Raw genomic sequence first — 70,093 nt, 5'->3', positions numbered from 1 at the left:
ACTATTTTGTAGACAGATAATCAGTATCCTTAAAGCCACATGTACATGCAACCTGCAGGGGCATCCCGTTTTTAGATTGGTATTGAGCACAAGTATTCTTGGCAGACTATGTGCCAGCAACTAATGTTTTCATCTGCTTTCAGTTAAGGACTCTGGATCATTATACAAGTCCCACATGAGTGCTGGCAATTTTGATGATCAACAATGGGAGACAGTTGACTTTATCTTTAGAGGAGCTGCTTAGACACACTGAGAGAAAGCAGAAACAGCAAGAATAATTTGATCCTTGTGTATGGGTTTTGGGATCAGTCCTGGTGCAATTCTACTTATGGCACCATCACAGAGAGATTATCAATTAATAGTTTCAGTAATGCAAGAGAAACCTGAAAGCTACCTTTTCTATGTAATGGTATATATTGTTTGATTATGGCTGAACAAGTTTAACTAACTATTTGCTGATGGGCTTTCTGTGATCTGACAATGATGTCCCAATATGTAACTGAAAACAATGGTTAGCACATTTGTGCCACAGCCTCCCTTCTTGTATGCTCCAAATCCCTTCCTCACTTCTTAGTTTGGTCAAACTGTACTTTCCTGCAACATCTGAATAGTGCAAGCTATGGTTTTCATCAGCTACTGTTTGCCTGCAATCCTGAACTAGAAACCACATTGAATGGGCTCCCAATTCTGATTTGGAGGGAAATGATGGCTTGTGCTATCAAAAGAAACAAAATTAAAAACAAGGTCAAGGTCACCAAACATGTGCAGAGTTTAAACATCTCAGGCCCTTGGTTCCTCCAGAGACATTTTGGTTGCTTCAAGACTGTTCTGTGAAGTTCATCGCACATGCGTTTTCACAGCAAACTGTATATTTCATTCATTGGTTTTATGTATGATGTTCCAGAATATTTTCCACCTTTCATTTATACTTGATTTTGCCTAGAATAGTGTTTCTCATGCTTCTTGAGCTTGGCCCAATCTTTCTGAACTTCACTCTCTGGGCTCCCTGATCTAGTGCTGATGTGTGTGTTTTTTCTATAGATGGGTAGCATAGATCCTTGCACAAAGTTGTGTGGCTGCAGTTTGCTGCTGTGCACAGGTATCTGTGGGTTGGCAGGCACCCATCCAATACTGGCAGAAGAACAGAAAAGGACATTTCTGAACTTTCGTAAAACCACAGAGGAAAACGTAATTAAAACGGAGCAACAGCTCTTTCCCAAGTCAGGTGGGGATGACAGAGCAAGTGGTGAAGCACTCATCCACAGAAACCAACAAGGATTCTCAGTTAGGAGCATTTAACACCATTATGTTTTGGCAGCTAGTGGAATGAAGGCTCCGTCAGCTTCAAAATCCTTCCTTCCTTTGGAACTTTGCTCTGAGCACCTGTTTAGTTGTCCAATGGGAGCCCATTATCATATGCTTGCACTTGGCAGTTAAGGTCAATAATACCCTCCATTCTTAGGAAAGGAGGAAAATGGACAGTAGTAACCCTGAGTGGCAATTGCAGGAGTTTCTGATGCAAACACATCTTAGAAAAATAGAAACTATTACATAGCTTTAAGATGTTATGGAAGCCTAGATTTTCAAGCCCTCAAAAAGGGCCAGAAGTCTAGATGTGTTCTCATTTTAGCTACGCAAACCATCTAGAAACCCAGCACATTTCTAACAAAAAATATTCCAGCCCTTAACCAACGCTTTTACTTTTTAAGGCCCACATGGCACTCTTGCCACATGTAAGTGGGTTTGCCCTTACATGTACCACTTTCACTATTCCTCAAGTGCAACATCTTTCCTAACATGTACAGGCACATTGTTTAGCCCCTTTACCTTTGTTTTTCCTTCCACAAGCTGCAGCTTGCCCTAATTTCATCTTTATTCTTCAATCACTCACTCAACAAACCACCCAAAATTATTAATCTAGTACAGTCAGGAAAAGAATAAACAAAATCTATTAAAACCTTCTGATCCATGCCCATATAGTATTTACAAGAACATCCATCCATTTCATTCAGCTTCTAATCTCACATGCTGTACTGTTGCTTTCCCCTCACAAATTTTGTTGCTTTACCTTCCTTTATGTCTTTCTCTCTCCTGGCCTTATCACAACAGCCCTCCATCTTAAAGAAAAACCTCGCAGCTCTTCCCAAACTGAAGATCAACTTTCAGCCTCAACCCCCACTCCCCAGGAACACAGACAAGCATTTTGCTCCAGGTATTACCCACCATATGCTTTAGATCTATGATTCCAGATCCAACGTGATATATCCAATTACCTAACCTCGAGATTACTGTCTTCCTGGCACTTTTTAAGCATCCAACCCTGGGTTCATCACGTGCCATTTAGGTAGTTTTTAATTGCCGACGGTTGGGGGGGGGGGGGATGCTCTGATTCAAGTCTGTCCGGATACACCACTTTCTTAATCTAGGAAACATTCCTCTATAATATCTAGTACGTGAAGGTGGGAAGACTCTGTAATTAACTTAGTGGTGAAAGGAAGTCCCCTCTGCACGTGCTCAGGGGCGCACGTTCCAGTTCTTCCTTCATAGATTCCAAGGGATCGAGCCAAGATCTTAAAAAATATAGGCTGAGCTCTGTCTCAAGATAAGCCCTGCATTTTAGGCCTCTCTCTCTCTAGCTCCCACATCATATTTCCACTCCCCACCATGCCTTCTTCCTCTAAGGAGGCGGAATGTGTGAGACAACGGAGTAATTTCAGAATATATTTAGAGCTAAACGTTTCGGTTTCCTCCCTCATCAGCGGCCGTGATGTTAAAGGCCTACATTTATATAATCCCGGCCGCCCACACCCTTTCCATTATCCGAATCCACTCCGACTCCTCCCGGCCCAACAACACCTCAGCCCGCCCAGCCTCACTCACTCACATGGCGAACGGCGTTAGCGGCGGCGGCGGCTCCCACGCGTGCTCGCTTCTCGCTCCCTGTCTCTCCAAGGGCTCGGCCAGGAAAACGAAAGCGGGGCTGAAGGTCTCCCGGCAAGGGCGACGAAGAGTAGGAGGCGGCGTCGGCGTCAGGGACAACGGCGTCGGCGGCAGCAGCAACCCCGGCAGCAGCGGCTCCTTCTCAGGGCTCAAAGGCCTGTTACCCACAAAGCACCACGCGCGTGCGTGCGCGCGCTCTCTCTCGCTCCTTCTCCAGCAACGGCGGCTTCCAAGCCGCTGGTGACGCAGCAAAATACCCACCCCTCCCTCCTTCCACTATAGTCCTTCCAGTCAGACGCCGAAAAGGCGCATGCGCGCCACTCACCGCCAACCTTACCGCTTCGCTGTCCTCAACGGCGCGCATACCAAAGGCCACCGGATGTCTCTCTGCCGCGGACGCGCTTCTCCCCCCCTCCCACTTCCCAACGCGCCGGCGCAGTAGTGTCTTTCCCGTATGTTCTCTCTCTCCAATCTCCTACCAGCAGAGCTGCCCGCCGGCTCGACCCACATAGTGGCGCATGCGCCTTCGCGTCTTTCCCGCATGTTCTCGCTCTCTCTAGACTTTCCAACTTCCCTTGAGCGCATGCGCCGAAGGGATGTGTTTGCCCTCTTTAGTTGCCATCAGGTTTTTGGACCAGGGTTGCTTCTAGTTTAGGCCGCAGTCTAAATGCAGGGTTACCTAGGAGTAAGGCCCGTGGAGCATAATGAGGTTTCACTTCTGAGTAAACACGCCCGGGATCGGGCTGCCTATAAAACGACGCTTGCCACCGAAAGCATAAAATTAACCTGTTTGTGCAAGTTGATAAATCCAGACTAATGCCTACCTGATAAGTATGTATTAGCATGTATGCACTGATAAAACATGCTTTTTCACATTTAAAGGGGGTACAGGTGAATTGTTGGTAAAGCAGTCTTGCCAGCATAGACCCTATTCAGATGACATGCTAAGCCATGGTGGTTAACCATTTTGAGTAAAACATGGCTTAGCGTGGCGTGAGAACCATTCCTAACCATGGTGGCTACATAGCCACAGTTTACACATGCTCACTAACCATGTGCTGCAACAGGATCAGCAGCCTAACCATAGTTTAACATGGTGTCTGAACAGGGTCATAGTCTGGCTGACACAAGTGAGGCTGGCATAATCCACAAACACATGTGCCATAAACAGGAACTACATAAGTATGTTTATTTTTATTTATTAAATGAACGTCTATGCTGTCTTTCCAAGAGGTATTTCCAGGGAGGTTCACATAAAAAGGGCTCTAGAAGATAAACAATGTAAACCTAAGCATGTTTACACTAAAGTAAATCCAAGTGAATTCAATGGGATTTATTAATTTATTCGTGATATTTGTGTACCATTTAATGTTATCTCTAAGCGGCTCACATATAAATATTACAACCACATTTATTACAACCACATGTTTTTATGTTTTTTATGTTTTTAAACTTTGTATATTTGTTTTTTAATATTTACTGTTTTTAACTTTTGTAAACTGCCCAGAGAGCTTCAGCTATGGGGTGGTATATAAATGCAATAAATAAATATCAGTTCAAAGCAATATGAGGAAAAGTAAGAAAGAGCAGAACATGATTACTTACAATTTGCCTGGGTGTAGAAGTGCTTTTTCAGGAGGTGTTTGAAACATGCCACATTTTCTGCCTCCCGAACTGCATGGAGGAGGGTTTTCCTGAGAGTGGGTGCCACCAACAGAAAGCCCACAGCCGAGGTATTACTTGGCAACATTTTGTTGGTTGCAGAATGACCATCAAGGTCTCCTTTGAAGATCTTGAAGGTTGGCTGTATATATGTATGTGGGAAGGTGGTCTGCTAGATATCCTGATCCCAAGTTATGTCAGGTATAGTTCGCTTCACGTGTGAATCAGGACTGCTACTGGAACTGCCTCCAGACATCTATGCATTGGCACTGTCTGTCTCAATGAAGAAGGCTTATGGACAGGTGACTGCTCAAGCATGGTCTTCTACGCCATGAAGATCCCTTCACTCCCCGTCATGTGGAAACCTACACTGGGAGCACTTGGTCGCAAGTAGTCCTCTTCCCTGCAGTCAGTCCACACACAGGGTGCTGCTCACAGTAACCATGCTCCCTTCAAATGGTTCATGCATGAAGGGGGTTTATGCACGCATAGAGTTGGAGTGAAAAAGCAATTAGGAAAGCAGCAGGCTACTGAATTGTGTAGAAGTTACATGTATGAACTATATCACATTTATTACCACTTAGAGGACATGAATCCCATTTTACAGAGGATGGACATCAAGGCATAGCAATAAATGGTTATATCCCCAATGTGATGCCAGTGGACACTTCTCTTGGCACCTAACAGGCTCCATGCTCTGCCTGGTTTTTATTTTTATTTTACGGGGTTTTTTTTGTGGGGGGGGGGGTTTAATTAAAAACTAACTGGGAGGCTGCCCTGCTGCAAAGCGAAGTGCTGCCCTCCAATGCCATATTTATTTCCAAGAATGTCTCTGGGCCCCACACAGGCCCCAGAGATATTCTTGAAAATAGAAATGGTGGGTGGCTGCATTCCCACCCAGGAAAAAAATGAAAAGGCAAGCTGAGTGTAGCAGGGAGGAAGCATGCTGGGGGACTGGGGGTGGAGAGCAAGGGGGTGCTTTGCCTGTGCTCTCTCTCTCCCTCCGTGTGTGTGTGAAATGGGTATATGGGCAGCCAATGCAATTCTTTTAAGACCAGTGTTATATGGTCATATAGGATGTTCTGGTGAGCAAGTCTAGCTGCTGCATGTTGCACTAGCTGCAACTTCCGAGTCGTCTTCAAGGGCAGTAGAGTGCATTGCAGTAGTCTAATTGGGAAGTTACCAGTGCATGGACTACTGTGGCTATGTTATCCCTGTTTAGGAAAGGCTGTAGCTGGCAGATCAGCTGCAGCTTGCCCAAAGTACTCCAGGCCACGGAATCCACCTGGGCCTCCAGTGACAAGGATAGATCTAGGAGTACTGCCAAGTTACGCACCTGTTCCTTCAGAGGGAGTACAGCCCCATTTAGAACAGGTCGCTTACCCAATTCCCGGACTTGGGAACCACCAATCCACAGAGCTTCCATCTTATCAGGATTCAGTTCCTGTTATTACAGTCTCACCAGTTTGCCATCTGGGAAATGAGAGTTTTCTGACCAGCCATGCTCATCACTGCAGTCATTTTATGAATGGGTAAGCTCCACCTACCCACCCAGCAGCCATTTTGTGGGAACACCTGAGACAGTCTCTCAAAATTCAAAATATGCTCACCAACCCAAAATGTTGGGCTACTGCCTAGTACTGTGCAGTTCCTGAGTGTTGGGGACATGTCCCCAACTTTATTTTATATTTTATTAAATTTTTATACTTCCCAATAGCTGAGGCTCTCTGGGCAGTTTACAATTAAAACCATAACATACAACAAGTCAAAATTTAAAACATTATAAGTTAAAAATACCATGGAAAACTAAAATACGTTATATGTTTTCAGGGGCGTTTAAAGGATATTACATTTTTTGTCTCTCGAACTGCACAAGGGAAAGTTTTCAAGAGGGTGAGTGCCGCTACAGAGAAAGCCTGCCATCGAGGTTCTTCATGGTGACATTTTGTTCACTTTTTAATGATGCGCAAGACCTCTTCTGAAGATCATAAATGTCATCTGGGTGTATATAAGGGAAGGCGGTCTGTTATGTATCCTGGTCCCAAGTTGTTTGGGGCTTTATAGGACAATAACATAACCTTGTACGTTAGCTTAGTAGCTAACAGGCAGCCAGTGCAGTTCTTTTAACACAGGTTTTATATAGGCAGAGCTAGGTGTTCCAGTGAACACCCTAGCTGCTGCGTTCTGCACGAGCTGCAGCTTCTGAACCACGCACATGGGTAGTCCCATGCAGAATGCATTACCAGTGCATGAATGGCTGTGGCTAGGCTATCCCTATCCAGGAAAAGGCAAAGCTGGTGTACCAACTGAAGGTTTTTTGTTTTTTATTTATTGATTGCATTTTTATACCGCCCAATAGCCTAAATTCTCTGGGCAGCAACGGGTGCTCCAGGCCACCTGGGTCTCCAGTAATAAAGATGGATCCAGGAGCACCCCCAAATTATGGAGTGCAACCCCATCCAGAACAGGCAGAACACCCAAAACGTCCATTGTGTGGGTTGACTCCCTCCATGTCTGCATGCTATCTGAAAGAAAATCAAGTGGGCATGAAGTGCAAAAAGCGATCAGATCACATTGTGATAAATAAAGGTTGTTTAATGGACTATTTAAATTGGATGTACTGCCATTGGACTGTCCATCAGATTAAATCATAGTTAACTTTCAGGGACACAAGTCTAGGACAGCGTTCCCCATCCTTTTTGGATCAGTGGATACATTTTGAGAGAATATTATGGGTCACATCTGTGAAGGACTGGGAAAGTTATAAAATGTATTAGGTCCTAAAATATAGTTGTTCCCGAAGTAATTTGTGTTTTTTTCCCAGGTATTAACCCTTGTTTTTCTGTTAGGCAGTATACCATAGTGGTGATAGTTAGAGGAAAGATTAACTTGATATGTTTATGGGGGAAACCGGCGCCAGGACCCAGCTTTTGGTATGTGGGAAAGTGGGAGTTAAACTTGCTGAGGTCAGGCTGAGGCTTCACACCTGGAGGTTATCTCCTGCCTAGGCTAATTGGGCTTTGTGTGAGAAGAAAGAACTGACTCCCTCATTAGGAGACAAACAGATAAAAGCTGATAGGATTAAGCTGGGGGTTCGTCTTTAGCCCCGAGGCTATGGATGTCTACGGTTGCCCGGTTAGGGGACTGGGAGAGCGTTAGGAAGCCGTACTTTGGCTGTGAGCTGGTTTCTCTAAAGGCAAGTTGGTCGGTTTGACCAGGGAAAGGGAAATTTAATGGACTGACTGTCGGTTCTTGTATGAATGGATTTATGGGTGGTTTTGCCTGACTTGTATTTGTTTTATCCATTCCCTACCCCCATTCCCTCTTATGTTCTGTTCTATGTATTTGTTTATATCTGTTACTGACCAAGTGCCTATCTAATAGCTGTCTTTTTAAAAATAAACCTTTTATTTTGGTTACTTCGGGTGTTGGTGTGTTTTATTCCAAGGAAGTACTGGTTCTTTGGGTGGGAGCAAGCGGGGAAGAGACCCTGAGGAAGGACTGATTAACTCAGACTTCCATCACATGGTGGCAAGCTGTGGGATAAAAGAGCCAGTATTTTTTGGAATAAAAGTGGTGTGTGTGTGGGGGAATAGGAAATTTTGGAAAACCAGACGCAGTTAAAGTTGGTTAAAAAGCAGGCTGCCATGAGTGAGCCTGGGAATATAGGGAGGCTTGTTCCGGCTGCGAGTTTAAGCGCACCAGAAGGCTTGCTGGTGACGCTGGTGGACACGGCAGGGAGCCCGCCGTCGTCGGTGCTGCCGTCCGAGGCCGGGGAAGAGGCTGGTGCGGCGGGGCAAGGGTTGAGGCGAGCGGAGGCTGCCGATCTGAATATGGAGCAGAGCCTCTTGGACACGGATAGCGGAAGCGACCTGGAGGAGTCGCGGAGGGCCGTGGAATATCGCCGCCGGGAACGGAGGAGACAACGACGGCAGGAGGAGTTCCAGCACCAACAAATGGTGGCTATGCAGTTGCAAATGAGGGCATTGCAGCTCCAGTTGGAGGAAAGTGAGAGGAGCCGGGGTGCCGTGGCGGTTAATCGAAAGCTGTTCCCCACTTTCCAATCCGGGCAAGATATGTTTTCTTTCTTTTCCTTGTTCGAGACGGCGTGTGATGATCAGAGGGTGCCGCTGACGCAACGGATGGCGGTGTTGCGGGCCCAAGTGAGTGGGGAACTGGCGGACGTGATGGGCACCATCCCGAAGCAGGACGCTCAGGACTATGAGAAGTTTAAGGAAACTGTCCGCCAACGTTTTGCCCTCTCGGCGGAGAGCTGCCGCCAGAAATATCGAGCTATTAGATTGGAGTCGAAAGAGACTTGTGTTTCACTGGCGGATCGGATTACAAGAGCGATGGAACAATGGGCGGCGGCTGCGAAGTTTGTTCCTCTCGCTCCTATGGCGGAGGTACTGAACATGGAACAATTTTATGCCGCCCTTCCAGAAGATCTGGCTGCGCTGGTGAGTGATCATCGTCCCACTACTTTACGGGATGCTGCCCTGCTAGCGGATCAGATGGGGGTGTACCGGCGAAAGGAGGCGGGTCGAGCCAGTCTGCCCAAGCGAGGGGGAAGCGGAGCCGTGCCAGCGGCGCCAGCGGCGAGTGGAGGGAAGAGTAGAGCTGCTAATCCGGGTTGGCCGCCCCGGGGCGAGCGGCGAGAAAGGGTGGATCCCTCGCGAGCGACATCTACTCCTATCACGTCGGGGTGCTTCTACTGTAAAGAAGAAGGTCACCTGAAGAAGGACTGCCCCAAGCTAGCAGCCAGGAAGCTTAGAGAAAACCCGGCTGCGTCTAAGATGGGCAGAGTTTATGCTTCCCCAGACGAGGGAGGAAATGACGGATCCGATTGGGAAGCCGAGCAAGGGAAGGAGGCGGCTGGACCTCCCCACCCGAGGATGGGGCGACCCGGTTCAGATGCGGCGACGATGGCCTTGATCCAGCCCGGGCAAGGGAATGAAGCAGCGAGGGCTCTGGTCCAGCCCGGACAAATAGAGTGGAGTCAGTTACACTTCTGTAGGTCCATTAAAATTAATGGGACTACGCGGAGGGGTTGGCGTGATACTGGCGCATCCCTGTCTGCTATTGACCAAAAATATGTTCGACCGGATCAGATGCTCTCGGGGCAGAAGTACACCGTCATTCCCTATAGTTCCCCCCCAGTTGCTCTACCTCTAGCTAAAATTCCTGTGGAGTACGAAGGGTGGAAAGGGGAGATGACTTTTTTAGTGCACAGGAATTCCCCGTGGCCTGTTATATTAGGGAACGATTTGGTGTATTTGGCGGCTGAGGTGGGGGTAGCAACCTGGAGCCAGATGCAACCCCAGCCTTTGGAGCAGAAAGGACAGGAAACCCCTGAGGGCCCAGAGATCCAGCAGGCGCAGGAGGAGGAAGGGGCAGGATTGATTAGTGTGGTAGATATGGATATAGCTGCCTCTTTCTCCAACAAACCCGAGCCCCTCCGACAGCCAACGACAGACACGAAGTGTCAAGGGAAGGCTGGACAGAGAATGTGCCCGGCTCTTTCGTTGGAAAGAGGGCCTGGATTTGTTTTCCAGCTATTGCAAGGGACGAAGGACTTGGGCGGTGTGGAGCATGTTTTTTCTGTCCCTTACCATCACCAAACTGATGGGTCGGTGGAGAGGTTCAATCCGATTTTGGGGAAGATGGTGAGGGCGTCTACTATAGAACATCTTACGGATTGGGACCAAAGACTCCTGATGCTAATTTTTGCATATAACAATGTGATCCCGGGGAGTGTTGGGTTTGTCCCGAATGAGTTAATGTGCGGGAGGCGGGTACGGAGCCCTCTTACCCTCCTATGGGAGGAGTGGGAGGGGAAGGTGGAAGGCAGCCCTTGGTTGGTGGTGGGTTTTATGCAACCGCTTCAGAGCCTACTACAAACTATTCGGGAGGTGGCACGGAAGAACTTGGAGGGTGCCCAACAGAACCAGAAAGCGTGGTGTGATCGGGCTGCCCGAACCCGTACCTCCCAGCCCGGTGACCAGGTTTTAGTTCTCAAGCCCATGAAACCGGACCAACTGTCGGTGAAAGGGGAAGGTCCTTTAATGATCAAACCGCAGTGGGAAGATGTGAATTATTTGTTGACTTGCCCGAGAACAACTCGACAACTTCAAGAGTTTCATGTAAATATGTTAAAGTTGTATGTTGACCAACAAGATTTTGTATTTGGCTTAAAGGGGGAGGTAGAGAGACCTGGGGATTTGTTAGAAGAATATCCGAGGCTTGAAGAAGTGAAATGTGTGGTCTTATCCCCCTCTCTTTCAGCTGCACAGCAAACGGGGCTGAGGCAGGTGTTGGGGGAATCTCGGGTTCTGTTTTCAAACCGCCCAGGGCGGACTTCTTTGACCAAGCATCTGATTTATACGGGGGACCATCCCCCCATCCGGTTCCTGCCCTATCGGGCGGCAAGACCGCATGCTCTCGACCTAGAAAAGGAGCTGCAAGAGATAGACTACAGAAAGATCAATCAGCTAATGCAGTTGGATCCCTATCCCATGCCCCGAACGGATGAAGGGGCAAGGAAAAAATCGGTCGTTGTGACTCACCAGAGGTTGTTTGAATTTACAGTTTTGCCTTTTAGGGTAACGAACATCAAACCCTTAGAGGCTAAGATTCAACCGATTCAGGATTGGCCCATTCCCCGGACTAAGAAACAAGTTCAGTCCCTTTTGAGGTTTGCGGGGTACTACCGTAAGTGTGTGCCCCAGTTTAGTGCTGTAGCTACCCCTCTTACTGATTGGTGTCTGAAATGGAGACCCGTACAAGTACGGTGGACTCCTGTTTGGCAGCAGGTTTTTGATCTGTTAAAAGAGAAGCCGCTGTCTGCGCCTATTTTGCTGGCCCCTGATTTCCATCCGGTGCTAGTGTTGCAGACTGATGCATCAGACACCGGGATTGGGGCTGTGCTGCTGCAGGAGGGGTTAGATCAGCAGTTGCACCCTGTGGTGTATGTGAGAAAAGAGCTGTTACCTAAGGGAAAGAGAGTCTGGTTAAGTGAATTTCCTTGTTTTTTTTCTTTTTTTTTTTTTTGAGATAGAGATCTTGAGGGATTTACCCTCAAGTCTCATCTTTCAAAGGAGGGCGTGTGAAGGACTGGGAAAGTTATAAAATGTATTAGGTCCTAAAATATAGTTGTTCCCGAAGTAATTTGTGTTTTTTTCCCAGGTATTAACCCTTGTTTTTCTGTTAGGCAGTATACCATAGTGGTGATAGTTAGAGGAAAGATTAACTTGATATGTTTATGGGGGAAACCGGCGCCAGGACCCAGCTTTTGGTATGTGGGAAAGTGGGAGTTAAACTTGCTGAGGTCAGGCTGAGGCTTCACACCTGGAGGTTATCTCCTGCCTAGGCTAATTGGGCTTTGTGTGAGAAGAAAGAACTGACTCCCTCATTAGGAGACAAACAGATAAAAGCTGATAGGATTAAGCTGGGGGTTTGTCTTTAGCCCCGAGGCTATGGATGTCTACGGTTGCCCGGTTAGGGGACTGGGAGAGCGTTAGGAAGCCGTACTTTGGCTGTGAGCTGGTTTCTCTAAAGGCAAGTTGGTCGGTTTGACCAGGGAAAGGGAAATTTAATGGACTGACTGTCGGTTCTTGTATGAATGGATTTATGGGTGGTTTTGCCTGACTTGTATTTGTTTTATCCATTCCCTACCCCCATTCCCTCTTATGTTCTGTTCTATGTATTTGTTTATATCTGTTACTGACCAAGTGCCTATCTAATAGCTGTCTTTTTAAAAATAAACCTTTTATTTTGGTTACTTCGGGTGTTGGTGTGTTTTATTCCAAGGAAGTACTGGTTCTTTGGGTGGGAGCAAGCGGGGAAGAGACCCTGAGGAAGGACTGATTAACTCAGACTTCCATCACAACATCTACATGGTGAACGTATCTTATAACTTAGCTCAGAATCAAGGGTCTCCAACCTTATGGGGCCTGTGGGCACGTTTGAAATTTCAAGAGAGTGTTGTGGGCACTTTCACAACATGGCTGTCACAGAGTCTTTCACATTCATAAAGTGGTTGCCACGGTGGGCATGGCTGGTCACAAAACACTAGTTGCCCAGAAGGCAAACTGGTGAGGTTAAAGGAAAAGTAACTTACCCAAGAACCTTAAATATAAGGCAGAAGTAGAGTCTGAACTCCAAAACACAAAAGCACTCTTTTAAACTCAAATAAACATGACGCTGGAGGGCAGCGTTTTGCATTGGCGCATTCCAGCCTTCCAGTTTAAAAAATAAAATTAAAAATCCTATAAAATAAAATAAACATCAAGATGGGAGCCTGGAAGAGACCAAGAAAAGTGTCCATAGGCACCATGTAAGAGATCACAGATCTAGGAGATCACCAACTTGCCCTATTAATTGTTGCAATATTAACCCCCTGCAAGCTAATCAGCTACTGCATTGTTAAGCAGGGTCAACGTAGGTGGAACCAAGGCTGGAGATATACCTTGGGTCCCTGGTCAACAGTCTTTCTGGTGGACCATGCTGCAGATATGACATAAGAGACAATTCTGTCATTCATGCATGCTTTGGTCTCTCGTCTGATGCTTCCAAGCAGTTTCAAGGAGCATGAAAAGAGAGGGCTGGTAATCAGTGAGCAAGGGAGCTCACATTCTTCAGAGAGCTATATTCATCCCAGAGACCACCAGTTTCTTTTCTTTATTTATTTTATTGTTTCGCAAACATACATGACATAAAAGCATTACATATAAACATTACATTCAAAGAAAAATAAAAAATGAAAAAAGAAATACACACACAAAGGTTAAAGTGTATTTTCGGCTCTCTACATATCTCAAATGTGAATTATATTCTCTCCTTGTTTGATACACAATAATCAAATTCTTTTCTTTCTTCTAAGATAACTATATCTCATACAGTGAATCCACAAATGCATCATTTTTCTCTGTTCCTTGCAAAAATTCTATCAGAGGTTTCCATTCAGATATGAATGTGGCTGTTGATTTATCTCTCACTATCGCTGTAAGTTTTGCCATCTCTGCCAACTCCAATATCTTCAATAAGCATTCCTCCATTGTTGGCGTTGCTTCATTTTTCCACGTCTGTGCATATAATAATCTCGCTGCTGTTGTCATGTATAAAAATAAAGATCCCCCTTCTCTTTCAGTTGATTGTCCATTAGTCCTAATAGAAAGGCTTCTGGTTTCATTTGTATATCTTTACTATTTTTTTAATTAAAGAATGCATTTGCGTCCAGAAAGCCTTAACTTTTTTACAGGTCCACCAAAGATGATAAAAAGTTCCTTCTTCCTCACATTTCCAACATTTGCCCAAAGCTCCCTTATACATTTTGCCAGAGGCCACCAGTTTCCAACCATAGCCTACAGGATTAACTACTTTGCCCCTTGATAGATTTTTAATCAACAATATAATTGTGTTGTCCATTAGTTCAGAATTAATGTTACTAACTACTGCAGTAATACATCAGTGCTGCTAAAGCCTTCATAGGTACCTGGGCTGTCTGTCTTTCATATAGATTACAGTAACCTCCTTCCCATTGATCCTTCCTGACCCCTTCTCTGCATATTTCCTTTCCTTCAATTTATTCAGAACACCTCTGAAATTTAATCTTTCCAGTCGCTGTGTTCATGCCACCCAAGTAAGTTTCTTGCTCTTGTGGTTACAATTACGCTATGCTTGAAATTAGAACCAAACTAGATAAATGTCTGTATATGATTTCCACAGTGGTTGGGGGTGAGCCTAAATGTTGGTCCAGTGTCAGCACTTGGCATCCCAGGGCTCCAGTAGGGCCCACCAGCGTTGATGTGTGCCCTGAGTTAGCAAGCCACGTTAATATTTCCCAGAATGCCCTGATATGACACTACATCAGGTGCTGCTGAGCATAGTGAGAAATTAAAATACCAACTCCCAGACACCCTTGGAGCACAGCAGCTGCCACCACTGCCAGGTGTATCTTGGGGGGCATCAACATAAGAGGGGCCCATCTTATTATTATTATTATTATTTATTTATTTATTTATATAGCACCATCGATGTACATGGTGCTGCACAGACCACACAATAAATAGCAAGACCCTGCCGCATAGGCTTACAATCTAATAAAGTTGTAGTAAACAATAAGGAGGGAAAGAGAATGCAAACAGGCACAGGGAAGTGTAAACAGGCACCGGGTAGGGTGAAGCTAACAGTATAGAGTCAGAACAAACTCAAAGTTTAAAAGTTATAGGGAAAAGAAAAGTTTTTAGCTGAGTTTTAAAAGCTGTGATTGAGTTGGTAGTTCTCAAGTGTTCTGGAAGAGCGTTCCAGGCATGAGGGGCAGCAGAGGAAAAAGGACGAAGCCGAGTAAGGGAAGTGGAGGTCCTTGGGCAGGCGAGAAGCATGGCATCAGAGGAGCGAAGAGCACGAGCGGGGCGATAGTGTGAGATGAGAGAGGAGAGATAGGCAGGAGCTAGACCGTGAAAAGCTTTGAAGGTCAACAGGAGAAGTTTATATTGGATTCTGGAGTGAATTGGAAGCCATCTGAGGGCATTTGCCCATGGCTCTGTCAAATCTAGAGCTGGCCGTGCCTCAGTGCTCTGCATAGCTTTTCTGCTATGGTACCCTGGCTGTGGAATGAGCTCCCGAAAAAGGTTTGCCTGGCGCCTACATTGGGCTCTTTCCCGCGCCTGGTGAGGACCATTTTATTTTCCCAAGTATTTTAGCATTATGGTCTTTTAACTTTGCTGTTTTAAAACTGTTACTGCATTTTAAATCTCCACATTGCTGCTAGGTTTTATTATAATTGGAATTCTTTTTTACTATAGTTTTAAGCTTCTAAATTTTATACTGTTTATGCTGTACTTTGTGGTTTTGATTTTTTGTGAACCACCCAGAGAGCTTCAGCGATTGGGAGGTATAGTGGTGTAATAAATAAAGAAATAGCTCCTTATCCCTCTCCATGACTAACAAAACTAGACTGATAATGTAATCTACTTGGGAGAAAGCCCCATTGAGTGTGGAATGGGGCTTACTCTGAGGTAAACAGGTATAGGATTGGTGCCTGCGTGATGTAAAATAAGAGTAACAACTTGAAACCAGGAAGAAATTGTGTGTGTGTGTGTTTATTCCTTTCCCCTACCCCCTTCCTTTTCTTCAAAAGAAATAGGTAACTGGAGGGGGATATTGGGCTGAGATCAAGCTTCCTTTGAGCCCAGCCTCTAGTGGCAGGACTATCAGCACAATCTGGGAGAATGTTCAACATCATGAGACTAACAGAGAGATTTGACAAAGCCAGAGCAAGTTTGGAAGTACTGCAATGCAACTGTATTGGGACTGATTGCCAGAGCCTGGAGATAACGCAGGAAGAGGAAGGAGTCTGGTTTTAGTGCCCTAAAGAACATTTTGTTTTACCAAGGAGGTAGAGGGTCAAGCTAAACTGGCATACAGTTGTGAGCACTTCAGCCATAAACCTGGCCTCTGCTGGGGATCCATCCAATGTGGCCACACAGACATAGAAGCACTGTGGTGGAGAGGCTGCATGGATGGATGAAGCTGCTTCAAACAGTCAGATCACTGGTCCAGCTAAACCTACTACCCACAATCATAGGATGGGTTCGCACAATCACAGAGGGAAAATAAGCCATGGTGGGTTATTTTCCCTCCCTGCATGAGCTGGTTGCGAGGAATTTAATTAGCATAACTACCTTTGTTGGACATGGGTCCAAACTCGGTGAGTGTGGATGGCTGGGGTGGTTTACAAACTACCCTGAAAACCGTGGCTTGTTCTAGGGTTGCTGGGTAGTTTCTAAAAAATTAATATTAATATTAAAATAAATCTGCATAAATATTAAGTGTACACATATACTCCCATAAATTGCATGTATATGCTTCCTATTTATTCAGATTTAATTTTAATTAGTGTATTTTTCTAAAGAAGAAGTTATATTTAATTTCTTAAAACATTCTTTAAAAATCCAATTTTTCAATTTAAACATACAACTGAAATTTTTATCCACTCTGATTCTACAATTCCCCACTTTCCAGCACTTGTTTAGAATCCTTTGGACAGTTCTGTGTGAAATGTCTTGAGGGTTAGGAGAATTTCCCATTGTAAATACAGGCCTAATTAGACAAAGCCTGGTCTAAGTAGTTGAGAGACCCTTTTCCACCTGGTTGTGGAGCTCTGCTGTTAAGTATGGAAAGGCAAGAAATTGAGGACCAGGGATTGGGAAAGAAACCTGGGAGACTTCCCGCTCCTGGGAAGTACAGGGTGTAGAAGATGATCCATCTCTGAGTACCTTTACAAATTCAGCCTTCTCCAACTGGGTGCTGTCCTGCAGCTCCAGCCAGAAAGGCCAATACATCTGAGGGCACCCGGTCGGGGAAATCTGCTTTATGTGAAAGTTTCCAGAGGAGTCGTCACTGCATCAGGGCAACTTCAAAGTCTGAGGGCTGCCTGAGTACTCCAGATTTTTTATTATCCCAGTTAGGTGGTATTTCCTCTAATTTCCAGCTCTGTGTTGTGCATGCCCAAACATAACAAAGCTGACATAACAAATGCACAAACATAACAAAACTGTCCTTGTGCGGGGCATCCACCTTTTCCTGATTCGGTCAGAATACAAGGAGCTGCATCTATTATTTCAAAGTGAATTGTTTAGAGCCATGTTCCCCAGGTCACATTCAAGCCAACTTGAAATCAGGAGGCACTGCTCACAATAGGCACTCCAAGGTACAACTACTACTACTGCAGCCTGGCTTACAATAATTACAGGGCTTGTTCTTCATACCCAAGGGGGATTTAGGCCCAGACTTCTTAAAGAGCAGCCCAGCCCACCTATTCCTAGTTCTCTTTTGAAACTGGGAGGAGCTTCAAAAGCAGCATGTGATATAACATGGGGACGTGTCTGTGTGTGTGTGTGTGATTCAAAAGGGGGAAAGTCAAATATTCAACTAATGACACATCTACACCAAGCAGGATATAACACTATGAAAGTGTTATGAAAGTGGTATATGGTATGTGTCATGGGCCCCAACAGTTGTCAGTACACTTCAATACTGCTATAAAGCAGTAGTGTGGCTCCTAGCTTTTCTATATTGCCTTCAAAGTGGAATATCCTGCTTGGTGTAGATGAGCCCTAAGCCTGCCCAAGTGCTTGGTTGTGTTTAATTAAGCGCTTTGGATTCCAGCTGACGAATCTTACCTTCCCCTAATTCTGTGGTGGGAAACTTGGGCTACAGGCTGTAACCAATCTGCGGAGGTTTCCTCTCAAGTACTAGAAAAAGGCAGCCTTTCCCTAAGAGGGAACCCTTCTCTCAGGGCCAGGGCCAGACTATTTTGCGCCCTAGGCAAGGCGAGCTATGTGCAAACCCACCCAACCCGCTCCCCAAAATTGCCAACTTTGATTTTTAAGAACAGATGTTTTGTAGAAAAAATAAAAAGCACAAAACTTGAACTTGGTATGTTTTTTCTTAAAACAGCTCATTTGTATAAAACTGTGACCCTTAAAGGTCAATACTGCGCCCCTCTGAGGTCTGCGCCCCAGGCAGCTGCCTAGTTGGCTTAATGGTAGCACCAGCCCTGCCTTCTCTTATCTCCAACCACTGATCAGAGGTAACAGTGGGGAGGTCCTCTCCCAGCAGAAGACAGCGGTTGTCTTTCTCGACTACTGCTGAAAGGGACAGTCCTTTCTCCATGCAGGAATAGGCAGGAGCAATTGCGGGAGATGACCACTTCGTGCCTATGTAACAGAAAGGAAGGAATCTGGGTGAGGCACCAGGCCTTAGTCAAACATGGAAGCCCTTCTTTTTACAAAACTTAAGAATTTATTAGTAACAACTTAACCATTAACACACTGTGAGTCCCTGAGTTATCCCAACTCCTAAACAGATGTCCAGCTGTTCCTGCAGGGCCCTGCATGTTGCCTGGGTAAACTTCTTGATGCTGCTCCAGAAATGCTGTTCACTGTGGCAGGCTGCCCAACTCCCTGCTCCTTACAGCCATTCTGTCCAATGTCGCCTTCTCGTTCTTATCTTCCCCAATTCCCTTGAAAACCTTCCTCCTTTCCTTTTTCTTCCTCCTCTGCTCCTCTTCTAACCGCTCCCAACTGCCACCACCTTCTATTCCCCTCCTTCCATTACCATGACAACCCATGTCACACCTACCTGTCTACATAAAGAAAAGGAAGCCCCATGACATCAGGGGGGAAGGGGGAGGTACCCTCTGACATCATCCGGCCTTTGTGGGTGGGTGGGGGGCAGCCCCTGTGGGCAAAACAGTTTCCCAACCCTGGTCAAATTGGTGTCTGAGAATTCCCCTTGGTTCGTGCTGTGGACAAGATACTGTGGTGTGGTGTTTCATGTGAGCAAGCGGCCATAAGAAGAGCTTTGTCGAGATCAGCTTAGTCCCATTTTAAACAGGATTAAAACCAGAATACGCGCCATGCAAATTGTAGTTTACAGCAGACATGCATGGGGTTACCAAAGCAGGTGAAAGGTTGTAGTCAAATCATCTTGGCAGAGCACGTTGTGAACTTCTATCTGTGGGAACCCAAAGAGACCAAGAACTTATAAAAAACAACAACACCCAGTCCATGATTAAGATTCCGCCCCCTCCAGAAACAAGGCTTTGTTGGCTTGGAGGCTTTCCAGCATAGGAATCCCAACCCCTTGCATCCTTGACATTTTGTAGGGAGCAATGTTCGTTCTCATTGGGCCATTTGATTCCACCCCGCCTCCATTAACTTTTTTATTGTCCTTCTGCAAATGTTGCCATTCCACAACCATGTCGATCCTTCTCTCTTCTTTCTCAGTGGCCCCATTTTGGCTACAATCCTGTTGGTGCTCATCAGTGGAGTTCATTATAGCACAAATGATCTCCAGCATTTTTTTTTTTTTGGGGAGGGGGGTACAGAGAATGAGGTTCCATTGCACAAATCAATTCTGCTCACACAATTGTTGGATCCAATCCATTGTAAGTTCAAATGTTAAGCATAAGCTGGCTTGGGGGTCCTTACTAGGACTAAAAGGCAGTGATTAAGAGAACAGGCCTGATGATCACAGCATAACAGGCTTCTGAAAGTCCGCTACAGACTTCATAAATCTCTCGATTTCAAAGTATGTGTCTAACAGCATTTGAACTTATTTTAATAGAGATTTTGTTTCAAGTAGCCAACGGGAACACTGTTTTTGATTACCTTCCACTGCATTTAGAATCAGAGTGGGGCTAAATGATAAACTTACTAAATCCTCAAGGTTTTCCCACTTGAATAACCTCTTAACAAACATAAGCTTTTTGTAACGTCTTGTACAAGAGTCGCACAGTTCAAGTGTAGTGATGGCCACCAATTTGGATGGCTTTAAAAGGGGGTTGGATCAAATTCCTGGAGGCGAAGGGCATCAATGGCTACTAGCCCTGATGTTTGTGTGCTATCTCCAGTATTTGAGGCAGTAAGCCTGTGTGCACCAGTTGTTGGGAAACGTAGGTGGGAGGCTGCTGTTGCACCATGTCCTGCTTTGTTGGCCCCTGGCCGATGGCTGGTTGGCCACTGTGTGAACAGAGTGCTGGACTAGATGGACCCTTGGTCTGATCCAGCAGGGCTCTTATGTTCTTAAGAGTCTGTGGAACAGCACTAGCAGATTTTCCTTCTGCTCATCGTTCTGTAGATCCCGGCCAACATGAAGGGCCTTCAAGTTCCTGGAGTATTTATTTAGCAATTTTCAAATTCTTATTAGCCGTATTCTGTTAGGTAATTGGTGAGGGACCTCAGGCCTCTGGGCCAAACGTGACCCTCCTGAGGTCCCCACCCACCTTCCTCCCAACAACTGGTTATGTGGCAGTTCCCCACCTTTTGTGCAATCCCGTCCCCCTCTAAAAGATTGAAATGACTCTCCTAAGGCTTAGTTACTGGCAGTAAGAGCTTGGAGCTAAAACATGCTGGTTTTTTGGGTCTTGCCCCTTTTGCCTTTGGCCCTGCCCACCACTGGAACACCCACCCACCCCCAGAGACTGAAAGAAGTCCTGCACTCCTGTGTTAAGTGCAACTATCATGGGATAAGTTGGCCCATTGCACGACATTTTTTTCCTTGGATATAAAAAACCAAGAAAAAAAGAGCAGACAGCAGCATTCTAGCTTAAAATGTTTCCTGCTATTTCCATTTAATCATAGTTAGAATTAAACTATAATGAGAAACTAATGTGGGGCCTGGAGACCATGTGACCCAATTTTCACATTGGGCAAAACACTGGGTTCTCCCTCATATAGATGGCAATTCTCCCGTGGAAGGCTGCAAATTTAAGTAGAGGGAAGGCTGGGGATGGGGTGCTTAACTCTTTCTCCTGCAGCTATTCTTCCACTCAAAAGCACTCCTTCCTAGCTGCTTTTTTTCCCTGGGGAAATGATTTTCAGTTCTCCTAAAACTCCAGTCTCCATCAGTAAATTCTTTGCAAAAAGATGTATAAGGAAATAGCTAATGTTTACACACTGGGGAGGTATGTGCCAAACTTCTAAAAACAAACAAAAACACAAAGATGCGGTTCTTGTATATAATGGCTCTGTGTTTATGAACTTTAGATGTACATTACGAAACAGTGGCAAGCAATGGCAGGAGCCCAAATATGATGCAGCCTTAGCTAAGATCAACCAAAATGGCTGAAATAGTGGCAAAGGTTTTCCCTTGGCTCATTGAAATTGAAGGACAAACTGTTCTTTGCTCAGTGTTACTCAAAGCTCTCCAGCATGACAGCCTGCGTTAATCGAGACCATTAACAGGACATTTCTAAACTACAAACACTAGATCTATGACTGAGCGTTAACTTTTCAGAGCAAGATGAATAAGCACACACTGTGCCTATCAAGAACCATTCACACCAAGCCTGGCAATTCGAAGACTTAATTGAAACATTTCAGTAAATAGTCAAAAACAATTTCAGGTGGTCAGACCTGGGTCATCAACTGCAACTACATTTTTTTTTTTAGTTTATTGAGGAATCTAATGTGTTCCGGGAAACAACGAAAAAAATGAAAGATGCGTGAAACCTTTTAAACCACAACTTTTATTAATTGATAGAAATAGTACAAATTTTCAATTCAGCTGCTATTTACTCTCCTCTGTAACACCAAAAAGCTCCCCTTTCTGGATGGCTACATCGTCAATTCCTGGAAAGAAACAGAAAGAAGCAAGTTAGGAACTCTCTTTGTTCACTCTTAGGTGGTGGGATGAAGAAATTCACTTCACCAAAGCAAACCAGGCAAACTGTTTATCTATCCTGCAGAGCCAAGTAACCTTGGGGGCTATTGTTATGGCTGCCTGTGATTTTAGACAGAGGGGAAAAGGAACACAGAGGGTGTAATTCTAGCTATGATAAAGCAATCAGATGAGGACAGGCAAAGATACAGTGCCTGGTTCCCAAGTAGTTGCCTAGGATATAACATTGAACACTGATGCATTTATCTATCCCCCAAGGAAACACGCTGGCTGTATCTGCACTAGAAGCTTCAAGTGGTTTAACCAAGTCTCTTCTTCCTGCCCCCCCAAGAACCTTGGGAATTGTACTTCTGTGAAGAGAATGGCGGTCTCCAACAAGATACTTCTGGGCACCCTTGCAAAGCTAAATCACAGCAGTTAAACCCATTTGGAAGTGTATACATGGCCTTGAACTTTATCTTGCACTCATGGGGACAGTTAGCAAGAGTACTGGGACAAATAGAAGAGAAAACAATTCTTTCCCAATGAGTTGATTAGTCAAGCGAAATTGCCATGTAAAATGTCCATGGAGACCCCTCCCATCTATCTATATTCTAGACCAGGTCCACTGGCCCAGCCTCAAACGGTATTCAATCAGGCACTTACCATTATAGCATTTACGATATCATTACTGTTATTCTTCAGGGCACGGACGGCTTTTGCCCGGGAAACATTCGCTTGGGACATCACTAACTCGATGTCTTTTACTTCAACGCCAGTCTCGTCAACCTGGATGGGAAGAGAGTATGTCTCAGGGCATCTGTTTAGGTCTCATCCTGCCGAGCAGGAGAGGAGTGACGAGGATCCAGTGAGAACTCCTTCAATTTAAATATCCATTCAACCAAAAGTTTTACAATAGCCATAATGGTTCCCTAATATGCAGGAAATATAGTACAATAGAGCCCAAGCCCACGATTCCCCTGGGACCTTGAAAAACTCACCCATTTACTCTCAATTCTCAATATGGTAAAACAGAAATACTAGCAGCACTGCATGATCTCACTGGGGTGTTTTAAAAATACTATATAGCTAACTCAGTTTCAGCAGATCTTCCTGGGGGCAGGAGGACATGCTGAAAATGTGAGTTAGCTATAATATTCATAATAGAGGGCCAAGGACAAAATGGAGAATGGTGGTTTCACTGAAACCGAAGGACTACAAATATGAACACAGCTTCATAAAAGTAATTAACAATTTGGGTAGTCCCCACCCCAAACCCATTCAAAATGAATTTTATACTACCACATATACAGAGGCCATCGCTTGAGCAGCAGAGAAAGAAGAAATGATAACAGAGCAGGCAAGTGGATGTGCTCTCTACACATGCTCAGAGTTCAAATATCACACCCTGGCCTGGGCTCTGCTCTGTACCTGCCTTCAGTTGAGATTCTTGCTGATTTCCATTTGCTTAGCAGTAGCGGAGAAGTGGTCTGCTTGCAGTGAAGTGAGCAAAGGCAGTATACTCCCAGCAAGCCCAGAATAGTTATGAATTACTTTTAACAGTTTCCCCCCATTTGTTAGACTGCTAAGCGCATGACAGCTCATTCCACAAGGGGTGTTGTTTTCAAAGCCCCAGTACAATAATGTTGTGGCACTAACAACATAAATGCTGCTATCAAAAAAGTACCCAATGAGCCTGCGTTACTCCCCCATCTATTAATGGCTGAAACAAGAAACAACAGCTGGTTCTATTTTTTCTTTATGTGGCTCCTAGAACATTTTTTTCTAGAGAGATCCTAAGAAGGTTATTCATCCGAGAATGGATTTAGCTCCCACCTCCACCAAAATTACTGAAGCAGCAGGAAAAATAATACTTCAAGATTCAAGCATGTCACTTAGAGGCAGGCAAGGAAGAGCCACGGGACATGGCAACTCTTTCTGGCTGAACCTCAATCAGGAATGAGCTATGTGTGTACCCTGGCACATTTTGAGCTACTGTAGCTGCTCAACAGTGGAAAGAACCTGGAACAAAATATGTCTCCTGCAGGAAGTGCATCTAGAGATGCGCAGGAAGCAGTAAATTCACAACAGACCGGCGGGGGGTGGGGGGAGGAGACTGGTTTAGGCTGCCTAATAGAGATACTGAAAACAACCGAGAGCACATGAAGGATCACTGGGCTGTATCTCTCACTCTCCCCTGAAGAACAACAAGAGTGAGCCTAGTAAACTTCTTTCCTCCTTAGTCAATAGTCAGAGTCAGCCCCAGTAAGAAATCAAGGAACTCTCAGCCAGCAGAAGAGGTTTTTCCTGCTTTGCAACACGTCTCAGACACCATGGAAAAATTAGCAAGATCAACAGCTATGATTTGACTATGATTGCTAGCTGCAAGTCCAGAGCTGTGTGAAAGCTCTGGCCCACAACCTCATAGAAGTGTGTGCCATACCTCCTCCTCTTCGCTTTCCTCTTGTACAGTGGGAGTTTGTGTGTTTTCCTGAATGTTTGAAACGGCTTCTCCTTGCACTTTGAATTTCTCAGCAGCAGCCAGCTGTGCTTGCTGTGACAGATCTTCAATCTGGAAGAAATGGGTGAGAAGAGAAGAGAGGGGTCAGTGATGCTGTTATAGTTGAAGAAAATAATGATGAGCAAAGCAAACAGAACAGAGGGCTCCACAAGCATTCCTAAGACAAAAACTGCAGCTTTTACACAGCAGAAAGAACCCCTTGCCCTCAATGAACATTTAGAACCCCACCCCCAAATAAACACAGTAGCAGGGAGCTGCATAGTGCAGCTGTTCTTTTTCAAATTATTAAGCCTCAAAGATCCAGGGGAACCTCCAGCCTACAGACAAAATCCAGCCTATAAGGGGTCCCCATCTGTCCAGTTTCTCCCCTAGTTCCTCTTCTCCTGCCTGAAAATTTTGGACCTCTCTTGGAGGATCCCACCCGCTGCTGGCATGTAGCTGACGTGCTTGCCTGGAGCTAATCTGGCCCTTGGGCCGAAATGAATTCCATGCCCCTTGTCTAGTTGGCAGCAAAGCTACTGTGTTGTTGCAAAAATAGATTCTTGCTTAGCCCACCTTTGCTTCGCCAAAGACTATATAGGTATCTGATGCAGGACTTTTGTATACATCTGGCTTGGTGATGACAAACAGGATGTTTTTGGATTTCCGAATAGTAACCCTGGTTACACCTGTGACTTGACGAAGGCCAAGCTTGGACATTGCCTTAAAAACAAAAGGAGAAAGTTTGGAAGGAAAGTTAAGCCATTGAGTATCTCAGCTAATCTAGGCTACAGCAAGAACTCACCATGCATACGACCCAGGACTATAAAACTCACCTTGTAATGCAAGACAGATTTTTTTGATACCTGATCAATTCAAAAACCAAAACCACCTTCAAAATCTTTTTCTGAGAGGGAGGCAGAAGAAAGCCCAAAACTATGGAGCGAATGTTCCTAGCTGTTTCATTAATCCCATGTTACCTCTGCTTTACTTTCTTCAGTAAAATGAGGACACCCTCTCAGAAACAAATAAAGCAGACCTGGACATTTCTTCTTAGTCAGAATAAAACTTCTCCATGCAGAAATTCCCCTGATGAAGAGCCAACAAGCTCAATACACTCTGGCATGTGCTCTATATTCATACATTATTCTCTGTATCACACTATGTGGTCATTTTCTGACCAGCTGATCTTAGGAATTTACCACTTGTGACCTGCTACTTTCGTGAGGGAATGAGCAGAGTAGGGGGGGGGGGAAATCGCAGAGCAACAGGCCCATTCCTAACTATGCAACTCACTCTGGTTTACTTCTTTCTGTGAGCTGCTTCTGTAAAAATGAGGATGGTAGTTCAGAAAGAGAAAATGGGCACAAGAAATCAGATCAATCCTCTTGCAAGTTATAGTAAAATGGGCCTTGCAAGAACATCTCAATCAAAGTGTCCAAATGTTTATATATAGCAGTCTCTGGGCATAAAAGGTTTGAGTAGCTACGTTTTCTGGCTAAGGCAAGGAAAACACCAGGAACTGACCAGGTTTAGAAAACATGGCACAGCTCATTGTGGGTTATTTAACCTACAATGAACCATGGTACCCACAGGCACTAAGTTGCATATGCTACCCATGCTCAGTTTTCATCTCAAAGGAACCTGGCGAACCCTTGCATAACCCTAAAAAAACCTGTGGATTATGCTAAGATTATTTAACCCTTGTACAGCCCACATTTGCTAGGTTCGCACAACACAACAACCCTGAGTGGAAGGTTGTATGTTAAAAATGGTGGCCAGACACACCCCACAGTGGGTTAAATAACCCATGCTGGACTGTTGTGTCATCCGAACAGCCTCATTGTGTTGTTCAGCCATTTTCATCCACTTGGTCTTACCTTCCGTGCTTTCTTTTCACTCCTGCTCTGTTTTGCTTTGCTAACTGGTTCTTCATCTATTTCAGCTGCTGCTGCAAGCTGTCAGAATAAAAGACAGAAAATGGGATCAAAAGAAACCCCAGCAAAACCACCACAAAAATACAACTTATCACTGACGATTTGAGAATAAACTAACTGGCTAGTGGCCAGGGATAAGATAACCAACACTCAAAACTACAGCGGAGCAATACACTTATTAAGATTTAAAATGTCACAAAAGGGCAAGCAAGCTTTCAAGTTCTCCACGGCTTTTTCATGCTGAAAAAGCAAAAAACAAAACCAGCAAATTAAAAAGGGGGGAATAGAATAACCTGGGCATGACAGAAAATCCCAGAAGTCTCACAGCAACAGCAGTTTTGAACCTATAAAGCCAGCTTAAGTATGGAGATATCCAAGTAACTGCTTGTTGTTGTTTTTCATTTTCAAAATACAGAAATACAGCTATTGTAGTTTCTTTATCCCTTTAGCTCCTGAAATGTTGCTCCTAGCATGGAAAGTCCAATGCAGTCTATGTAACACCCTTGTCAATCTACCTCAAGACTGTTGTGAAGTGTAGACTTCAGGGCTTTTCCATCATGTTAAGTGTCATCCTACCTTTTATCATTTTGCTTAACACAGAGATTGAAGAAGCGTTTGGGAGAAAGCTGCAAAGCAGTGGTGCAGAAACTTCGCATCGTAGGCCAAATTGAGCCCTCTGAGTGGGGGTGTGGAAAGCAAATCCAGCCCTCTAGAATCCCTCAGATGGCCACGCCCTCTTCCCCATACCTATTCAATACTTTGGTGGTTTCTTGGCTTTTGTGCACTCCCTGATCCCCCACCCCACACAATTCTAAAAGGCTGAAATGCCTCTCCTAAGATTTGAGTTACTGGCACTACTTTAAGCTAAAGTATGCTGGTACTTTTTGGTATTTTGGCCCCATCCCTTTTGCCTTCAGCCCTGCCTACCCCTGGAATGCAGCCCCCGCTGAGAGCTTCTCTGAAATTGAATCCAAACCTCGGGCTGAAAGAGGTTCAACACCTCTTCTGTAAAGAATAAATTTAGAAGTTTGAAATGTTTAGCACACTTAAACCATCCTAGGACCATGATGCCAGTTACAATGGCCCTGTTTAGAAGACACCTTAAACCACGGTTTTAACCATGCTGAAGAAGGCAAAAAGCCTCATTCACCATGGTTAAAGCTGTGCTTTAAGGTGTCTTCTGGCCAGTGTGTGCAGGTGCAGAAAGCTTACCCTGTAAATGGTATGAGGGTATGGGACTTGGATACACTTGCTTCAAGATCACAGTGTTCTGTGGCCCTGCCCAGAATGCCCATTAAACTCAACACTGTGCCTTCTCACCTGTGCCTGCTGTGTCGTGGCCTGCGTGGAGTCTTGTTCTTCAAGTTCTGGCACTGATTCATCACTGTCGGATTCTGTTCCAGACCCTACAGAAAGAAACAGGCATAATTTTTTCCCCAACTTGGTGTCTTGCAGGAGTGGCAGGCAGGTCCAGGCAAAACATGAAGAGCTTTGCTGCTTGGAGGAATCTTTCACTTCTTTATTGTGCCAATGCAGATTCAAAACTCATTATCAAGCCAACAAACTTCAGTGTTATCTGACAGTGTTCATTCCCAACGAGGTAGCAAATCAACAGAAACAGACACAAAAGTAATGCAATATACAAACAACTCTGGAAAGCAGTGATCTATGTAATAGCAGGTTCAATTTGTGCAGCAACAGGCGGGAAAGACAAGGTGCTTTGGTGTTGCTCAGTCTAGGCAAAAAGACAGTCTACCACGCCCACCCCCCGCACCCCCATTTAGTCTCTTTCAGGCGGACTAAATCAAACCAATATTTCTTTGAGACTTGCTAAAATTGACAGGCACTGCCTTCAGATCACTGAACATGAGTATGTATGTATGGGAGGGGCGAGGTAAAAGAAAACAATTCCAAAGGGTTTTTAGTTGCAGCTAAAAGCTGACATTTGGAAAGATATTATGTAGGGATATTGTTGAGCTCTCAAAAGGCACAGCATGAAAGCATCCAGGGAGAGAGAGCTTCCAACTTCTTGGCAGTAGAGTCTAGCCTATGTTCTCATGGTTAAGGCATCACCTCTGCTTTGAACAGTAGTGTTGAGAAGCAGGAAAGACGATGGTTTGAAGATCAGGAATGTGTTGCAGACTTGCACGCTCCCTCCCTATCATATATGGATTTCCCCTTCCTTTTTAGTTTGTGATAATCATAGTTTACTATGCTGTCTAAACTGGGCAAACGATAGCTAGCCCTAACCAGGATTGCTTCCAAATGATGGTTTGCAAATTCGGTTTGCCAGAAGTCATGGCAAGTTTTGCTTGTCACAAACCATGGAAAGGAGAGAGCATTCATAGAAGGGGAAAACTTGAGCCCAAAGCATATTTCCAATGAAGTTTTATGATATCCGAATGGAGCCACTACGAAAGAAATTGTTGAATACTGTTAATTTCTCACCTTTTAGAAGTAACAAAAAGGCACAGATTTTGAAAGCTCAATTTCATAACAGTGAGCTGGATGTGCTTCACCTCAAGATCTTACAACAAAGTCCATCGTCACTTTGAGAAAGAGAGCGCCGCCAAACACCCCTCCCCACTGCCATTATATGGCTGCCATCTCTAGATGCAGGATACATCCCTCCATCTTTCAGCAGACTGCTGGCTCACGTGCCTATTTACTGCAGCATGTCGGTGACTTAATTCAAGTGGGAGGGAACCACCGATGCGAAAGCAGCAGAATATATCTAGGCCACCCTTTAACTGGAACAAGTGCAACTGCCTATTCCCTCTCACCTGCCAATGAACTCATGGGCTAATTCCAGCTCATGCAACTCCCCCCACTAGACTGAGGTGACTGGTTGCTAGACAGAACTGCAGACTACTTACTTCTGATCTTTGGCAGATATCTCAATTTAACACGCAATATGCATATTGTTTAATATGTACTTAACAGAAAACCTCCTGATGACATAAAACAAAATCCCTGTGTACCAAGTGCAGGTGCAAATACAGACAATGTACAATAAGAGTGGATGGGAAGACATTAGCATTAGACTGCTATTTCCCAGGATAAAACATTACATCATAACAGAGCTGGCAACACATGCTAAATCTATGAACATCTCACTCAAAGCGGCTGCAATTAGCAAGATCTATTGGATATCCAATCACAAGCAAAGTTCTAGGATTGGAGAGTGCAGGCTGAGAGAACGGCAAGTGCTACAGAAAACAAAGCTGTGATTAGAGTTTCTAGGTTAGTGCTATTCCAGAAATACCAGCCAAGGCAAGGTTGACGTCACACTCTCTATAAGACACCCACAGCATGCGAACAGACTCTCTCATTTGTGGCACATATTCTTATGCATAAATCTCGAGTCCTCAGTGCACACAAAGGAGCTTTCCATTGGCTTTGACAAGGACTGGTTCCAGTTCAGCACGGACTGACTTTGGATTAGTTAAATTCACTTCTAAATGCTATCTTTCTAGGCTAACACACAAAACAGAGAGCACGAGGGGACTCAAGGTCCCTTGCCTGTACAGACAGATTAGTATTCAGTGAGCACTCTGTGATATCCATGCACACAGCAAACGGAGGAGGCAAATACCCTTGTCATTCTTCAGGGCAGGCTGTTTGGCAGGAAGAGGAGGAAGAGGAGCAGTTGCTGGGACCTCAGCAAGAGCCACAGCGGGTTTAGGAGAGAAATCCACCAGGACTGGCTGCAGAGGTGGCTCCCCAGCAGGCACCTCTGGAGGGATCAGAGGTGGCAGCTCGTCGTCTTCAATGATAGCAGAGGCAGGGGTGGGGGGTTTGGGTGGCATTTCTGATGCTACGCCAGATGTAGATGAAACTGGCAATGGCTTAGGAGTTAGCTTTTTCACAGGGGAAGCAGGAGGTGGTGCAGGGGAAGCAGGAGGTGGTGCAGGGGAAGCAGGGAGACTGCTTGCAGCTGGGGCAGAAACAGAGCGATCAGCAGGCACAAGAGGCAAAGATGCTGTTTTCTGTGGAGGCACCACGTCCCCGGCAGAGGAGACTGAAGCAGCAGAGCCAACAGGGACAGCTGGTGATTTGGGGGCGGAGATAGGGCCAGGGGTTGCCAGAGTAAGAGGAGCAGGAGGAGATGGGGCAGCAGATGACACCGGAGAAGCTATTAGGGAAGTCATGGCCAAAGTGCCAGGAGGGATAACAGATGCTACTGGAGGAAGAGACCCAGAAACAGCAACCATAGGGGACATTGTAGAGGGTACAGGGCTAGAAGCAGGCACTGATGGGGCCCCAGGAGAAGTTATGGGGGCAGAAGTCAATGCCACAGAAACAACCCCTGCTGGGACTACAGTCGGGATTGCAGGTCCAGAAATGGGTACTAAAGGAGAAGCTACAGGACAAGAAGAAGGTCCTGCTGGGGCCACAGGGCCTGAAGCAGATGCCAAAGGAGAAGTAGATTTCACGGGTGGCACTGCAGGTGTCAGTGATTTAGGAGCCAGTCCTGCTGGGGCCATAGGAACAGGCACTGCTGAAGCTAATGGGCAGGAATCAGGAAGCACAAGACCAGAGATAGGTCCCAAAAGAGGAGCCATGGGACCAGAAGCCACAGAGCAAGAAGTGGACGTCACAGGGGGCATTGGTTTAGATGCAGCCCCTGCTGCGGTCATAGGAGGGGGTACGGGGCCAGAAGTGGGTCCTGCTGGAGCCACAGGGGCAGAAACAGGAGATGAAGGAGGAAGAGGTTTCACTGCAGGTGCCAATGGTGTAGGAGTGGACCCTACTGGAGCAGCCAAGGGGCCAGAGATAGGAGCCAAGCCAGGAGTCACAGGCTGGGAAGCAGGTACTGCTGGGGTTACAGGTGCTGAAGGAGAAGTAGATTTCACAAGTGGCACTGCAGGTAACAAAGATGCAGGAGTAGGCCCTGCTGGGATTACAGAACCAGAAGTAGATTCTGAAGGGGCAGCAGATTTCACTTGAGGCACTGCAGGCACCACAGGTTTAAATGGAGGCACTGCTGGGCCTACAGGGCCAGAAGTAGGTTTCACAGGTTGCCCTGCAGGGACCACTGGTTTAGATGCAGACTCTGCGGGGGCCACAGGACCAGGAGTGGGTTTCACAGGTGGCACTACTGGAGCCACAGGACCAGAAGCAGGCCCTGCTGGGGCCACAGGGCCAGAGGCAGGTTCTGAAGGGCCAGAAGCAGGTTTCACAGGTGGCGCTGCTGGGGCCACAGGGCCAGAAGCAGGTTTCACTGGTGGCCCTGCAGGGACCACTGGTTTAGATGCAGACTCTGCGGGGGCCACAGGACCAGGAGTGGGTTTCACAGGTGGCACTACTGGAGCCACAGGACCAGAAGCAGGCCCTGCTGGGGCCACAAGAGGGGCCACAGGGCCAGAGGCAGGTTCTGAAGGGCCAGAAGCAGGTTTCACAGGTGGTGCTGCTGGGGCCACAGGGCCAGAAGCAGGTTTCACTGGTGGCCCTGCAGGGACCACTGGTTTAGATGTTGGCACTGCTGGGGCCACAGGGCCAGAAGCAGGCCCTGCTGGGGCCACAAGAGGGACCACAGGACCAGAGGCAGGTGCTGAAGGGCCAGAAGCAGGTTTCACAGGTGGCACTGCCGGGGCCACAGGGCCAGAAGCAGGTGCTGAAGGTGAAGCAGGTTTTATAGGTGGCCCTGTAGGTGCCACTGGTTTAGATGCAGGTGCTGGTAAGGCCACAGGGCCAGAAGGAGGTTTTACAGGTGACAATGCTGGGACCATAGGAGGGGCTATAGGGTCAGAAACCTGTGCTGAAGGGGAAGCAGGTTTTATAGGTGGCCCTGTAGGTGCCACTGGTTTAGATGCAGGTGCTGGTGGGGCCACAGGAGGGACTACAGGGTTAGAAACAGGTGCTGAAGGGGAAGCCGGTTTCACAGGTGGCCCTGCAGAAGCCACCACTGGTTTGGATGCTGGCACTGCCGGGGCCATAGGGCTAGAAACAGGTTTTACAGGTGGTATTGCTGGGGCCCGAGGAGGGACTACAGGGCTAGAAGCAGGTGCTGAAGGTGAAGCAGGTTTTATAGGTGGCCCTGTAGGTGCCACTGGTTTAGTTGCAGGTGGGGCCACAGGGCTAGAAGGAGGTTTTACAGGTGGCATTGCTGGGGCCACAGGAGGAACTACAGGGTCAGAAACAGGTGCTGAAGGGGAAGCAACTTTCACAGCTGGCACTGCTATGGCCACTGGTTTCGATGCAGGCACTGCTGTGGACACAGGAGGGATGATAGGGCCAGAAACCCGAGAAGCAGGTTTCATAGGTGGTGGTACAGGTACCAATGCTATAGGAGCAGACCCTGTTGGGCACATAGAAGGAACTGCAGGCCACACTGGAGAGGCCACAGGGAAGGAAGTACCTACCATGGGGCCAGAAATAGGTCCTGAAGGAGGAGTTGTGGGATGGCAAATAAACCCCACAGGTGGCCCTGCGGGAGCCACAGCACTAACCACAGGCAATGGAGAGGACACACTTATGGGTATACTAGGAGAAGCGGGATGTATCGTAGTGCTCTGAGATTTAGTGACATGGGGGGAGGGCACAGGGGGTGAAGTAGGAGCCACTGTGCCAGGAGCAGGAGCCGCAGGAAGATCAGAAGTTGGACAAGGGCTCACAGGGCTACGAACAGAAAGTGGTGGTAATGTGGGGGGAACAACTGCAGAAGTTGGGGGAAGAGGAGATGGAGCAGAGGGTAGGGGCATGCAGGAAGAACCTGAAGCATGAGCAGTGATGGGGGCTGTGGGACTGACAGGAAAGCTGGGAGGAACTGAAGGAGCAACAGGAACAACAGGGAGAATGAAAGGGACAGGAGGACATGGTGGCATCTGAGAAATTGGGGCTGCAGAAGTTGTCGGTGCTGAGCTCATAGGGGAGGCTGGAGAAGCCAAACTAAGAGAGTCAGAGGAAATGATTTGGGCTGGGGAAGAAACTAATGCAATGCTCAAAGATGAGGGGCTAACTATCTGTGCAGAAGCAGCCAGATCTGGAGGCTTCAGGGGAGAAGGAGGTGCCTGTGCTGCTACAGCTGAAATACCAGGAGGCAAGGCAGGACCAGGAGTGACTGGCATGGGGACAGAGGGAGCAGCCACAAGGGAGAAAAGCTGCCCAGGTGAAGCAGCAAAGCCAGTAGGTGCCAGTGGAGTACTGAAAGGACAGGGTCCGGCAAGGGGAGAGTTAGTGTCATGGGATGAAGGGGAAGGGTGAGCAGCACTAGAAACAGAGGAGCCGGAAACAGCAGCTAAAGGAGAGAAAAAGTGAATCAACGATGACTAGAAAAACATTGGGGAAGAAAAAACGAGTTATCTAGAGCCTCCCACATGGAAATGCTGCTCAGTTACCTGTGGAGCAGAAATGACTGCACCTGCTGCCAGAAAAATATCAAATTATTTGTGCTCCCCCCACCCCCATGAGTCATGTCTTTGTAGCCACGGTTCTTCAGACACTGCCAATATTTCGCTAGAGGACATGTGCAGGATTAAGCCCTTTGAAAACAAGTTAATGTGCTACAGCTAAAACCAACCCCGCTGTCACCTCTCCAGTTGGATCTCTCACCACAAATCCAACCCTATTACGTACACATCTGGTTAGACAACCCTCAAACAACCCCAGCTGCTTGGGTTTGCACAACATAAGCCATGGCAAGCCAGGCACCATTAAAAAAATGGTTCCCACGGGCACCCAGCACAATGCAACAGGTAAATTAAGTCTTCTTTGCTAAAACATGATAAATAAATAAATAAATAAATAAATGGTGGGCCGTTGAGATGTACAAACTACGAACAGAACTAAGGTGCCTGGACTCCAAGGTCACTGATGTCTACCAACACCTTACTAAATGCTATGGTTAATGTAACTGCATTAACACAGCACAGCAAAATATGGTTAAGGAGACACACATTGGGATTAAGGGCATATACCTGGCGCTCGAATGGGGGGTTCAGAAAAACAGGCTGCAGGTGCTTCAGGAGCACCAGTAAAAAGGCCAGGAGCTAAACAAACAAGAGCAATAGGTTATTACAGAGCAGACCAATAATTCAAGGGCTAAAACAACCCAGAAGGTTCTATTCCCTTGGCCTGGTCAACATGACAAATTAGATCTATTGTGAGCTGCCCACCCCTGAACCTTTTATGTCAGGTTTGCCATTGTTCAAACCTAGATTGGACCAAAGTTAATACAAACTTGCATTGGGAACATGCAATTTACACCATGAATTTCTACCACTTTATCAACTAGTGTGGGGCTTGGGAAAGAGACATTGGCATGTTAGCACCAACCCAAACTGATCTTAGCAGCATCAGTCATCCACTCTAAGAAATGTCCCATTCAAGTCTTAAAGGGCAGCTTGACCAATCTTACAAACTTACACATGCAGAGGAAGAGTAAATAGTTGTTGAAAGGAGGGTCTGCAAGTCTGTTTATCAACTGACTTAATCAAAGTTAGAGGCACACTGCTCTGTGGGGTCATGCACACAAAAAATGCCCAGAAGATGACATATTGATGTTTGATTACATGGGAAAATGAGCATATCACACGCAACTCCAACAATGCAACATGAGAAACTATTCTGGGGGGGATCAAGGGTCCTTCACTGGACTGTTCATCTATAACTGAGTGACATGCTTTTGCAATAATGGGGTTGCACTCCCTCTGGAGCAGGTTCGTAGCTTGGGGGTTCTCTTAGAACTATCACTGTCATTTGAGGCTCAAGTGGCCTCGGTGGCATGGAATGCCTTCTGGTGGCCCAGCTACGCCCCTATCTGGACAAGGATAACTTAGCTTCAGTTGTCTATGCTCTGGTAACCTCCAAGTTAGATTACTGCAAAAAAAATATTGTGAACCGCCCAGAGAGCTTCGGCTATTGGGCGGTATAAAAATGTAATAAATAAATAAATAATGCGCTCTAAGTGGGGCTGCCTTTGAAGATGGTTTGGAAGCTGCAGCTTGTGCAAAATGCAGCCGCCAGATTGATAACTGGAACCAGAAGGTTCAAACATATAAGACCTACTCTGGCCCGCTTGCATTGGCTGTCTGTACATTTCTGAGCCTGATTCAAGGTGCAGGTTTTAACCTATAAAGGCTTACACAGCTTGGGACCACAATACCTGATGGAACGCCTCTTCTGACCTGTACACTATGCTCAACATCTATGGCCCTCCTCCAGGAGCCTATGCCAAAGGAATCTTGGAGGATGGCAACAAGGGAGAGGGCCTTTTCAGTTGTAGCCCCCCAATTATGGAACGATCTCCCCAATGAGGCTCGCCTGGTGCCAACATTATCTTTTCAGTGTCAGGTCAAGACTTTTCTCCCAGGCATTTAACAGCATATGCTAAGTTTTTAACTGACCCCAGAATAGTTATTTAAATAGATGTTGTCTGTTTTTATGCTTTAAAACTTTGTTAATTTGTTTTTAACGTTCACTGTTTTAATTTTTGTAAACAGCCCAAAGAGCTTCGGCTATGGGGCGGTATATAAATGTAATAAATAAAAAATAACTATCTCCAACCATGGGCTGTGTTACTTCACAGCAGGACTGGGATGACACCCAGAATTTGTCATATAAACAGAAGGGCAGTAAATGCCAGATTGAGCTACTGCTCAGACTACACTAATCCTGTCTGCTCTAAAGAAAAAGAAGGGCTGCAATCTATGCAAATCATACCTATTCCATCTAGAAATCTGTGTACCTGAAACCTTGGCCTTGGTTTCAAGTTTTCCAGCAAGAACTCTGAAAGCCTCGACACTGAGAGAATTAGTTTCAATGCTGTCATGATTGATTCTTATGAATGAGCTACCAAACAGCCCTTACTGTAGATTCTGGCTCTTTTTTCTATTAGGCAGATATAAGAGAGAAGATGAAAGAACCACCATACAAGCTCCTTTGTACTGGCCACTCAACTGCTCGTTTGCATTGGCCACTTAATGACCCATAGAAGTATTGATGCAAGTCACATGAAAAGGTCAGAGGCCTCATGTTCTCTGCTATGAACCCATTCCTGTCAGGAACTGGAAAAGTAGGTGTAAGATGGGAGAGCAGAACTGAATGCACAGTACAAAATAAAAACACCTTGAACAAGGTAGGGAAAAGGCTCAGAGTGCAATCAGGAAGTTACAAATTTCATGCTAAGACAGCAAAAATATTTCTTGAAAGTTTTAGCTGCTACCAGAGCTGGCCTAGCTAAACACTAACTGTACCATAAAAGCACAGCTGTTCAATGTAATATTTTAAACCTTTATGGCTTCTTCACCCACCCCCACCCCAATTAATCTAAAATATGAGTGACAGCATTTGTAAAATGTACTCTTACTACAAAGAGTATACTCAAAGATGTCTCAAGTAAACTCTGAAAATGCATTTTTAGGAAAGATAAAAGCAAAACACCTCAATACTCTACTGCCCCGCTGAGGGGATGCCAGTTTTTAAAATCTCTGTGCTCTTTATTCGGCAAGTAAGGAAGATTAAACCTAAGACCTCAGTTTAAACTGAGTTGGCATTTTGGGTACCTTGAGTCATTATAACGCTTTTTATTTCTATTTTTTAAAATGTAGTTATTTCAACCCCAGCTTGCTGTTTTAACATTAGACCTACCTGAAGGCTCCAGAGCATTCCCAGCCTGAGAACCCTTGACTGCCAGTTCAGGATTCTTGGTGGCAACTGGTTTGGACTCCTCAGCTGTCAGCATCACTTCCATGGGGGCCCCAGGAACTGGAGCTGGAGTTACTGCAACAGTGTCAACTGTTCAGATACTACCCAGAAAACCCAACAGTGTCTGCACATGCCAGATGTGGTGCTTAGCAATCCAAAACAGAAGTATCCAGCCATGGGGGGGGGGGAGTGGAAGTTATCCTTAGTAACCCAGACAAATGGCACTAGCAAACCCTCATGCGTGAAGCACTATAGGAACAATCTATTTTGGGGAGAAAGTTGACAAAATAAGTTGCCCTCCCTAGCAAATTAGTGTCACTGCACAAACAGATTTGAACTAGCTGAGGGCTTCCTTTAATGGTGGTTTAGACTGTGGTACCAGTGATGATGTGACCATGTGCAATGCTGCTGCCATGGGCTGAACTCATCTGACATCAGCTTTTCAATGTTAACACTGAAATGTCAAATGACAATCTGTGTCTAGCAGTCATGTATGCAACCACTGCACCATGAGATAACACAGCTGGAGTCAGTCAAGGGTAACTAAAAAAAAGCATAGCTGCCACTGGCATAGGCAGCAGCAAACAATCTTCATAATTTATCTCAGTGGTAACCAATTCCCATGAGGGCAGAAAGGAATACTCTACATATTGGATTCTGGTAAATATAAGCAAGAATGGATAGGTGCCCTGGATTTGGAAATGGCTGTACCAGTATTATTCTTTCACCTATCTTGTTTAAATACAGAATTTCTATGCCACCCCAGAACCAGTTCTTGCTTCCAGGTTCAGTGTGGGTGGCACTGACAGAGCAGGTCTGCCTTCTTAAATTAAGGAGGGTCCAGTAGCAAAGCTTGACTGAAGCGAAGCTCCAGTCACCTCCTCAGTGAACTGTCTACTCAGTCAAGTGTGGCCTCCCCCAACCTGATGCCCTCCAGATGTTTTGTACTTGGCCAATGGTTAGGGATGCTGAAAGTTGACGTGCAAAATATCTGGGGGGTGCCAGGCTTGGAAAGGCTGTTCTAGTGTATCACATACATTGCCAAGCACTACACTGGCACCTATAGCCATATCTTCTTGCAGGAGTCACGGAATAGCACTCTAGCATGAACAGTCTACCAGGACACAAGAAGAACTGAATACCCATGTGGACTTTGGTTTGATGCATATCCTCAAAACAGATGAGCAGTCATTTGCTGCTTGCTTTAGAGTATACAGTGTTCCATTCCAGAGAGCACCAATAGAATTCCCAATAGAACTCCAGTTACTTTCTGTCTCCAAGTCAAACTCATATCACCCCTTTCGACAGAAATCATTGCATTTACCAGTCATGCAGTGTACAATATCCCCATGCGTAGGTGTGTGTAGTTGAGATTCAGTCACAAAGTCATGCAGTGTTCCTAGGCTTCCAGGCAGACATGTAGCAAACAAGGAAATCTGGTTCTCTGCTAACCAGCATCCATGATACCACCTTCAAGACAGACAGCTGGAAACATAATATATGAAGTGCAGTGGGTTGAGAATTAGTAAGTCCTAGGTAGAAGGATCCGCGCTTACACGCACACACACACACTTCAAAATACAACCAGGTATTTCACCACTAGCACATTTATCAGATGTGTGTTATGGTCAAGTGCAGGATGCTTGGTAAATGCCAAACCATGTAATCATTTGGCTTGGATACCCAAGGCAATGTGCTTCTTTGCTCTGCATTTAAGTTAAGAGACATTAGGGAGTGTATTAGCAATCTCTTCACTCAAAATCTAGTTACTTTCAAAGTAATAGGCAATAAAGTTCCAGTCTTGATTAATTCCCCATATATATTTTTAACACTTTCACAGCCACACAAGAACAATCTATGCTACCTTAAACAGTCACATTCACAAGAGGAAAGATAAGAAGAGCTGCAAAGTAATTATGGATTGTTCATATGCCAACACCCCAACTCCTGGCTGTCACACAGGTTTAGGACTATGACAATGTTGGATACTTCAATTCTGATTAAATGATCTTTCACCTCCTTCCTGAAGAACTTTTACATATTTAACTGCTAGTAACAGTGGAGAATAATTGGGAAAACTATCCATGTGGAGATGCTTTGAAACAAACGAAGTTTACTCTATTATAAAAGGCTAGAAACAGATCACCCAAACCATAAAGCAAGTATCTAGCATTTGACCTGGTTAGTACTGCCAAGAGTCACACTTATCTAGAGTTTCATTTGGTAATCACACCAAGTTACCACACACACACAAATCAGAAGCTTAGTCATTAGTATTTTTTTTAGCATATCATACTCTAAAACCTCCACAATGAAGCTGGATAGCAGGGTTTATCCAGCTTGTGATTCACTTTAAGCATGCTACAGCCATATCCCAGACAGAGAACCTGCAACTCATCCAACTAAGAAGAGATCAAATTTGGTAAAGGCACAAGAGGACGATTTATTTCAAAATGTTTATCTCAACTTCTCAAAGTCAAAATAATATCTCTATAGCATTTCTTAATACTCAATGTGCTTCCCATTCATTATCTCAGCAATCCTTACAACAATCCTGTAAGGAAGATGTATATTATTCACATATTGCAGATAGAGGGCTGAAATTGAGAAAACAGTGGCCTCCCTAAGTCTACCTATTAAGCGTACAGCAGAGGCAACACTTCAATTAGCAGCCTCATGTAGTGCAATCCTATAATATCTTTGCAGGAGCAAGCCCCACTGAATTTAATGGGACTTACTCTTAGGCAAGTGTGCACAGGATTGTCACTTTAGTCTCCTCACCACTATTCTACACTTCCAGTGTGGTGTAGTGGCTAGAGTGTTGGACTAGGAGTTGGGTGATTTGGGTTCTTGTCCCCACTCGGCCATGGAAATCCACTGGGTGACTTTGGGCCAGTCACAGGCTCTCAGCCCCGCTTAACTCACAGGGTTGTTGTTGTGAGGATAAAATTGAGAGGATTATGTATGCCGCCTTGGGTTCCTTGGAGGAAAAAAGGCAGAATATAAATGCGATAACAACAACAACACCCCTTATTTGCATGATCTATTTCTCAAAATGGTTTTACATACTGAGTTAAACTGGCTGACTGGATGAGTTTCAGGATCCTTTCTAAAGGTGTATTAATCATCCAAGACACTAACCTGTCTCAGCCTGAGGCTGTGGCAACTCCTGTTCTGTCGCTGGGACAGTTTCTGTGGCTTCACCAGGCATTTCTGGGAAAAAGGGAGGAAAGTAAAATTCAGTCATTTTTTCCTAGTTATCAAGTTAATACGATTGCAGGATATCAAACAGAACTCTTGCTCCTCTCCAATCAAAATAGCAAAGCAAGCTACATTTAAACAAGCTAAATTACTTCCCTCTATAGAAGGGGTGGACAACTGCTGGCCCTCCAGATGTTTTGGCCTACAACTCTTGTCATTTCTCACCATTGGCTATGCTGGCTATGGCTGATGGAAGTTGTAGGTGAAAATATTTGGAGGGCCACTAGCTGCTCAACCCTGCCCAGAACATGAACATTGCATCTAGGTACAATTTGCTCAAAGTATCTATTGGGGGGGGGGGGGAGAGATCCTCATACATGCATTTAACTGGAAGTTAAAGTATTCAAAACCTTTTGTCTGTCCAATTATTTGTAAACTTTTAACTAATCTTCATGCCCTTGCTAAATGGATAAAAGATCATCTCCAATAAACAATCACCAGAAAGTTAAGGTCCACAAGTTGATCTGGATGCAACAAGTGCACAAACTTGCCACTGAACACCCACAACTTGCATCACTGGACAAATTTTAATTTTGGGTTTTTAAAGCTTTGATTCACAACCTCTTACCCTCACCTAACAAAGCAACATGAGCAACAAGACTAGCAGAGACATACTGAAACTTAGGTCATGTCCCACAAAGAAACAATCTGTCAAATACTATTAACCATTATAACTAAACACCCATGTTCAATATCAGTATACCTCTGAATACCAAATGATGAGGGCCCATAGAAAGTGGCTTGTAAACTTCCTAGAAATGTAACAATGGTCTAGTTAGGCCTTTGGTCTGAACCTCTTGTTCTCCTTACCACAGGTCCATCACAAGGCCCTTTCATGTACCCAAATCTATGCTACAGCGAGATCTTCCATTCACTCTCACGGGTGGATATTCCCACCACACCATCCCCTCCGCCCTCCATGACACAACCAACAAACAGCTGAACCATGGGACAAACCTCCATTCCTTTCATTCCACCAAGCTTTAAAGACGGTGTCCTGACACTCCGACACCATCACCTCCCAATATATCTTACTCTTACCCCCACTGGGACCATTTTGAGAATAGGGAGGAGCGGGGGAGAGCAAGGCCCCGATCCATCCTCTGGCAAACCCTGTTGACGTAAGTGAACACGGCCCTTTTATACCCCTCCTGCCCCACAGTTGGGTGACTAGGGGGCAAAGCTGGCCGAGGGTCCTCCGGCCGCTGATCCCTAAAGCAGAAGGGCGAAGACCAGGGGACGCAGTCAGGGAAGGGAAGGGAAGGGAAGGCGCGCACACGCCTGCCCAATTTGGGAAGAGCTGAAGAGCGGAGTTTCCCTCCCAAACGACTTTATTCCCCCCTTGCATGTGTTGGCGAACACGCTCTCTTCACGAATGCTAGGGGTCCTTCCCCTCGGGGTTCCTGACTCGGTTCTTCCTTGAACCGAAGACCCTTCCCCAATGCCCTGCACAGGCCCTACAACTCGGAGTAAGTGGCCCAAGCGGCCTGTTTGCGGAGCCGTCGCCGACTCCCAGAGCCCCGTCGCGGCGCGCCTGCCCATAGCGCGTCCCCCTGAGCAGCCCGAGCCTTCCCCAGTTTCAGCGCCGCCCGCCCGCCCAGCCAGAGCGCGCTCAGAGGCAGATGGCGGCGGATAGAAATAGACAAACTTACTGTACGAGACGATCCAGGCGCAAGATGGCGGCGAAAAGAGAGCGAAAGGTGGAGGGAGGGTGACTTCCGGTACGAGCCAGAACGGCTTCCGGGTCCCAGCGGGGCTCTTCCATGTGCTGCTGCAGCCGCTTCTCCTTCCTCGTTCTCTTCGCCCTGGACAAGGACTGAACTGCAGCTATACCACGCGAGAGCTGCTGCTTCTCTCTCCAAGGGACGGAAAAAGCACCTGCTAAGGCAGCTGCAGTAACTGGGAGGAATGAATAGATAGGGGACGGTGTAAAAGCCGGAACGGAACGGAACAGGCCGGAACAGCCCCATTATATTAAAAAACCATACCAAAAACAGTGGCATGTGTTAGCAACACTTGAGAACAATATTTTAAGACTAAAACCATACCAATATTATATCACTATTAACCCCAGAACTCCCAAAACGACGTCCGGAACAGAATGGGATGGCCGGAACGGCCACTAGGGAACGAGCGATATCAACCAAACTCACCAGGCATGCATAACTAAATGGCAGGGATGTAATAGGCCACAAAAGTTGCCCCGAAACCACGTTCAGACACCCGTTCCGGGCAAAAACGCATATTGCGCAAAATCGGCCGTAACGGCAGCTTCCCAATGAGATAAGTGAACCAAACTCACCAGATGCACATAACTAGGTGGGACAAATGCAGAAAGCTCCAAAAGTTGCCCCAAAACCACGTTCAGATACCCGTTCCGGGGAAAAACGTGTATTGCGCAAAACGGGCCGTAACAGCAGCTTCCCAATGAGGAAAGTCAACCAAACTCACCAGATGCACATGACAAGGTGGGACAAATATAGAACGCTCCAAAAGTTGCCCCGAAACCACGTTCAGATACCCATTCCGGGCAAAAACGCGTATTGTGCAAAATGGGCCGTAACGGCAGCTTCCCAATGAGATACTTGAACCAAACTCACCAGACACACATTACTAGGTGGGGCAAATATAGAAAGCTCCAAAAGTTGCCCCCAAACCACGTTCAGATACCCGTTCCGGGCAAAAACGCGTATTGCGCAAAACGGGCCGTAACGGCAGCTTCCCAATGAGGTAAGTGAACCAAACTCACCAGATGCACATGACAAGGTGGGACAAATATAGAAAGCTCCAAAAGTTGCCCCGAAACTACGTTCAGATACCCGTTCCGGGCAAAAACACGTATTGCGCAAAATGGGCCGTAACGGCAGCTTCCCAATGAGATAAGTGAACCAAACTCACCAGATGCACATGACAAGGTGGGATAAATATAGAAAGCTCCAAAAGTTGCCCCCAAACCACGTTCAGATACCCGTTCCGGGCAAAAACGCGTACTGCGCAAAACCGGCCGTAACGGCAGCTTCCCAATGATATAAGTGAACCAAACTCACCAGATGCACATGACAAGGTGGGGCAAATATAGAAAGCTCCAAAAGTTGCCCCAAAACCACGTTCAGATACCCGTTCCGGGCAAAAACGCGTATTGCGCAAAACGGGCCGTAACAGCAGCTTCCCAATGAGGAAAGTCAACCAAACTCACCGGATGCACATAACTAGGTGGGACAAATATAGAAAGCTCCAAAACTTGCCCCGAAACCACGTTCAGATACCCGTTCCGGGCAAAATAACGGCAGCTTTCCAATGAGGTAAGTCAACCAAACTCACCAGATGCGCATTACTAGGTGGGACAGATGTAAAAAGCTGCAAAAGTTGCCCCGAAACCACGTTCAGATACCCGTTCCGGGCAAAAGTCTGTATTGCCCAAAACGAGCCGTAACGGCAGCTTCCCAATGAGGTAAGTCAACCAAACTCACCAGAAGCACATTACTAGATGGGACAGATATAATAACCTCTGAAATTTCCATGAAAGTCAGGTTCTGTTACCCATTCCGGGCCATAGTTCATATTCCCAAAATTAGCTGGAAAAGAAAATTATGGGTGAGGAAAATGAGGCACTATCTATTGTCGGGAAATTGCCTCGAAAGGCAACTTCTATGTGTGTGAATGCAATCAAATAAACTACTTTCATTGTACTAACTGGAACATTTAATAAACTTTCTCAGAATCCAGAGTGAAGTTCTGCAAAGATGGTTTCCTACAGAAGCCCATAGTTGTCATGTGGTTTGGTAGTGTGCTTAAAATATCAGTCTATGATGGCATTGTTGGGGTTGGGCTGTCTCATTCCATCATGAAGCTTACAATGACCTGTGGCTATTCACATCTTTCAACCTAACTTATTCCACAGGGTTATTACAAAATTGGGAAAGGCCATTGTAGTTCACCATGCGTTTGTGGGTGGCGGGTGGGATATAAATGTTCTGTCAAAAAAGCCCAGGTCTTTTGAGGATTGCCATGGGAATACTGGAGGCTGCATTCCAGGAAGTCCAAAAACACGGCCCCCAACCCCTTCCAGGGCTGATGGAGGCCTTCCCCTTCAGCCCTTTCCCCCAAGAAATTGGGTGCCAGTCCCGGTTGCCCTGGAGATCTCTGTTTTTCCAGAGGTCTCCCGGGTTTTCCGGGTCATCTGGTCACCCTTATCACACCAGGAGACAAAGCGTTAATGCCCACATTCCACAATCTTGACAGGTACCCCTCCCCTCCCCAAACATGGAATTTATTTTTAAAAGCCAATCACACAATTTTAATTGTATGTTAGGTGTCTTGAATAGGTTAGCCCCATGTGAATAAGAGGGAGCTAGGTTGACCATTTGTTTGATTCAGTATAACCCATTGTCATTGGCTGTGATGTTCTGAAGCTTTATTAACATATATGCTTCTTTAGTCATATTCTTTATGAAAACATGAATACAAGAAAAATAACCACAAACAGTAAGAACAAAAACAATGTACATAATATCTATATACTCTCTCTCTCTCTCTCTCTGTGTGTGTGTGTAAATGTAAATGCTAACATATAGCACCTGTTAACATAAATTTTTGCCTACAGTGTAGATTATTCATTTCTCACAACACTTTGGACATTTGAATATACCACGAGAAGCTTGATTTATCTCAAGGCAAGAATGATGGTGCCAGTCCTGACATGCTCCCTCGTACAGAACCATGGTGTCCTCCTTTGGTTTCTTGCACTGATCACCCATTAAGCACAAAGACCAAGATGAAGTGTAATACTGTTGTATTGCTGAAGACAAGAACTGGATTGTAGAAAATGTTCCTTTCGGTGGTTTTCTAGAAACAGGACTATTGAATTGCTTAATTTCTCTGATTTATTTGCTTCTTTATTCTCTGCTGCTGTCTCTGCATTAAACTTGGCCGTGGAAGAAGTGATTTGTGCTTGAGAAGTTCATTTGCAATCCACTGCCGTACAGGCACCATGTCTGCTGGGAAAGGGACAGGTGAGCCACTGCATAGCACATGTGCAAAGAGACATACAAAAAGTTTGGTTGACTTACCTCATTGGGAAGCTGCCGTTACGGCCCGTTTTGCACAATACACGTTTTTGCCTGGAACGGGTATCTGAACGTAGTTTCGGGGCAACTTTTGGAGCTTTCTATATTTGTCCCACCTTGTCATGTGCATCTGGTGAGTTTGGTTCACTTATATCATTGGGAAGCTGCCATTACGGCCGGTTTTGTGCAGTACACGTTTTTGCCCGGAATGGGTATCTGAACGTGGTTTCGGGGCAACGTTTGGAGCTTTCTATATTTGTCCCATCTAGTTATGTGCATCTGGTGAGTTTGGTTTTCTTTCCTCGTTGGGAAGCTGCTGTTATGGCCCGTTTTGCACAATACGCGTTTTTGCCTGGAACGGGTGTCTGAACGTGGTTTGGTGGCAACTTTTGGAGCTTTCTATATTTATCCCACCTTGTCATGTGTATCTGGTGAGTTTGGTTCACTTACCCCATTGGGAAGCTGCCGTTACGGCCTGTTTTGCGCAATATGCGTTTTTGCCCGGAATTGGTATCTGAACGTGGTTTCGGGGCAACTTTTGGGGCTTATTGCATCCCTGCCATTTAGTTATGCATGCCTGGTGAGTTTGGTTGATATCGCTCGTTCCCTAGTGGCCGTTCCGGCCATCCCATTCTGTTCCGGACGTCGTTTTGGGAGTTCTGGGGTTAATAGTGATATAATATTGGTATGGTTTTAGTCCTAAAATATTGTTCTCAAGTGTTGCTAACACATGCCACTGTTTTTGGTATGATTTTTTAATATAATGGGGCTGTTCCGGCTTTTACACCGTCCCCTTTGTAACCCTAACGTTTCTCTAGTATCGCAGTCCGATTTGAGCAGCAGCCTATGAACCAGCCGCTACATGTTCAAAGTCTTGTATGTGATTAAAGAAGTCACTGCAAGAGACAATGGGCATTCTTGTTTCTTTGTGATACTAAGATCAGCTTCTTTACACATGATTTTTTCCAGGTAGTTTCTTCTTCTGCCTTTCTACTACATTTCATTATACAACCACTAGATTCCACTATGGTAAAGCGGAATTGCACAATTACACAAGTCTCTCATTCCAATATTTCTAAATAACACCAGGCTTTCTTGTTAGGACCCCACCCCACCCTCCTCGATAATGGTTGCAAAGCACGGGAAAGGTCCTGGAGGATGACAACAGCATCATGCAAAGGATACACAAACTAATGTAAGTGATCAATCATGGGTGCCCAATGAACTCCTCATGTAAAAACTGAAGGAACAAGAATAAATCCCCTTCTAGCCCTACCACTGACCCAAGGGCTGCTGCTCACTCATTTTTAAATCTTACATTTCAGTCACCGATGATGGCCTTCTAAAACACATCACCCTACTGAATTTGTTCTTAGAAAAGAACAGGGCATCTAAGCAGGATGACAGAGAGTTATCTGACAAGAAGTGAAAATCTTGGAGGCGTTTGGCTTTGCTGAACTCTGCCCTTAAAGCAACAGAAGGGACGTATGAGAATTTCATTTCAGTTTGCTAAACATCAGAATGTGCCCCATTCACACCCCCAAATGGGAACATGAGCACATTCTTTGGGCAAAGCTCATTCTCCCATCCCTAAGCCTGAGGTCACAAAGGAAGAAACACTGACGGATCCAAAATAAAAAAAATAAAAAAAATAGCATCTTACCACTTTTCTGAGGATAGCACAGGGCAGCATTGGGCGTAGATAGCTTTCTCCATGAACGTTTGGTGGTCGTTGCTATGATTTGACCAGCAGAATCCATGTCCAGGAAGTGGACTTAACAGTGCAGTCCTACGCCTATTCCTCCCAGGTAAGTCCTACTAGGTCTTACTCCCAGGTAAGAGCTCATAGGATTGAGATTTTAAGAACTGTTCTTCTGGCCTTAAGTCAGAAGAGCAGAGGAGCTTCTCCCACATGGTCATTTCCAACCCCGCCCCAGTAACATGAAAAAGCTTGCCTGGGAGAGACTACTAATAAAGTTCCTTCCTAGAAAAGAGGGCTGCTTTGACGGCACCACATTGACACCATGTTGCCCCTAAAGCCCGCAGTTTTCCTCCTGCAGGGTTGCGCTTGGTAATCCTCACGCCAAGGAGGGAGCACAGAGTTTCCAGTGTCCTCCTCCCCCACCCGTTTCTGGCTTGAGAACCAATCATCAGTCCAATAAAAGGGGGGCACCAGTTGAATTTGCAATTAAAAATAAATGCTAAAGAGCACACAACTCTACAAACAATATTATAATGCGTGACAAACCATAACATAGGAATGATGTAATTAAACAGAAAATAGTAAATTGAACGAGTCTACACAAAACATGCTAGACACTCAGTATGAAATGAAGACGTAAATAAAGTGCAAAAAGCAATGAGGTTTAACAGCTGGGCGACGGAGAGAACATGAGAGCGTGCATTGAACACAGGTTTTCTACAAGATAGGCAAAGTATAACATGCACCCATTTCAGTCCTGTTTTGCCATGTTTCGGCTTCTTCAGAAAAGCAAGGTAATCTGTGAAAACCAAAAAACATACATAAGACAAAGTTATTGGCAAATAGCAACAGATAAGGCTCAGAGACTTTTCTGTTAGGACTCGCTGCAATTCACAAGCAATGTGGTGGGAGTAAGGGAAAGTTGAAACACCTTAAGTAATCTTTCTGTCCCAAAATCTTATTAATTCCCCACCCCAGGAAGTTTGGCTGCAAAACAAATACAAAGTTTCAGAAACATGATAAAATTAACAGCCAAATGTTAATTAAGGAGCTCAACCCTCAATCCCAAGCAACTCTATTGAACAGATTCAATGGTGGCCAGTTCTGCAGACAGGTGTGTTAGTTTAGTTTTTATCTACCTGTATCTTAAAGGTACAGGTAACACTCTAGTCCAGACTAGAACAGAGGTAGTAACCCATCCTGCAGCTACTGAGGGAAGTAACAAACAGGAAGAGGTCACCTTCCAGGATTTCTCTAGCAAAACTCGAGTAACATGAGGTAGCCTTAACCCTGGTCTTAAACCAACACGTGTTTTGATAATGAAATAGTATGGTGTCTAAAGTTATATGGGAAGCACTGCAGAAAGTTATTTGATTTAATTCCCTCCTGCCCTCCCAAGTTAAGGGCATTTCCCCCCTTCTGCAGGGGACAAATGGTCCTGTGGAAGGGAAGGGTGTGATATTCAGCCCAGCTGAAATAAAAGCAACAGCTTCAAAGTAACTTAAGAGTTTAGGAGAACACAGAATTAAAATGGAAAATCAGCCGCAATAATTAAATTATTTTTTATGTTAAATGGGAAGGATCCCTCTTCCATATGCATGTGAAGTGGGCTGTTAAGCAAATTAAAGCAACTGTAGTTGCTGTTTCAATTCATTCCTGGGCAAATATAATGTATGCATCCCTTCATTCATTCTTTAGTTGTCGAGGTGGTTCAGAGCAATAATAATAATAATTCCTAAAAAATATAAAACCAATAGGCATAGCAAACCAAAACAAGAAAATACCAAAACCAATATACGTAATTGTTGGGAAATCACACTCTGAACCAGAGTTGAGCAGAAGTAGCAGCGGCTCTCAGTTTAGGACGCAGCAAAGACTCGATGAGGCAAAGGATTCTTTGTAAGTTAAAAGCAAACCCTTTACTGACAGTTGAAATAATTTAGTTATGGCAGCATATATACAAATACTCACAGACGATCAATACACATCAGCATACATCAAGATGGGGTAAGATGAAGAATAAGAAACATGAAAACATGCAATCACTAATTGATTAATTGATGAAAATGCTTCCATACAATAATTCAATAACTGTCCAGCTGAGACCTTGACATTTAAGGGAATTGCGCGTTCTGCTGACTCCTCATTTTCTTCAAGATCCAACACCCGTTCTTTTGATTTTTACGCAACAGTTTTTACAACACAACACTTGTACAGACGTTTACATTTCATCCTGCCTGAAACCTAGTGTTTCACAAATCTCCCTGTGTTTTGTAGCTCCTAAAGGTTTTGTGAATATGTCAGCAAAGTTTTCTTGTGACTCACAATAATACAACTTCAGAGTTCCACTACTTATGTGTTCTTTCACATTTTGGTACTTAATAGCAATGTGTTTGGATTTTGACTTGAACATGTCTGCGTTTGCCAGCGCAATACATGCCTGGGAGTCACAGAACACTGTGATTGGCGTTTCAATTTGGATTTTGAAATCCTTTATTAATTGCATTAGCCAAGTGATTTCTCCACACAACTCTGACAGTGCCCCATACTCTGCTTCGCAGGAAGATCTGGAGACAAAAGCCTGCTTTCTGGACTTCTAAGAGATTAGTCCTTTTCCCAACATTAGCACAATTCCAGACGTTGACTTCCGGTCTTCTATACAGCCTGCCCAATCCGAATCCACATAACTCAAGAGCTTTTTATCTGGCTCAGCAGATAACTTCAAACTGTAATTTAAGGTGCCTTTGAGGTACTTAACACTCTCTTGGTTGTATGCCAAGCAGGCACTGTTGGCTTGGCAATGAACCAGGGGGGGGATCCGCACGTCGCTCCCAGAGCGCTTCTATGGGACCCCAGTGCACCCCGAAAACGATAGTCTGACTTCCCTGTAAAAGAAACGAGGAAGAGCCGTCCATGCCGCCGAAGACGAGGAGGAGGAGGAGAGCTCTCCGCTGATGAGGAGAGCTCGGCAAAAGAAGGCGGGCTCTCCTCACCGAGCTTTTGCCGAGAGGAGAGCTCTTTTGCCGAGCTCTCCTCGCCGGCGGAGAGCTCTCTGCGGCGGCGGCATGGATGGCTCTTCCTCGTTTCTTTTACGGGGAAGTCAGACTATTGTTTTCGGGGTGCACTGGGGTCCCATAGAAGCGCTCTGGGAGTGACATGCGGATCCCCCCCTGCTTAAGATAGCAACCGCAGCAGACAGATCTGGCCTTGACCAGCTTACCAAATACAATAACATACCCACCACAGAGTGATACAGGCTTGGATCACTGAAACTTTCTCCTTGCAGGTTTTTCTGGATATCCAATTCCATGGGGCTTTTGACCCCTTTGCAATCCTGCATTCCAAAATCCTCTAGCAGCTTTAGAATTTTTTGCTTCTGACTGAGCAAAAAACCTCCGTCTTCTGCTAGTTTAACTTCTACTCCTAGGTAATTCTTCACTGGACCTAAGGATTTCAAATTATACCTGCTTCCAAGCTGATTTGCAACTTTCTGGACCTCTGCATCACTAGGACAAGCAATCAAAACATCATCAACAAAAACGATGAGAGCTTTATAATTCTGACCACTCCCCTTTGTGTACAGACACAGCTCCTTTCAAATCCCATCTCACTTACCAAAGTGGTGTTTTGGACAGAATTCCAACACCTGGCACTCTGTCTAAGGCCATAAATTGCTTTCTTCAGGAACCAAACTTTGTTGTCATCTGACTCAAAACCTTCAGGTTTTCTCATGTATATTTTTTCCTGAATTGGGGCGTTCAGGTATGCAGTTTGGAAATCATATTGCCTAATTTTTAACTTTTCTTTTGCTGCAATAGTTAAAAATAATCTTAAAGTTTCTGCTTTTACAGTTGAGGTATAGTCTACCTCCTTAACTTGATTAAAACCCCTTGCGACAAGTCGGGCTTTGAATTTTTCTTCCCCTGTCTCTAACTGTTTGCGCTTAAAAACCCATCGACACATTACAGACTTCTGCCCTGGAGGCAAAACTGTTTCTTGAAAAACTTCATTGTCTTTTAGGCTTTTCAACTCACTTTCCATGGCTTCTAGCCATTTCTGCCTTTCTAAAGAACCGAATCTTTGTACATCTGCATAAGAATTCGGCTCAAAGCTTATATTAAAGGCTTCAGAGGCAAACCGCTTTGGCGGGACTCCTTTATTTGCTCTCTGAGAGCGAGGGGGGGATAAATGCCGCCTCCTCTTTCTGTTCTGGCTGCGTTTCTAACTCTGATCTGGCCTCTGTTAACTCCTGTGGTGTTCAATTCAATAACTGTCCAGCTGACACCTTGACATTTGAGGGAATTGCATGTTCTGCTGACTCCTCATTTTCTTCAGGTCTCCAGGTAATTGGAAAAATAGTGGAAAAAGAAAAACCAGATCCAATCCAGGATCCAACAGTAATAATGAAACAGAATGAAGCTGAAGTCAATAAAACCTTTATATTTTTTAATGTACAATATGTTAATATTTTTTTTCATACATGCAGTACATTGTGTCATCACTTCAAAAAACAGGCTGTGCTACTGCTTGGAGTCAGGCGTGTGTCAGAGAGAGAGAGAGAGAGAGAGAGAGAGAGAGAGAGAGAGAGGCCTTTGCTAGACCTACCGTTAAATCTGCGACGGAGGAGGGGATTGACCACGATGCAACTATCGCGGGCTGTTGCGCTAGTCCAGACGTCACGCGTGACGAGCTCAAGAAGAGAGCCGTCACATCCGCCATTTTTTTGTTTTCTTAAAGGGATGATGCGCACGAACGCTCGTGCACACAGGTAATTTATTTTTAGAAATTAAATTGATTTTCCCACTCCCCCACCCTGCCCCCGATAGGCGCAGCACTCCTGGAGAGTGTTGCGCCCTGTGCGCGGCTCCCAGCCTCGCATGAGTAACCGCGTGGAGCCGGGGTCAAGCCACGGAAACGGGCCACACCTTCTGCGGTCCCGGGCTCAGCCCGGCACCGTGGAAAAAGCAGTCCCAAAGTGTAGCGCTATATCCCGAGGCCAGGCAGGGTTGATCCTTGCCGGAGCCTGAGATCCCCTGTGCATCATCTGGACACACAGGGGTGATCCCGGTTATACGCCAGGGATATAGCCTGGTCTAGCAAAGGCCTGTGGGCCCGATTTCTCCACAGTCCCAAGCTGAGCCCAGGACCGCGGAAGGTGTGGCCTGTTTCTGTGGATTGACCCCGGCCCCGCGCAGTTACTCGCAGGTAGCTGGGAGCCACACACGGGGTGCAGTGCTCCCCAGGAGTGCTGCGCCCATCGGGGGCAGGGTGGGGGGAGCAGGAAAATCAATTTAATTTTTTTAAAAAACCAATACCTGTGCGCATGAAAACAAAAAAAATGGCAGACGTGACTGCTCTCTTCTTGAGCTCACCACACGTGATGTCTGGATAGTTGCATCGTGGGCTTTCCCCTCCTCAGTTGCAGATTTAACGGTAAGTCTAGCAAAGGAGAGAGAGAGAGAGAGAGAGAGAGAGAGAGAGAGAGAGAGAGAGAGAGAGAGAGAGAGAAGCCCCAGTTGAATTGACAGCCTAAATAATTGCAGGTCATCAATCCCTCTTCAAGACTGGTGTTCTTCATTCATGTTCTTAAAGGGCCGAACTTGGAAAAGGCTTCCGTATCTTTCCTGGAGAAAGAGTTATGAAGGAAAAAGCATTAGTTCTCATGTGGGTTCAACTGCACTGGCCATTAGGGCTAGATGAGAATTTAATTGGGTCTCCATTTTACTGCAGACCTATCCAGTTGGCACACCCCTCAGACCAAAACGCATTCCAGAATGCAGTTGTAACTGGAAATCTGCACTTTCTTGGGCAGCTGGGCTAAAGTTCCATCAATTAAAAAAAATCTGTCCCCAAATTGTGCATGTTTCAAAAGGCACGTCATGTGGGCAAATACGTGCACTGTCGCTTTATCTGATGGGGAGAGCAAATGCATACATGTGCACCTTTGGATAATCCACACACAAAACAAGCCATGGATTTGTATCCTGCAGATTAGTACAGAAATGAGTCGGAATGATTTTTGGTGTGCAAATCCAAGAGCCTGTTTTGAAAAACGACTTCACAGCACTGCCCGCTTATTGTACAGTTCATATCACTCCCCAGTCCTTGGCTTCCTCTTAAGAAGCCATCACCTCTAGTTACATTTAATGGCAATTCATGGTATCCCAAACTTTAAAATATAAGGATTATCGAAATACGTTTGGTACTGTAAAAGCTGAGTCAAACAGGCAACCATCCCTTCAAATTGACACTTACTGTTGAAACAATCTTTTCAATAGACTCCACCAGTATGTTCTGGACGTTATCCTAAGTGGAATAGACAGAGAATATCTTTTAAGTCCCTCTAGTGCTATTAAGAAACTTGTCAAAATTTTGTAATGTGAAGATGTGAAAAGCTTACGGTGCAGATATGCATGACTACTCGGAAGTAAGCCTCAGGGAAGTTATTTTCACGTAAGTGTGTGCACATTTCCGAACAGGGAAAATGTACACTTATTCAAGCAAGAATGCAAATGCCCCCATACCACATTAACCATGGTGTAAAAATGTGTCCTTTTTTGAAAAATGCTCATGTTAGAGTGTGTATTTTTCAAAATGGATACACCCTTCCAAATGTGATGGCAAGCTCAAGAATGCACAAGTTTGCATTCAGGGTGCTTTCCTCACATTTTCACAGGTGAAGGAAGTTCTCATACATCCCTAGTATAGGATTTCAGCCTTAACTGGTAAAAGTGACTTTTTACTTAGAACTTCCCTAGCTAATCAAATTGTATAGTGATGTTAATCAACAATTATGTGCAAGTATGAAGAAGCCATCAGGGATCAAATACCACGAACAGGATATCCCTATGTTCCATCAATTCACAAATGAACTTCCCAGTGCCTGCACGCTTTGAAGCTCCTTCAAGTCATCCTGCTAAACAGCCCTCCAAAGGCTAGCTGGTTTGCCTGCCTGGCTATGACCACATAAACAAGCATCAGGCAGGCCGTCATAATACATGATTGGTCGTCAGGTTTGTCCTGGAAGCTCCCGATTTATGCTGGGGGTGGGTGAGCAGAACATGGATCTCCATGAAACATTGAAGTCAAAAACATCTGGAGATCTATCTTCTGGCCACCCCTGATGTACAGAGCCCCAGTTCAGTGAGTGAGGAGAGACCATAACTTCTCACACATGCTTAGTGTGCTGGCTCACAGTTCTTCCCAAATGCATTATCTTTCTGACATGATACCTGATGAGGTTCTGCTGAAAGGACCTCCTCTGAAGCGTAATTCTTCAGGACTTTCAATACGGACTCCATATGGCGAGCCGCAATAAGCCCGATGGCAGAAAGAATGCCCTAGGAAGAATCAGGGGTTATTCAGTTGATTCCTATTTCCTTGAGAGTCTGAAAATTATTTATCTGATGTATTTTCAAATTATTGTCTCCCAAAGTGGCTCACAACAATTCAAAAGAGAGACAGTTCTTGCCATTAGGTTGCAAAGTAAAGAGACAATAGAGACAAGGAGTAGAGGGAAAACATAAAGAGGAGGGAGATTTTTTTTCAAGGCCTGAACAAAGCACTGAGCTATAGCAGTGGCATTTAAATGGACATTGGGCCAAGCGGGTGTTCTCTCCCTGGGGTTCTTGCTCAAATACTATTTGGTGGCTATTTGGCCAATGGATGGGACTAGAGCATTCTCTCTGTTGATACTGTAGTTGCAGAGCTACAGGCAGTAGGAGCTGAGTGGTCTTTCTGGCAAGGAGGGAGGAGAGAATTCCCTGCAACCGCTCCTTCTCTGGCTGAAGGATGGGTCAGGTTGGTCTCCCCCTTGGCATGTTGTTATTCCTGGGAAGCAGGAGAGGCAGCCTCCCAGTGTCCCTCAGTCGCCTGGCGGATTTTGGAAGCCAGGGTGTGCTTCCTTTCTGCTCTCCAACTCCAGGGCAAGAAATACAGAATGAAAAGGGACACGGGGCTCCATTTATAGCTTCATTGTGAATGGGGGTCATAGATCCCTGTTCAATGCGCGATATCCTCGAGACATTGCACATTCATAATTTCATCGTGCATCCCACAAAGGCTGAGAAAACAGAACACTCTAGAAGCCTGTGGATCTCCCCTGCTATGCTTCCCCATATTCTAACAAGAAATTCTCTTCTCCAAAGTATGAGGGAAGTTGGTTTCCTTTCCAAGCTCTGTTCAGCCTATGATCTGCTCAGAGACATATTCCTTTGTAGCGCAGGTAGGGAAGTGCATTAAATACCCAGGTCTGATTAAGGGGCGGACTGCTAATGTGCACACATGGGGAAGCAGGAGGAGTATTTAATTGGCAGTGAAGTAAGTTCCCTCTTATCAGGTGCCTGGATGCCGAAGGGGGAGGGATCTCAAAGGATGTAAATTCCTGCTTGCTGCAAACACAGTCACAATCCGAGAGGGTCACTGTAGCAACACTTTGAGGGCCTTTTCAAATCATACCAGGATGGAAGGCAAGAAGCTAAAAGTGCAGGATGGTTTCACGTTGTAAAATATTAATACAATGCATGTATCAACGTTATGTATCAATGCATGTATCAATGTAACACTTTAATAATCATGATTATGCTAAATAGAGCTAAAAATAAATATCACGGTTCCAAGCCTGACAGCTGTATTCCTCTCACCTCCTTATCTGATGGTTTCGTCAGCAATGACTGCAGGAGGTTGTTCAGAGATTCCTCCACGAGGGCATGATCTCCTGAGGCATGGAGAATGGCCCCGTAATATTGGTACAGGAAGAGCTGCAAGAAGGAGTGGCAAAGATTGCATTTATTGGGACAGCAAATGTAGATAGACTCCATTATCTCATGATTTCATCTTGCCCTAAAGAAAGTTGGATATTACTATTATTGTACCACCATTACATCTTCATGGTAGTTTACAAAGTGCAGGTTTTGGTCAATATACAATCTTTATTTTGACATAGGGGAGATAACAGAAGGAGGGGAGGGGAGGGGAGGGGAGGGGAGGGACGGGGAGGCAGGAATGAATGAGCAAGACTTCCGTGTCATGTCAATGTCACACACTTAAACTTAGTCATAGTTTGATGTGGGAACTAAACATGCTGTATTAGCACTAGTCTGTACCCCTGTTAATTTGTGAAGAGAAAAAGACAAAAAGAGAGACACCTCCCTGCCACTCTGGACCAAACCTCATTATCAAAAAGAAAATACAGAAGCAGATACTGGCTCTGCATCTAGAAATACATCTCCAAACTGGACTATTCCACCTTGCTTTACGGTGAGCTTGGTCACCATAAACTTTAGACAGCTTCCACTGACCTTTGGCAGGGCAGAATCCCTTGAGGTCTTTCCCTCCTCCCTGAATACTTGGTGGAGGATTCCAGATAATTCCTTCTCCTGGTGGTAGTGAAGGGATCTGGCGCCAAGCTGTTGGAAAAGAAATCAAGCCTTTCACCATTCATGGATGTCTAACCCTCCCACTGTCCGAACAGGCTTGATCCAGCATTCCTTTCCATTGCGCCCTGTCATCTTCTGTTCCTCTCTTTTATTTTGGATTCCAATCTCAGGTCAAGGTGCTCTGAGGATGGCCATTGTATCCCTGACACTGAAATAGTCATTCCTGACTACCACCATGCTTAGGCTGACAGGTTCTGGCTATGCCACAGTCTACTTCACAGGTTCTAGTCAGAGTAGGCCTCCAGGAGGGCATGAGTTACACAGGGACACTTCTCTATCATCTCAGGTCTTGTTACCCAGCAAGCCTAGTTCAGAGCTCCACATTCTGATCAGCAGTCCTTGGCCATGCCATGCTGGCACAAAGGGGGGAACTCCTCAGATAACAGTGCTGTGGAGATACAGGAGTCCATCAAAGCAGAGCTGCCACTGATGAAGATGGATAGTTTTGCAAGGCAGAAGTTTCACCTGCCATGTGTTTTGCCTCATAAGACAAGCAAACATTTTATCTGCCCTGGGTGTAACATCAATATGGCTTCCCTGCCATTAATGGGCCCCATCCTGGGCATAACTTCCAGAATAATTTATTAAATCGACCATCATGTAGAGAGAACCACGAAGTTCCCAATTCTATGCTTTGTTCTCTGATGTCAACGTTAAACCCAGCCGAAAGCAACCCAGATGCAAGAGGTGGAGATCCTTCCTTACCCTCTTCAGTTTGCTCCTCCATTCCTCTGCTTTTGAGGAATCCTCCTCTAAAAGTTCTGTGGAAAAAGAAGAAGAAGAAGAAGAAGAAGAAGGAGAAGAAGAAGAAGAAGAAGAAGAAGAAATGCATTGGTTAGGAATATTGTTCTATTGGACAAGATGGCTGTGAGGTTTTCTTTCTAAATCAGACCTGGCAAATCAAATAACTAACATGCCTGACTTGTAAAATAACTAAAATGAGCTCTGCATGAAACCTCCCATTTACAATATGTCTGGGAGCTTTAACTGACCCAAAACAATGTGATAGGCTGTGAAAAAATGGGGTCCCATGTTAGTACTCGCTATACTTCAGGGTTAAACTACACGTTACATTAACTAACTAGTGTGCTGCTCCCCCCTTCTATTATTTATTTATTTCAGAGTAAACACACTCCCTGCAAACTGGATTGGAACTGCAGTGTGTGGGGAGGTTTAATTCTTCTCTCCCCAACTGGGCCCTCCGATGAAAACACCCCCCATGTGGCAGTTAGCAGCAGTAAAAAAAAAAAATCCTCCTTGACCCTCAGACAGTGAGGTTAACACAGAGCAGGCTGCTGTGGGAGATATTAATGGGCAGGCAGGTTCCTATGGGAGAAGATAGTCCTTGAAGTATCTTGGACCCAGCATGTTTAGAGCAACTGAATGGGCTTGCAAATCAAGTAGAAGCCAAAGAACATGTAAAATCAGCATTTGTATGCTCCACATGGCCAGCCCCAGTACAATCTAGCAGCTACTTTTGAACCAGCTGCTCGTTCCAAATACATTCTAAAGGCAGGCCCACATTGAGCGTATTACATCTATCTAATCTAGATACCCTTGGCAGGAATTTGCATGAATTAGCTTCTCTTTGCCAGCTTTCTGTCATTTTCTCCCACACTGATTTCATTTTATCCAACTAAGATACTTAACAATAAGAACTAGAAGCTTAGTTCCTTTTAAAAGTTGGGTCATGGAAGATCCAATTGAAGATGGCAAAGGCTTCTTCGCATTACCCACTGATTCTTCCTTCTATTTGCTCAACTTCTGCAATGCGCTCTACATGGGGCTACCTCTGTGCCTAGTCCGGAAACTTCAATTAGTCCAAAATATGGCAGCCAGGCTGGTCACTGGTACACCTAGGGGTGACCACATTACACCAGTTTTAAAATCTCTTCACTGGCTGACGATTAGTTTCCGGGCAAAGTACAAAGTGTTGGTTATTCCCTTTAAAACCCTACATGGTTTGGGTCCAGACTACCTGTGGGATCGCCTTCTCCCGTTCAATCCACCCCACACACTCAGGTCCTCTGGGAAGAATCCCCTTCAGCTAGCAAAAACTAGATTAACAACTGTTACCCAGAGGACCTTTTCTTCTGCTGCTCCCAGACTGTGGAATGGCCTGCCGGAGGAGATTCGTCAACTTGACAGTCTTTTAGAATTTAAAAAAGCAATAAAGACTGATCTATTGTGGCAGGCCTATTCAGTGAAATTTTAGAATGTTTTCAGGATGTTTTAAAGATGTTTTAATCATGTATGGTATGTTTTAATCCGTTTTAATGTGTATTTTATATCATGTTTTTATACTGTTTGTTTTATATTTTGAATTCTTTTAGTTTTGGGGAACCCCCCAGGGAGCTTCAGCTATTGGGCGGTATAAAAACGCAAATACTACTACTACTACTACTACTACTACTACTAATAGTAATAATTGCTTACCGCATCCTATTTGCCCACATATTCTGTATTCTATATTCCTTCCCAACCCATCTAGCCTTTCTTCCTCCCATAATTCCTATGGTAGAAGGGTTGTTTTATTGTGTGTGTTTTAAAAAATAAAAACATTGTGAAAGGTTTGTTTGTGTCCACTGAAGCTATAGCTAAGACGTTAGAAAACAAGCAGGATATTGCACTATGAAAGTGGTATTAGCGAGGTGATGTTTGCCCTGTCCTGGACGGGGTTGCACTCTCCCTAAAGGATCAGGTCCGTAGTTTGGGGGTGCTCTTGGATCCAGAACTGTCACAGGTGAACTCAGTGGCAAAGAGCACCTTTTATCAGCTTAGGCTGATATACCAACTACGCCCTTATCTAGACAGAGATAGCCTAGCTACAGTTATCCATTCTCTGATAACCTCTCGTTTGGATTACTGCAATGTGTTATAAGTGGGGCTGCCTTTGAAAACGGTCCGGAAGCTTCAGCTGGTACAGAACAGGGCAGTCCGTTTACTAACAGAAGCTATAGCTAAGCTGTAGCTTTTTGTACTGTATTTTGTAATTGTGCTTTTAACCTGTTGGTTGTTTTATTGTGGTTTTAATTTTTGTGAACCACCCAGAGAGCTTTGGCTATTGGGCGGTATAAAAACGTAATAAATAAATAAATAAATAACAGGGACTGGCCAGTGAGATCACATTATGCCATTCCTTTTACAACTTCATTGGTTGCCAGTCCAGGTCCGGGCCCAATTCAAAGTGCTGGTATTGACATTTAAAGCCCTAAACGGTTTGGGGGCAGGTTATTTGAAGGAACGCCTCCTCCCATATGTAGCCCGGACCTTAAGATCATCTACAGGGGCCCTTGTCCGTGAGCCCCTGCCAAAGGAAGTGAGGCAGGTGGCTACTAGGAGGAGGGCTTTCTCTGCTGTGGCACCCCAGTTGTGGAATGAGCTCCCCAGAGAGGTCCGCCTGGCGCCTTCACTGTACTCCTTTCGTCGCCAGCTGAAGACCTTTTTATTCTCTCAGTATTTTAACACTTAATTTTAACTTAAATTTAAATTTTACTGTTTTAACTCTGTATTTTAATTTTATATCAATTTTGCTGCGAGGTTTTTATGCTGGTTGTGCTTTTTATACTGTATTTTGTATTTGTGCTTTTAACCTGTTGGTTGTTTTATTATGGTTTTAATTTTTGTGAACAGCCCAGAGAGCTTTGGCTATTGGGCGGTATAAAAATGTAATAAATAAATAAATAAACACGGTATATAAAAGCCAGGAGCCACACTCCTGCTTTATAGTGGTATTGAACTGCACTGACAACTGTTGGGGCCCATTGACACAAACCACATACTGCTTTCACAGTGCTATATCCTGTTCGGTGTGGCTCCTGCCTTTTATATACCGCTTTCATACCACTTCCATAGTGCAATATCCTGCTTGGGGTAAATTAGGCCTAGGCCTCAGTGAGCTGCACACATATGAAGAGATTCACTGCTGCTGTTATGGTAATATGAAATCTGTGCTCCTGCAAACATCAAAGTGACATGGTGGGAGACCCTCTTCTACCTTTGGAGGCAAGTGTCCTGAGCACTTTCCAGGAGCTGCGATCTGATAACAGCTGGCCCTGGAAAGTCTCCAGCAGCTTGGTGAGGACTTCTGCTGGGATGTAGCTCCAGAGAGCTTCGACGATGGCTCCAGCTGCATCGTTGTACAGATTCTGAAGATCCTACAGCACAAAGAGAGATCGGCATACCCTTTTGGGAACCATCTAAGGCAGGCCTCACAACTTTGGATCTATCAAGCTAATGGAACCCCACCATCCATGTATTGTACCGCATCAGGACCTTGGCAGCCTCCCTGCTTGCAGTCCTAGGCAGGCAGCAAGTTCAGGAGATTTCTCAAGCTCATCATGGGCCACTATACAGGGCAAATGGGGTACATTAAGCTTAGTGGGTCACAAGTTGCATAGGCTTCATCTAAGGAAGAAGGGGAGGAGTTTCAGAACAGGTTAATCAAGTGGCAATGTTTGGAATAGGGCTTAAATCAAAGCAGGGCTCAATCCGGGAACCTGCATTCCAATATCAGTGGGCCTTATGAAAACAAGGGGTAGGAGGTGGGAAAGCAAGCACAGAGTGCTTTTTGGCCTGTAACTGGCGTGGCTTTTATCTCCCGCCAAGGACCCCCTCCCACAACACCTTATACACAGATCTGGGATTATGAAGAAGATTGACAAGTGAACCAGAGTAGCTGAGCCCCCACACCCATCAAATTAATGGGTGTGGGGGCTCAGCTAGTTAATGTCACAAATTAAGCAGTGTGACATTAACTCTCAATATTAACATGGACTCTGTGCGAACCTCCTTGCAAAGTTCTTTAAATTCATCCAGGGGCCACCATAGCCATATGAACATGTAGAAGCAGAACCCTGGTTTCTCTCAGTGCATGGTTCACCAAATCGTATGCATGTTCCTCCAAACAATTTGGACTGGTGAGACTGCATTTTTGGAATGAGGAGGCATGCGTTTTTCACAGAATCTCCAAACAGGCCAGACTACATATAAATGTCCAACCTTGCCATTGCGATACTCACTGTTTTCTTATCAATGTCCTCCATGGCAAGATGGAGCAGGTTCATGGCCAAATTGCCACTTATTTTGCTGGCCGACTTGATAAAAGATGGTAGAAGTTCATTGATGCGCATCCGGTGTACTGGTGCGATCTGCATAGGATTAAAAATGAGTAAGAATTCAAATGAAATAAATAATTTCTCAGTTTGCTTGTGTGTGTCCCCGTGTCTCCAAGAGAGAAAGAGGGGGAAACACCAAATCCAAGATTTCTATTTGCTAAAAAACAAAAACAAAAACCCCACAATAAGAAAGGTCTAACCATGCAATCCCATGCCCAAGTAAGCCCATCACGATCAATGCATTTTACCCCACAGTAGCCATGTTTAGGATTAGAGCCTAAGAATAAAAACAAGACATTTAAACGTTTTTTAAAACAATGGAAGTGGGTGTTAAAATAAAATAATAGTGCCCCAGCTCAATATGGCCTTAGCTAGACTTAAGATTTATCCTGGGATCGTCCCTGCCTGCTCCCCGGATCCCCTGTGTGTCATTTACATGAACAGAGATGACCCTGGGACAATCTTGGGATAAACCTTAGGTCTAGCTAAGGCCTATGTCCCCTTGAACTGAAGGGGATCATCCCAAAAATGGGTTGTATGCAAATGTAAAGTCACAAAAATGAATTTAAAACAAAGCTTCTAAAGAGCAAGTGGATTGTGCTGCCAATGTGGCTGGTAGTCTCTTCTGCCAGCGTGTAATTTGTCTTTTCTTTGTAGGCCAAAGAATCAACCAATACTTTTCTGTGAAAGGAACACTCATCCAAGGTTTACAAAAAGCAAGGAGTTGTTCAGAAACTCAGGCCACAGCTAGACCTAAGGTTTATCTTGGGATCATCCAGGGTTCGCCCCTGCCTGAGCACTGGATCCCCTGTGTGTCACCTAGATGAACAGGTTTGACCCTTGGATGATCCAGGGATAAACCTTAGGTCTAGCTATGGCCAAAGTGTTGCCCAGTATGCAAGTAGAAATACCATATTAAAAAGATTAAGAAGAGTTGTACCCCATAAAACTGCTGCAGGTAGTTGCAAGCACTCGTTAAGACCACCACAGGCTGAGTGATCCTCATGGCCCATAGGCTGAGGTTAGAATGGGCCAAGGTGTAGGTGTTACTTGACCCCAAATTCTGGAGGTGTGTAAAGCACAGCTGTGCATCTAGGAAGAAAGAGAAAACAAAAGACCTACAGCAAGTGACACTAACAGATCAGTTACAGAAAACACTTCAAGGACTTCTTGTTCAACAGGACAGCGTGTCCTTATCATGTCTCGTATGTGCACTTCTACCTCCTTTTCTAGAAGGATAAGTAACAAGTAACAAGTAACAAGTTCTTGCTTTTTTTAGATCTCTCCTACCTTAAAAAGATGCCTGTGACCCATAACTCTCATGTTTTCTACCTTCAGAACTTAATGGCTGCTATCCCCCTTTCATGGAAGGCTGCTCTTGAAGTCTGTTCCAAAGCCTCAGCTAATACCGAATGTAGTGACACAGCCAGGCCTGGCACCAATACATGTCATCTTTGGACAGATGATGGGGCATTGGGGCTCCAGCAGTGCCCACTCCTAGTCTGGGCCACCCTTCAATTTAATTTTGTATTAGCAGTGGGGAAACAGTGATCTTGTGTGTGTGTGTGTGTGTGTGTGTGTGTGTGCGTGTGTGCGTAAGAGAGGGAGAGAATTCATGAGTGTGTGAGAAATGAATGGGAATTGTAGGTCTTACCCCACCCACCACTGCCATTCTCACCATCAACCCTGCTCACTCGTGCAGCCCTTGAACATTTCATCAAGGGCCAGTACAGCACTCAAACCCCAAAAGTTTGCCTAGCTATTCCATAAAATGGACAAGTTTGTTGGACTATCCCTGCAATTTAATTTTGTCACCATCAGAATGATACAGCCCTGCCCCTGGATTCAATCTCAGGCAAAGTCTGAAACATGGCAATCCTAAATTGGTGAATGAATGGACAGGTGGGGCCCATTTGTGTCCTCTCTGGGCTTAGTGATTCTCTTCCTCAAAAAGCCTGACGAAACACAAAGGCTCCCTTACAACAACAGTGTCTCTTGGCATGTACAGACTCCCTCTGTTCCAAGAGGCAGAATTCAGTGGCTAATCTGCACTTGTAGCTGAATTTTGGAAGGGTATCTAAAAGGCAGGAGCCACAATACTGCTTTATAGCGGTATTGAAGTGCACTGACAACTGTTGGGGCCCATTGACACATACCCTATACTGCTTTCATACCACTATATCCTGCTTGGTGTGGCTCCTGCCTTAACGTTTGCAGAAGCCACCCACAGCAGTGCAGGGCAATGATGTGTTCAGATGATGTGGAATATAGTCAAAAGGTATGATTTCTAGTTTAATAAAGCACTGGATGCGTATCAAATCTTATCCCAAAGAGACTTCCTACTGATGGAATAGCAATTCAAAGGTATGAAACCCCAATTCTGCCTAAGCCAATCCTTAGACACCAGAAGTACAAGACTTAGATCCTCACCAGATACACCCAAATCATCCTTTGGATACACATGGGGACTCCTACAGTTCATTAGCCTTCTTAACGAAGAGAAAAACCTGCAGAAGTGTTGCAAAATGAAACATGTGTAAAATGCCAGAGTTGTGATGAGAGTTGCTGTAATCCAAAGAAATGTTATAAGACATTTTTGTGCAATGAAAGTAGATCAAGAACTTCTTTCAAAATTTCATATCAGCTTGTGGAAACAAACAAAGAAAGACAGAACGCTGCTACTTAGCACCAACACCAAATTGATGCTAACCAGCTGGCCCTCCCTTCCACAAAGGATTTCCAGAACCAAATGTAAGGCCAGACGTGGGGGAGGTCCATTAGCCTCCAGGACCCAGTTGGGTGCTGTCAACAACCCTAGTGGAGACCCCTCTTGATTGCTGCACCATATTTTATTCCAGCCTTCCCTTATCATCCAGGCCTCGTCTACACCAAGCAGGATATTCCACTATGAAAAGTGGTATCTAAAAGGCAGGCGCCACACTACTGCTTTATAGCGGTATTGAAGTGCACTGACAACTGTTGGGGCCCATTGATACATATCCTATACTGCTTTCATACCACTATATCCTGCTTGGTGTGGCTCCTGCCTTTTAGATACCACTTTCACACTGATTTCATAGTGCTATATCCTGCTTGGTGTAGATGAGGCCCCAGAGTGAAGTCTCTGTATTAGCAAGAGATGCTCAGAACCCCCTTGGCAGCAATGTTAGCTAAAACCTTAGGAAGCTTCCATTGATGGGCTTCTTCTCTGTCAAATACGTGGTCCTATACAACCAGTAGGAGAACCCCTTCCATTTCAATACAAAGAATTGAAGTATTAAACTATCACCATGAAGATCACAGTGAGGATAAAATAAATTAGTGTCACGGTATGGATGTAGTTTTGAAGACCTACAATTATAGGCAGACCATGACTAAGTAACTTCCCTTGTATTGCTTGGAGTATGGCTGTAAAGGTGAATTTCATAACCATTTCAGCTGAAGTCTCGGAAAAGTCTTCCTTATATGATAATATAAAATAGAAAATGATATTATCCTGTGGGTCTGGCTTTCCAAGATCGCAATGCATATTTAACCATATTTAAATCTTCAATATGGTTTTGTGGATCTCACAAAACCACTCTCATATAAGGTTGGCTCTTTGATGGGAAAAGTGTTTAAAATGTGTATTAATTGCCCTTAGCTTTGGTGGGTTATGAATTGGAAATCCAATCTGCAAACCAGCCCTAAGTAAAAGTTAATATAGCTCCAAAATAAACCTTTTTCAATACCTGTTACGAAGACCCATTTTTACTGCATTCAGACTCAGTCTGACTGTAAACTGTCTTACACTTTGCCAGAACTTAAAGTGTATCCTGATTGTGACATCATCCATGATATTCAAGCATAACATTTGAACTCACCAGGTTATCCCTGTGCCACATAATGCTCTGCAACTAAGTGGCACATAATGCTCTGCAACTAAGTAACCATCAGCCTGACTATCCAAGTGTGATGTTTAGTTTCAAACTCATAACCTACATCTGAAGAAGCATTTAGCATAACCTGAAAGTGTGCTTCCAGTATTAAGTGAAGAAACATCCAATAAAAGGTGCAATCTTACTTGCTGTGTGTATTAATGCTCACATATTAGTCTACTTTAAGGAGAGAATCAGCTAGTGTAATATTATTTTTGTTCAGATAAATCCTTGACCTGATATCTTTCAGGCGCTAGGTCAAGACTTTCCTCTTCTCCCAGGCATTTAATGGCATTGAACGCGAAGTTTGTTTTTTAATGGACCCAAGAATTGTTGTTTTAAATGGATGCTGCTGTTTTTATGCTGTTGTTGTTACATCTCTGATGGTTTTTAAAGTGTGTGTGTGTGTATGTGTATATATATATATATATATATATATATATATATATATATATATATATATATAATGTTTACTGTTTTTAGCTTTTGTGAACTGCCCAGAGAGCTTCAGCTGTGGGGTGGTATATAAATGTAATAAAATAAATAAATAATAAACAATATCCTTGACTTGATATCTGCAGGTTCCCCCCCCCCCCCCAAATCCTTTATTGGTCCCAATAATATGAAAGTCCAAATGCAATAATAATGTTTCCTAGACTTTAATCCAATCTCTTCCATGGAGCTTTTGGCTTAAGGCCTTAGTTCAAATCTGAAACAACAGAAACAAAGCCAATGTGCATGTGAGTACATTTGCCCACATTTGCCCTATATTACCCTGGCCTCTCTCTCCCTCTTGTCCAGTACTTGCTCCTCCACACACCCCACCCTGACCAAGCTTAGAATGTGTGTTTGGCCTGCTGTAGGGTTTTGGGTGGCTTGTTACCAATGGCAACAAGCCATCAGGTTCACACAACATGACAAGCCATGCTTTTGTTGTTTATTCGTTCAGTCGCTTCCGACTCTTCGTGACTTCATGGACCAGCCCACGCCAGAGCCACGCTGCCCAGGGGTAATTAGGCTAATCTTCCCACCATGAGACCGACACACACAGGGAGAGGAAATAAGCCATTGTGGCTTATTTGGCCTGCACCTCAGTCCTCCCTTATGTGCAAACCTGGCCATTCTATCCAAGCCTGCTAGCCACAATGATGTAATAGAACCTCTAGGTTCCGAGGCAGTATGGGCCAGGGGAGGGGAAAAAAAGTCAGGAAAGGGCAGTTCCATTTATGAAATGAAAGAGGCCGATGCCTTGGGTGGGCTGCCTTTTATAGGCACAGTCCCTCCCTACCTCACATGGTCTACATTTTGCCATGAGGGGTGCCTCTATTCTGCTCCTCCCCCTCGCAACAGCCGGCTTCCCACCCAAGTGTGGCCTGGTCTTTCTGTTTGAGTCCTTGGGCTCAGTTGAAGCAGCTGCGGGACAGCGGACAGATACAGGTAAGGGGGAGGAGGGAGGGGGAGTTTACCTTGCCCTGCTGCCACCGCCCATGCGGCGACAGCGGCAGAGCCAGGTAAGTGGGCAAGGGGGAGGGGGGGGTCTTACCTGCGTCTGTCGTGGCCCATCACCAGCTTCACTAGAGCCCGCGGCTCAACCTGGAAGTGTAGGCCGCAAGATGGGCCTACAGTTCCAGGTTGAGCTGCGGGCTCTAGTGAAGCTGGCGATGGGCCATGACAGATGCAGGTAAGGGGGAGGAAGAAGGGGGCCTTACCTGGCGCCACCCCACAGTGCTGCGGAGCTCCGATTTGGAGCCGAAGCTCTGCAGCAGAGCGGAGCGGACCCTAGGCGGATCGAGGCGGAGCGGGCAGAATCCGCAATTTGCAGATCGGCAGCGGAGCGGAGTGGGGGGTCCGTGCACAGCCCTACTTGATTCTATAGTTACTCAAATTGTATCAGGTGCATATCAACAGCACCATTTTAATTATCCATTAAAATGGTTCTGCTAAGAGTTCATCTGTCGCTTAGACCTTCTCATTCATTCATAATCTATAATGGACAACTAATGTAATATCTTGTTTTCCATCAGGCTCAGTTTATGCAACCATGAACATGAACTAGTGCTGGAAGAAAATATGGTTCATTCTTATTCCAAAGATACTTCTATGATACCATTCCATTGCTTGACTGAAACAGGTTTTCTGACGAATTTACTATTTCAATAATGTATGCAAGAATAGAAAATCCTGTTAAATCCTATTGCCCAACCCTAGTAATCTGAACTCCTTATAAATCTCCAATTAATTCTATGATCTATGCCTAATCATGATATGATCTTCATTTCTTATTCGAACGTATTCATAACTAAGGTGTCAAATGAAATCCATCTAAGAAATTTCACTCCTCAGATCTAAACTCCTAACACTTCTATCACATTCCTCAGAAAGCATCTATTCCAGTGCCTCCAAATTTCTCCTTTTCTCTTAGGTTGAATTCAGTGGCAAGTTGGCACCTTGAGAATGTCAATTTCCACAGCCCAGTTGGAGGATTTTGCTAGTTTTGTTGAAACTTTTGCACCTGGGATGTCTGGAGTTTTTACCTAAGGAGGAATATTTGTGAAGGTCTCCAAATCACGCCAACTTAGACAGCAGAATAAAGCTCTAATGTGACATTACTACATTCACATTTTGTAAATATAGCATTTACCTGCAACAGTCAAACAGCGACCTGTGTATTTCCTTATAGCCTTGTGTTATTATAATCAACAGCAAAACAAAGTTACTCCTCTCTAACTAATTAGTGTAATTGTGAACTCAGATTCTTCATCATCATCATCATCATCATCATCATTTCACTGAGGTAATGTCTGAAGAACCCCTTACTTTCCCCCTCACATTAAATTGTGTGATCATTAATGTGTAATTGTCATGTCTACAGAAGCTTACACACTGAAAGTTCAATGTCTACTGATAACTAAGGTTAAGATTTTATGTAATTTTGTTGGCTTGCTGTTTGTCAGTGCAAACCTTAAGATGAATTTTGAGATGAGTTGTTGTTTTTCCCTTAATTTTATTACAACTTTTTTATTATCAGCCTTCTCCTGCAACAGAAGAAGAAACTTCAGGGCAATGTACATAAACAATTTGTGCATTGAAGCCAAACATTTCCCCCCTAGAAACATTGCTAGGCTGGCCAGATCACATTACGCCAGTCCTTTTACAACTTCATTGGCTGCCAGTCCAGATCCGGGCCCAATTCAAAGTGTTGGTATTCACATTTGAAGACCTAAACAGTTTGAGGCCAGGTTATTTGAAGGAACGCCTCCTCCTCCTTTCATCGCCAGCTGAAGACCTTTTTATTCTCTCAGTATTTTAACATTTAATTTTAACTTAATTAATTTTACTGTTCTAACTCTGTATTTTAATCTTATATCAATTTTGCTACGTGGTTTTATCCTGGTTGGGCTTTTTATACTCTATTTTGTATTTGTGCTTTTAACCTGTTGGTTGTTTTATTATGGTTTTAATTTTTGTGAACCGCCCAGGGAGCTTCGGCTATTGGGCGGTATAAAAATGTAATCAAGAAATAAATTACCTCCATGTTCTTTCCACAAATTGTTTTATGCTTTTATCAACGGTTTTCAAGTTGACAGACCTTCTTTTTTTTAATCTTTGAGAAAGGTAATTAAGGGCCAAACTTTACTCTTGTTTACATTGGTGTAACTCCTGATCCATGCATAGCCGCAGAAAACTCACTCAGAATAGAGATACCTGACATACACCAATACAGGATAATCTAGGCATTTAATCATCAGAAAAGCAAGCAACAATGAAACAATAAACACTAACATTTATGTGGCCCTTCTCCTAAGTAATGCAAATGCTTTGTGTACATTATCAGAACAATCCTCACCACAACCTTGTTTTGTAGGCCACTATTGTCATCACCAAACTGCACATTACAGTGAAGCAGCTGAGTGACTCATTAGATTATGTCTCAGTTGGTATTTGAACTAAAGATATTTTAACTCTCATCTTGTGCCCCTAACTGCTATTGCCAATGCCCTTTCTTTTAATCTGCATTCTTCTGCTTTCACCTGTTGTCTTTCTGCCTGCGTGCCTGGTCTTGTCTTTCCCTTTTCCAAAGCACAATTTGACCATTTTTGTACTAATTCTATTTCAAGCACATTTGATGCAAAAATTTGTAACCAGAGGGAGACTTCAGCAGTGGCATATTTCTTCTGCAAGGTAAGTTTCTAGTCATCCACACTTTCCATCAATTCTGATCCAGAGCAAAAACCACCACCTTCTTCACCTAGGTTTGAATCTGGCATCCATCAGTCAGCGCTTTGTAACGGGACGGTGTAAAAGCCGGAACGGAACGGAACAGGCCGGAACAGCCCCATTATATTAAAAAACCATACCAAAAACAGTGGCATGTGTTAGCAACACTTGAGAACAATATTTTAAGACTAAAACCATACCTATATTATATCACTATTAACCCCAGAACTCCCAAAACGACGTCCGGAATAGAATGGGATGGCCGGAACGGCCACTAGGGAACGAGCGATATCAACCAAACTCAACAGTCATGCATAACTAAATGGCAGGGATGCAATAGGCCACAAAAGTTGCCCCGAAACCACGTTCAGATACCCGTTCCGGGCAAAAACGCATATTGCGCAAAATCGGCCGTAACGGCAGCTTCCCAGCTGGAAAGTCAACCAAACTCACCAGATGCACATAACTAGGTGGGACAAATACAGAACACTCCAAAAGTTGCCCCAAAACCACGTTCAGATAC

The 70,093-nt window shown here is 44.9% G+C and overlaps 2 protein-coding genes across 15 annotated transcripts in view; both read right to left on the bottom strand.

The window, feature by feature from the left end:
- The window catches only part of PTGES3 (prostaglandin E synthase 3), a 16,532-nt gene extending 13,331 nt beyond the window's left edge, over positions 1-3,201 (bottom strand). The window contains exon 1 of the mRNA XM_063119722.1: positions 2,885-3,201. Within this exon, the coding sequence (XP_062975792.1) occupies positions 2,885-2,886 (2 nt within the window). The 5' untranslated portion in view covers positions 2,887-3,201. The remainder of the gene's footprint in view (positions 1-2,884) is intronic.
- An 18,420-nt stretch (positions 3,202-21,621) lies between these two features.
- NACA (nascent polypeptide associated complex subunit alpha) lies at positions 21,622-41,825 on the bottom strand. Of its 14 annotated transcripts, none has more exons than XM_063119707.1 (12): positions 32,042-32,455; positions 31,643-31,867; positions 31,535-31,600; positions 31,424-31,504; positions 30,986-31,381; positions 29,801-30,931; positions 27,526-27,611; positions 26,149-26,226; positions 24,845-24,991; positions 24,212-24,340; positions 22,435-22,557; positions 21,622-21,740 (listed from the first exon to the last, which is right to left on the bottom strand). In XM_063119707.1, exons 1-12 carry the CDS (start codon positions 32,310-32,312, stop codon positions 21,726-21,728), a joined length of 2,748 nt encoding a protein of 915 aa, XP_062975777.1. In that variant the 5' UTR covers positions 32,313-32,455; the 3' UTR covers positions 21,622-21,725. The 14 variants fall into 14 exon arrangements, with proteins under 14 accessions (XP_062975777.1, XP_062975781.1, XP_062975782.1 ...); XM_063119711.1 differs by having other exon boundaries at positions 30,986-31,504; positions 32,042-32,083; positions 32,159-32,455; XM_063119712.1 differs by having other exon boundaries at positions 30,986-31,504; positions 32,042-32,092; positions 32,168-32,455.
- Between the last annotated feature and the right edge of the window lie 28,268 nt (positions 41,826-70,093).

The sequence above is a fragment of the Elgaria multicarinata genome, chromosome 3, assembly GCF_023053635.1.
Source record: "Elgaria multicarinata webbii isolate HBS135686 ecotype San Diego chromosome 3, rElgMul1.1.pri, whole genome shotgun sequence".
Classification (NCBI taxonomy): Eukaryota; Metazoa; Chordata; class Lepidosauria; order Squamata; family Anguidae; genus Elgaria; species Elgaria multicarinata.
Note: the sequence above shows the minus strand (reverse complement) of the source record. Positions and strands in the feature narration are given on the sequence as shown.

Excerpts from the sequence above, each read along its gene's own strand:
- NACA (XM_063119706.1), bottom strand. The coding sequence starts at position 32,312 with ATGCCACCTGTAAAACCTCCTTCTAGCCCTGTGGCCCCACCTGCAACT. Across the intron at positions 27,612-29,800 it reads TGCCCTGAAGAATGACAAGG|GGTCTGGAACAGAATCCGAC; the intron begins GTATTTGCCTCC and ends TTCTTTCTGTAG. Across the intron at positions 26,227-27,525 it reads CCACGACACAGCAGGCACAG|CTTGCAGCAGCAGCTGAAAT; the intron begins GTGAGAAGGCAC and ends TTATTCTGACAG.